General features: G+C 46.0%; 2 long non-coding RNA genes across 3 annotated transcripts; one reads left to right on the forward strand and one right to left on the reverse strand.

The window, feature by feature from the left end:
- The first annotated feature begins 5,758 nt into the window (after nucleotides 1-5,758).
- Nucleotides 5,759-21,077, forward strand: LOC119453438 (uncharacterized). Of its 2 annotated transcripts, XR_005192299.2 has the most exons (5): nucleotides 5,759-6,036; nucleotides 10,292-10,412; nucleotides 11,609-11,784; nucleotides 13,205-13,347; nucleotides 21,042-21,077. It is a non-coding gene; the product is annotated as an uncharacterized LOC119453438 (long non-coding RNA). The 2 variants fall into 2 exon arrangements; XR_007464969.1 differs by lacking the exon at nucleotides 11,609-11,784 and having other exon boundaries at nucleotides 5,772-6,036.
- A 12,651-nt stretch (nucleotides 21,078-33,728) lies between these two features.
- On the reverse strand, nucleotides 33,729-36,469 carry LOC125942289 (uncharacterized). Its single transcript, XR_007464968.1, has 3 exons — nucleotides 36,178-36,469; nucleotides 35,113-35,233; nucleotides 33,729-33,915 (listed from the first exon to the last, which is right to left on the reverse strand). It is a non-coding gene; the product is annotated as an uncharacterized LOC125942289 (long non-coding RNA).
- Between the last annotated feature and the right edge of the window lie 34,545 nt (nucleotides 36,470-71,014).

The following is a 71,014-nucleotide window of genomic DNA, read 5'->3' on the forward strand; positions in this document are numbered from 1 at the left end:
ACACTCCAAAGCAGATTTCTGCCGTCGGCTTCGCCGTCGCCGTTGCCGTCGCCGTCGCCGTCGCCGTGAGGTTCCGTATGACGTCAATGGAGATGAAATTGTCGCCGCGCACCGCCGAACGCTGTATGTGCGAGTGAAAGGGCGCGAGGGACGCGCGCTTTCACGGGGAGTGAACGCACGGCGGAGAACAAACGCGCGTTCTGTGCCGTGCTCCCTCAAGGGCTGCAGAAGTAGGCGTCTCTTTCCTCCTTTACAATCACTATATATGTAGAGCAAACGCGCCTTCTTCTGACGCACGAAAGGCCTTGGAGGGGGGGGGGAAGGAAGGGAGGCGACGTTTAGCTGCGGCACCAAGTGCCTATTTATATCAGAGGCTCCGGCAACAGTCACCAACGCCGCACGCATTTTGTGCGAACGCGGGCAAAACGCCGACAGCGTCGACAACAGTGCTGCGTGTTGCCGGTGCTGCTGCATGTCCAAGTTTGTACAGCGGATAAAACTACTATCCTTACTCCGTATAGCTCTCTACTAAGTTGCTATCGCAATTGATGCTTCGCCTTTCGGGTGAAACTGCGACAACTTTTTTTAGTTTTGCTGGCAGAATAGCAGTTTCCAAGTAATTTAATTAGCTCGACCTGTTGATGCTGCTCTCTAAAACTAGATTTTATGCATGTTACTTATGTTGCTTCAGTACTAGTAATTATTATTACTCAAATAATGTCTTTTTTTACTGTAATAACACTTGTTTCAGTGATCTGCTAATGTAACAGGTTATTCTACGACACTATAATGCACGTTTCCTTAGGAGTCATAATCATTGCAGGAAACCACTTATTTTTAATAAAGTTTGTTCAGTATCGCATGTTCTGAATGCTAAAGCATTCTTACCTGTGTGAATGTCAGCTAAACTGCTTTTGCCTATGTGTTATCTTATTGCACGTGTGAAAAAAAAACTGTTGGCTTTTGTTTACTTTTTCAGGTGCACGGCAAGCTCTCACTCATGCAACACATTCCAGTGGTCTTCTGTCAACAGACTGGGTGTATTGAAGTATCATTATAAGGTCCAATAAACAACGCTTGCGAGATGTATGACGTGCTCTTGCTTAAAATCGGAGGACTTCACTATTAATGTAAGCTTGAATAGGTGTGCTGAAGAACCTGTGTAACGTGTACTTGTTTATTAACAAGTACAAACCATTACCTCACCTGACATTACAACAAACCATTACAGCGACACAACACTGCAGTAAGGTCAGCACAAGTGTTCATGCATGAACACTTGTATTTACAAGAATTGTATTTGCATTATTATACTAAATATGAATATGAGGTGCGTATCTTTTTCAGGGTGCATACTCTCGCAGGTCGTACAAGCTCATCATCTTGTACGCACTCAGCTCGTAGAAACGAACTCGTTCATAATCTACGAGAATCTCGTTCAGTGACAAGAACACGATCTCGTACACATGTGTGCGAGAAATGTACGCGATGATTGCTGCGTAGACTGTACGAGGTTCTTGTAGACTCAACGAGTTCTCGCAGACTGAACGAGTTTCTCGCACAGTCTACGGAGCAATAATCGCGTACACTATTTCTCATACATTCTCGTTCACATTTTTTTCAATAGGGGTTGATAGCAAGATTGAAGTTGATGACAAAACTGGGCGGAGGTTCTGAAGATGATTGTCGGTTGGCAAATCCGAAGATGAAGGGTTGGAAAATTAGTCAGTATAGAATTGTCTCCAGGTATCCTGTTGCAGTTTATCCAGTGATTTATGTGGAGGGGGTATTTTTGCCTCTCTTCGCGGTAGTGCATAGTAATTTCGTGGAACGTCACCATACGATCCCTCGCTGAACCCAGGTTGAGGCCTCCCACAGCCCGGCTGAGGAAACCTCCGCATAATTTTGGATAGCCTCATTTCCTGGTTGTGAGGAATGTTCCACGACCCCGATAATTTGAATCAAGCAATCAGGTGGTGGATATTTCTTTAGAATTTGCAGGACGAGTTTGTGAATTTGGCCACTGGCAAAGTTTGAATGAATTCTGGGATTTTACGTGCCAAAACCGGGCCATTTAATTATAAGGCACGCCGTAGTGGGGGACTCCGGGTTAATTTTGACCACCTCGGGATCTTTAACGTGCCCCCAATGCACGGAACATGGGCATTCTTGCATTTCTCCCCCATCGAAATGCGCCCGCCGCGGCTGGGATTCGATCGCGCGACCTTGTTCTTAGCAACGCAACACCATAGCCGCTAAGCCACCGCGGCGGGAACTGGCGAAGTTTCTAACTACAGTTTTAGAATCGTTAACGGAATTATTTTTGCGGTGGTGCCATTTATAGCCGGAGATATAGCTGCCTCTTCTGCTTCCTCTGCATGCATGAAACTAACTGTTGATGCGGAGTGGGCCTGGCCATGATTGTTGACTATGCGTACAGAGAAGGCATCTCGACTTGGGCATTCTGCAACGTTGACGTGGACTACATACTGCAGGTCCGAAGAGTGTTTACGTAGAGCTTTAGCTCTTGCTGTCATTCTGTCCTTGCGATATTCAAAATTCGTGTTTTTCGTATTGGGTCTATCCTTAAATGTCTGTAGTATATTAGGCGAAGTTTACATATTGAGGTATGTTTAGATCCATATCTGATCCCCAGATTCTCCAGTATGTGCCTTCTTACTTCAGTTTTGGATAGCCTCTCCAGCTGGCTGGTCTGTGTGCCTCATCCAGCTCCCCTGGGGTATTGTGGACTCCAAGTTCTGGGAGCTTCTCATTAGCTGTGTATCTAGGGCGGTGAAACGCTGATTTGTGTGATTGTCTAATTAGGCAATTGATTATCTTCTTTTCAGCCGGATAGAGGTGCAGGTAAGGAAAGCAATATACTATGCGGATCAGGACGAAGGTTTGGACTGAGATCCGCTTCCTTCACACCTTCATGTTTGTTTGCTACTCACTTAATTAGCCTTTTTGTTTGGCTAACGAACCCTATGATTTTGCTCAGGATGACTTCGTTCTTTCTATTGTATTGTACGTGCATCCCCTGTATCCTAAGGGTCTGTACTCAGGCGCAGATCCAGGGGGGATGTCCGGATCCCCCCCCCTCAAATTTCTGCATGGACCCTCGCTGACAGGATGACGGCCCTCTCGCGAAAAATATGGCCACCAGCATTCTTCAAATGTACTTTTCGCGAGTACCAATGGTAGCAGCCATGTAGAAGTAAAACTAGCTCGCTCACAAACTTAGCTGTTTTCCACAGGGGTGTGGTGTCGCGAAGTGGCCGTTATTTTTTCTCATGAACACCTTGGATCTCCTGGCGCCGGCCGTGCCTTACACGTGCCGTCGACGGCGTCGAGCTTACTAGGCGACGTCCCTGTTTTCAAGCACGCCGATGTCCGCGCGAGCGCCTTCGTGCCTCATTAACTTAGTAGCCCTCTGGGTATCACCGGTTGCCTCTTAAGGCTCATTCACATTGGGCCGACAGGACAACGATCTTGGTCTGCCGACTGTTGGCGACGGCGTTTTCCTTCCTTTAAAGCTTTGGGCACAGCGTTTTCCGTCCTGTAAACTGCTGTCGCCAACAGTCGGCAGACTGAAATCGGTGTCGTGTCGGCCTATTGTGAATGAGCCTTTACCGTTACCTGGAAAATCCAGGGGTGCGGTGTAGCGCCTTCACGCTGAAGAAAAAAAAAAAGTCGCACTTTCTCCTTAAAGGCGAAGCATCGATTGCTATAGCAAATTAGTGGATACTTGTGCTAGAACGTTTGTCCGCAAAGATTTATTTTGTTCTCTAGAAATGATTTCCCAAAACAAATGTTGGTGCGTATGTGTAGCGCCACCATTTCGGGCTAACCTGAGCTATTTATGTTAATTTCTGTGGCAGCCGCTAGATGGCACTACATCTAGAAACATACGTTGTCACTAGTCATCTACGCATTCCACTGTGAGTGAATGTGGAGAGATGGACGTCCACCTTGAACACCGTGTAAACATAAAATAATGTGTGAAGCTTGGCAAGAAAGCCACACAAACGTATGAGCTCCTTCGTGACACTTACGGGCGCGAGTTTTCGAGTGCCACAAGAGGTTCATTTCGGGGAGAACGTCGGTGGAAGACGACACAAGGCAGGGGCGCCCTGCAACCTCACGGTGTGAAAACAACGTGGCTCGGATAAGGGAGATCGTACAGCAAGACCGCACCATTACAGTTCGCATGCTATCGAATGCTCTAGACGTGAGTAAGACAACATGCCACCAAATTTTGCGTGATAACTTGAGGAAACGAAAGCGGAATGCCAGACTTGTGCCGCACTCCCTCACACAGGACCAGAAGGACACTCCGGCATCAGTGAGCGCTGATTTGCTCCCCCGAGGCAGAGAAGGATGCTACATTCGTCGACAGCATCATTGCTGAAGACGAAACATGGTGTTTTCAATACGACCCTCAAACAAAGAGGCAGAGCACTGAATGGCGGTCCACAAGCTCTCCGGCGTCGAGAAAGGCGCGGCGATAGAAGACCAAAACAAAGACGGTACTGATAGTTTTTTTAGATGCCAGATGTGTCATACACCACGAGTTCATCTTACAATGGCAGACGGTGAATCAGGAGTTTTATATCCGTGTGCTCCAACACATGCGTGATGCACTGCGACGCCGTGGCCCTGACTTATGGGCGTCTGGAAAAGGGAGCCTTCTCCACGATAACGCAAGGCCGCACACTGCTCCCAGCGTGACAAAATTTCTCGCCAAGCACAGCATCACTGTACTTCCCCATCCGCCATACTCGCCGGACCTCTCCCCTTGAGATTTTTTCCTGTTTCCTCGTGTGAAGAGAGCCCTAAATGTTCGCCGGATGGGGAGCGTGGAGGCCAGTCAAGACGCCTCCACAAACGAGCTGACAGCCCTGCCAACAGAAGCGGTTTCCAACTGTTTCCAAGACCTCAAGAAGCGTTCAAAGTTGTGTATAGACTGCAAGAGAAACTATTTCGAAGGTGAGCTGCACAAATGATTTCAATGTTAAAAGCATTTTTAATGGACTCAGTCTGGGAACTTTACGGACAAAGGTTGTAAGTATACGTATACGTATCGGTTTTATCGGCCGTGTAAACTAGCAAACATAGCCACAGGAACTAAATTAACAAGCATGGTGTCACGCGCGCACAAGCAAACATGAACGCATCTCACTCGATGACCGCCGAAACTGGCTGTCAAAACGCTGGAGTGAGTCAGCGCAGCAGCAGTAGCGTGCGAATTGAGCTTCGTGGCGGCGCCCGCATCAACGCGATCTCAGCCGCGAAAACATAGGGAGGGCGGACTCTGCCCCGCCGCAGATGCCTTTCAAGATACACCCTGCGGACGGGCGCTCGCAGCGCAGAACACACCTTCAAGTACACTGCAGCCGGACCAAGCTGAGACCACGCCGTCTTTCTTTGAGTTTTATGTTGTCTCCTGTCAGAGTGCCCCACTGTACATTCTAATCTTGATCAATTTCAACAGTAAATAGATCAACTTAATATGTCCCCCTGTCCTTCGGAGTTCATCTGTCGGCCCTTCAATGCCGGGAATCGACTGCGCGGAATTTGGCGCTAGAATGTTAAAGAAAAAAATATCGACATTTTTAAGGCGAAAGCCTTAAACCTCTATGTTTCAAGGTCACTGTGAGGTACAGAAAAAGTGAGAGAGCTCACCTCCCGCTCGTGCCACTACACGCGCGTTCATCGTCTTCCACAGCTGGCTCCGACGACCTGAACGTCGCCCCCGAGGGCTCCGATGTCGCTGCGCATGCGTGAGCTGAGAGAAGGTGAGAAAGGAGAACAACTCTCCTTTGCCGGATGTGACGTCACATTATTGTTTGTTTTTTGCTTTTTGAAATAGCTACTCTCGAACTCGGACACTATAGTTCGCGCCTCGTTCGCGCGCGCATTGTGAGCATTCAAGTTTCGTTTTTTGCACTTGCTTAGTAGCTGAAATTGCGGACATTGCAGGGTTGGGCTTGATGACATTTGTTGCTCAGCTGCCGCGACACATTTGGAGCAAAGGTGAGTGTCGTGCGATTGGCCGTTCTCTAGCTGACACTTGTAAAAACAACCGGTTGCGCATTTGAGCTGTGGCCGATGTGATCTCGACATTCGAAGGAGCACGAAACGGTTGTCGCAGGTCTCGTAGTGATCGCAGGATAATTTATTCGTTCGTGCCTTCAACAAGTACTATCACAGTTCCTACGCGTTACCCCGATGTAAAACGAACGGCGGAAGCATTCACGCGCCGGAAAATGCATGCACTCAACTAGCTCTATCGGTGAATGCCGTCCTTTGGTATATATCTCGTGCGTAGGTCTTTGTTTCTCCATCTCTATGGGATGACTACGCTATGCGCCTCTTATTTACCCATGCAATTCAATTACCTTGCTGCTGCATTCAATTACCTTGCTCACTGCTTGCGCTGACCGCGGTAGGTGCGTCAGAGGCTTTCATTTGTTGCAGTGAGATAAAGAAAGCGTATTTCTTTCACTTACAGCTTCTTAGCAACTCTTTTGAGAGCCGTGGAGTTAAATCATGCAATGTGTACGTTGTGAGCAAGCTGTTAACCAAACCCGCTTTACTGCTGCTGTCGCTTTTACGGGCACCTTCAAAATTAAACATATATGAGTGAATGAATTCAGCTCACCTTTCTATACACATCCGTTGCTTTCGTTGTTCGTAGATCATGTGTGTACCTTTTCAACCGTAATCGACATTGTAAAAACAGCAGGAAGGCAGATGACACCCCAGTGAACCATTAATGTACCATAGATGTCCATAGAACATCATGTTTGAGACATTGCACACATCCTATAGATATCTATATTTATCCAAACAACATTACAAATACGTACCATGGATAATCTAAGTCCCATCCAGATCACGTTGCTCTAACGTTGAAAGGATGTCGCAGCTGGACATAAGTAACCTCTAATAGATGTTCTTTTTGGGGATGCAGGAGGTCCATAGAACATCTAGTGGATATTTCCTGCTGACGCTATACTGAGCTGCATACCTGCGAGTGCCACAGCAGATGTACTATTGAATACAAATGAAATGGGAACAGCAGAGTGTGTGGCCAAAACGTAACTAAAAGCACAGTCTGCGGCGTCGGCCAGCGATCATTTTACACGCATGTGGTTACATGTACCACATGTACATGCATGTGGTTTCGATGCGGAGTGCGGGGCTGCTTGTCCTAGTGCCTATTACGTCACCTGTATTTTGTTTGAAGCTTGTATTCTCACTCCACTATTGCAGTGCCATTCCTATCTGTGATTACTTTTAAGGTGGCTAGCACTGTTGTTGCGCATCCAATGCAATCCATTTTTCGTGCTATTCAAATTACGATTAGACACTGTCAGCTTTGATGGTGGTAACAAAAGCAAAGCAATGTACGTTAGCAAGCTGGGTAGCATGCCAGCTATATCACACTACAGATGTAGCGATGGTGCTAGTCACCATAACACTGTACTGCCAGGTGGGTATGGCACTGTCGAGGAAAGATGAGAAAACAACTTTCGGACAAAATGCGGGTGACGTTTATCGCAATAGGGCGAGCAGCGCTGCACTCTTCCTCGAGAACTACATCCCCACGCACGTGCACAACGACTGGCCCACGACATTTAGTTATGCTTCGGCCACACACTCCGCTGTTCGCATTTAATTTGTCCTCGATAGTACATCTGCTGAGGCACACTAATGGCACAGTTACCCACATTGTCGGCATGTAGCTGGTGACTTTGCTTGAAATGTTTTGTTAACGTGTAAACGTGTGAATGTGAAAATATAAATTGCAACACTTATTAAGGTGAAATCCTCAGATGGCTCAATGGTCGAAAAATCCGATGTCCAGCGTTGCAGCACCAAAATTTAATGGCACCAAAATTGGGGATTGAACCTTCGACCTTTGGTGTTAATTAGGTCGAAGCAAATTAAGGCAAAGTTCATTAAGATAGAGTTAATTGAGGCACTCTAACCCACGGCCTTTGTTGGGAGTCAAAACCACTTGGAGAGATGGGCGAATCGGCCACATCTCCAAATGATCTCCAAGTTGGATTCCAATTGACATGGTGAAGGTAGAGTCGAACCCACTACCTTGGGTGTTCATTAGAGGGAAGTTACTTAAGGCAAGTTAATTAGGGCAGAGTTAATTAAGGCACTCGAACACTCGACCTTTGGTGGAAGTCAAACCCACGACTTTTGGTGTTAATTAAGGCAAAGTTAATTAAGATACAATTAAGGCACTCAAACCCTCGACCTTTGGTGGGAGTAGAGCCCGCAACCATTGGTGTTAATTATGACGAAGTTAAGGCACTCGAGCCCACAACTTTGGTAGGAGAAAACAATAGAAGTAACAACGCATGCGAATGAGAATGACAAATAATTTAATTAATGCTTCGTGAGTGCGCAGGCTTCTGCCTTCATCCTCTTCAGTGTTCGCTAAAGTGACTGTCAACTTTTATATATAGTTCTAGCGCTCATCAAAATGCGAAAACTGTGCTAACAAAACCGTAAATCCGCATTTTGATCATTATGCATCATTGCAAATCCTGCAATGGATAAATGAAAAATAGTGAGTTCAGTAATCACTACGTAAAGCTCACCAGTGAAACTCACAATGTCATACCAATGTTACTTTTTTATTTATACAACTGATAAAGCTTTATTACAAAAATGATCGGCCCCCAGCCACGCACATGTATGAAATTATTCATTACATGTTCTCGCTGTATACAAACAGGTTAAACGCGGATCTAAAAGAAAAAAAAACGTAATCAAAAACAGATTCTTGAAAATTAAACTTCATTAAAACACAAGTAACGAGTAGGCACAAAATGACTAGCAGGCACAGTGCTGCCACAATTATAATTAAAAAGAATAAAACTGATTAGTAAGAGGTAGTATAACATACTAATTAATGACCAAAAGCGCATGGCCTGCTTGCCAGCACTTGCTTCTGGGGCCACCGGATTCAAGATAGAAAGCCAGTACTTTCTAGCTGCATTGAAAAATATATGGTGAAATAAATTCCACGCAAGCAGAATCCAGAAATGGAATGTTCATCTTAATAGGCAACTTGGTCAGGCAGCTTCTCAGATCACAAAAGTGCCAATAACATAATGCTGCCAGAGACTTAGAGATAGGCATTGCAAATGAGAAATATCCCTGACACTTGAAGAGGAACGCAGGAAACCAAGCGATACAAACATATGCGAAAATTAACCATCAAAACATTGCCTCCCGAGTATTCCCGTAAGCGCTCCGCAAGGCGAACAAACGTACCACAAATAGCAGTCAGAAGCACAGCTCGAAATTTCAGCACGCAACTGTACAGTTCTGCCTAGTATACACGTACTTGGGCCATGGTCAACCGCACAAAAGTCGAAAAGACACAAATAAAGCACATGCTGCTCACGCCCGGAACATTGCTGCGCACTTGCATCGAGGCGCGTGTTGCTGAATTGATATCAGTGGCGACGCGAAGTCAGAGCTATTGCGAGTTCAAGCTGGTTCAAGCTTCTTTTTTTCTTTATAAATTGTCGTAATACATCAGCAAGTTAAAGGTTACGTATTTTCAACAGTGTACTAATAGATATAACTGAAAAATAAAGCATCTTTGTATGAGAAAGAAAATGACGTAACCGAGACCGAAAGCATAGCGAAAAAATGGCGAAAGTATTGGCTTTTGCGCGCGGTGTCCGGCAGCAACGTTACTAGACCTCCAACAGTGTGAGCAAAGGTCGCGCTAAATTCCAAAATAATTAATTAAATGCTTTTGCTCTCCTAGCTTCCCATTGTTAGGCATTAGAGACAATTTGCTTGTATTTCTGCGGCATAGTGCGTGCATCTACTCATAACGCACTATGTACGATCAATGCACGAGAGCTTTGAATGTGCAAGAGATGTCCAAATCATAAGGACATTCGACGTCCTCTGGATGACCTTTGACTGCCACGTACCAGTCCAACGTACTATAGATGTAAACTGGACGTCGTTAAATGTCTTGGATATTTGGTCTTTTGTGGTACATCCAATGGATATTTGTGGTTCACTGGGACAAATACTGTGTCCGCCTTAATTGTTGTCTGTGCTGTTTTTATAATGTAAACAACTCCACACACTTGCTGTTTACACCAAAACAATCTTGATATTTTTTTTCTTGTAGGAGGATTTGCTTCTAACTGTGGCAGTGACGTTGTGTATTGTCCTCAGGAACGCTTGCGGTGTGCACATTTGTCTAATTTGTTTCACTGTGCTGCTGTCTTTACAGCTTCTGCTTATTTCCTTTGGCCGCACCTTATATTTGTTGTCTTTGTCAACATCTGACCTGTTTCTGCCTTGTTGAAAGCAAGTGGCCACAAGTACTGCTTAGTTTGCTCAGTCTAAACCTGGTATGTATATCTATTTGCTAAGGGCATGCATGTGCTCCTTTAAAGGTTGCTTAACTAATAGTGGTTTGAGTCATTGTGTATGACACCAGATAATTATTGTTCTAAAATGGTGGCAAAGCTTGTCCGTGCACAGATTTAAAGTATGGAGATGCTAAACATTAAAATGTTCCAAGTTGCCACAAAGTATTACACGCATTTAAATTTGCAGTCGCAAAAGACGTACTAAAAGTATAATCCACAAAATTTGCTTCGAGGTGTCTTGAGACAATGAATTGTAGAGAAAGAATTCTATTGTGAGTTGCCAATGCTTGTCGTGAGCTCTAGACCATTTTTCTATGCAGCCACTGTTGCTTCGTTGTCTGTGCTTGTTACTAACAAGAAATTGAGCTCCGTGGTTCCCCTGATTTTTGTAGCTCATAAAATGCAAATGTCTCGACATTGGCAGCCTTAGTGCCTCAAGGTAGAATACGAGTGTTCATTGGTCAGTTGCCTGCTTTTAAGATAATGTTGTATTTAATGTCAGGGGTTTAAAGGATACTTCACATCTGCCATCATGGCTGTTAGTTCTGCTGTCTAGCACTTCCAGGACAAAGTTTGGTACACATGTGAAACTATCCAAGAAAATGGACATTGGGACAACTGCTGACGTAGCTCACTTGGTAGAGCATCGCAAGCGCAAAGCAGAAAATGTTGGTTAAACTCCAACCGGCAGCAAGTTGTCTCTTAATGCAAAGCATTATCATGATATATTTTCGAATTTCTTAGTACACCTGCCCAGGTAGCTTCATTAATAATTAGTAATGCTCCTGATGGTGGGTATTGAACGCGAGTCCCTAGTGCAGCAGCCCAATTATTTGCCCATTAGGCTACAGATGCATGCATAGCTCGCCAGATTAACCGCACTGGTTCTCTCGTAGCAGCTAATGCTTTCAGGTGTTATGTGACACTCGCAGAGTTTGGGATTCACCCGTTTCAGCTCATATGCAACATATAAAGCAGGTGTTGTGTTTGCTTTGGTGACGCGTTGTGTGTGCAATTGTTTTTGGTTTCTCTATTTTGGTGTATTGTGCTTTGTATTCGATATGATGCTGGGCATTACCTCAATCACAGCTTCGATGCTGTGCCCAAAGAAAAAAACATTTGTAAGCAGGTGCTCGAGTGACGTGAAGCTCACTCTGCCTCATTCTCTCTTGCAGGTAGTGCATCCAGTTTAGCGCCGTGCACATGTGTGGGGCATTTCCTTGTTCTTATTGTGCTGATGTGTCGTGTTGTACATAGGAGGAAAGCCGGTCCTCCACAATATGGTTGTCAGTGTTGCTGAATACAACACAGTCTTGCTGCCTTGACACGCCACATCATTTGACATCTTGGGGTGAGGTGGCATCTTGCTGCTCCTTGTGGTCAGGCATAGCCAAGACTGCAGGTAGAGTCTGCACACAAAGTTCGAAGTTGAACTATAGAACCAGCACGCCCAATAAATGTGTCTGCAAATTTAGCTCTAAGCGTGATTTATGTCAGTTATAAAGATTCACAAAAGGGGCTTGGTCCATGGCCAAGCAGAGTGAACACGAACAACAACCGTCTTCATTCACATCCTTTGTTGGTGCCTGCCTTTGCCGCTACATAGTAATTATTTAGTAATTAGTTTGCTAAGCTATCCATAACTGAGAACTCGATCGAGCATAGAAAGAAACATGACTATAGGCTCCTGTGTTTCTTATGTTTAAATCCCAATTTGTAGGTATCAAACACAGCATAGCATAAATGATACATTGGGCACTGCAACCCTGTGATGTGCACATTGAGTGCCTTTTCGCGTCTTCTTCAGAGGGTACTCGAGATTTCTGGTTGGGTTGCCATAGATGTGTTAGCTCAGTGAATCTTCCTTGCAAGGCATTCAGTTTGTTAAAGTTAAGCCGCTATAGATGTGTCCTCATTGTTCAGGTTACTTCTGGCGACACGACAACGTTCTTGTGGCTATGATGTGATGCTTCATGACACACATGGTGCTCAATTCTGAATTATTGTTGGCATGCTTTTTCACAAATGGTTTTAGTAAGATGGTAAGAATGGTTTTAGTAGCACAGGCGACGCAAAATGAGCCACAGCATATGCTTTACCTCCAGCATGTTCGTGATCACTGATGGCATGTAAAACAGTGATTCAGACCAAGCATCGCAAAGAATGATTGTTGCCTTTCTTTCTTACAGGCTGCTGTGTTTCAGCTAAATCTGCTTTTCCTGTGTCCAGTGGCCTTGTCACTCAATTAGTGCTTGCCAATTTCCATTACACTGCAACCCAATAAAAATATGAAATTTTAGAATATGATGCCTCCCCTCTCTTCCCTTGTCCTTCTGACCTTTCACTCTGCTGCAAGCTTTTAGATTTCAATGCTTAAATGATTAATACAAACATTGATGCTACCATATTATTTGATGGCTATCATGATGGCAATAATTTAGGTCAACCTGAAACTAAATGAGAAAAATTAAAATAGGCATGTGTGAGTAGGACTGACTGTTCCTGGTTTCTGGCTCTATGCTAAATTTGAGGTCTTTGCCTCAAGGAAATGGGTCTTGGATTCTCAGACCCTTTTTGTGATCCTGTGCCTGTATCAGACCTGATATACAGTCACGGAAGCTTTACAAAAAGGAGCACCTTTCTTTTGGGGAACTGCTTTTTATCACAAGTGTGCTAGATAGCGCCAGTTATGCTATGAGCAGGCACAACTGCAGGTACAAACTATAGTATGTAGTTTAAAATAATTTCACATCTATTTGTGAACTTCCCAGGCCACTTCACAACTGCAAGCTGAATCTGATGTAGGCAGTGTCAGGGTCATGGCCCATATTTTAGTGAACGCCAAGAATGCGTCCTGTGACTGAAGTTTGAGCATTTGAGCCCACCTTTTGGAAGTGCTTTTTATGTGCACTCAGTAAGGTGACAGTTATCCATGCTTCTTGACATGATTTTAAGTGATCCTAGAGGCAACACTTATTGATCTGCATTATGCAAATGTTTTTATATTTTCACTAATATACTGTGGTCACTATTACTACGCACTGTTTAAAAGGTGTTGAATATAAAAAGCTACTTATTTGCCCTAATATAATGTAGAAATCACGTGGAAATATTGTAGGATCACGTGGAGCAGAGGTAGAATACCCGGCTTCAAATCTGAAGGTCGTAAGTTCGAATCCTACTCCAGTCCACCACATTTTCAGGCATGGAGTGGTGCCTGACACCGGCAAGAAAAAAATATATCGCCGAGACCTAGTGGGGCTATACTAGTTCAGGTGCAACCAAACTAGGAAGGCCCACTAAGCTTCATCAAAGTCACTCCCTCACCAGAACAGGAATTGGCCTCCCTGGTGCAGTATTCGGCCACTACCTCCCTCATGACTCCGACAATTAACCCATAGCCCTCAGTTCCCAGTGGCTGCGGAGCACCTGACCAAGGCGGCGGTCAGACCTGCTACGCGGCAGAGGGTGCTAAGAATCTCTGGGTCAAGACAGGCCGCCAATGGAAACTGAACCTGGCAACGTTCAACACGCGTACCCTATCGAGTGAGGCTAGCTTAGCAGGACGATTTGAAGAATTATCAGGCATTTCCTGGGATATTATTGGCCTTAGTGAGGTTAGAAGAACTGGTGAGGCTTACACAGTGCTGACTAACGGCCACGTCCTCTGCTACAGAGGTCTTCCAGATAAGAAAGAATCCGGGGTAGGATTTCTAGTGCATAACAACATAGCGGGCAACATTGATGAATTCTACAACATTAATGAGAGGGTAGCAGTCGTCGTAATAAAGCTGAATAGGAGGTACAAAATGAAGGTAGTACAAGCCTATGCCCCAACCTCTAGTCACGATGATGAAGAAATAGAACAGTTTTATGAAGATGTTGAACTAGCAATGAGAAAGGTGCAAACTCAGTATACTTTAGTCATGGGCGACTTCAATGCAAAAGTGGGGAAAAAGCAGGTTGGTGAGCAAGCAATTGGCAACTATGGCATCGATTCTAGGAATGCACAAGGAGAGATGTTAGTAGAATTCGCAGAAAGGAATACGCTCCGAATAATGAATACCTTCTTCAGGAAGCGCAGCAACAGGAAGTGGACATGGAAAAGCCCTAATGGAGAAACAAGGAATGAAATAGATTTCATACTCTCTGCCGATCCAAGCATAGTACAGGATGTAGAAGTGTTAGGTAAGGTTAAGTGCAGTGACCATAGGTTAGTGAGGTCTAGGATTTCTCTCAATTTGAAGAGAGAGAGAGAGTGAAATTAGTCAAGAGGAAACAGGCCAACCTAGAGGCAGTAAGGTAAAAGCAGACCAATTCAGGCTGGTGCTTGCAAACAAATATGCAGCTTTAGAAAAGGAAGATAAAAACAACATAGAGGTAATGAATGAAACCGTAACTAGGTTGATCTCAGAAGCAGCAATTGAAGTGGGAGGTAGGGCACCAAGGCAACCAGTAGGTAAGCTCTCCCAAGAAACAAAGGACCTAATAAAGAAACGACAGAAGATGAAAATGTCCAACTCAAGAGATCAGATAGAATTCGCTGAACTGTCAAAACTAATCAACAAGAAAAAAGTAAGGGACATTCGAAATTATAACGTGGGAAAGATTGAGGAAGCCGTAAAATATGGACGCAGCATTAAATCAGTAAGAAGAAAGCTTGGCATAGGACAAAGCAAGATGTATGCACTGAAAGATAAGCATGGTAATATCATCAGCAATTTCGATGACATAGTAAAAGCAGCGGAAGAATTCTATACTGACCTGTACAGTGCCCAAAACAGCCAAGCTACTTTCATTCAAAATAGTGATGAACCGGATACAGAGGCTCCTTCTATAACTAGCGCTGAAGTGAGAAGGGCCTTGAAAGACATGACCAGGGGAAAAGCTGCTCGAGAAGATGGAATAACAGTAGATTTAATCAAAGATGGAGGAGATATCATGCTTGAAAGGCTTGCGGCCCTTTATACGCAATGCCTCACAACTGCAAGTGTACCTGAGAGCTGGAAGAACGCCAACATTATACTTATCCATAAGAAGGGAGACGTTAAAGAACTGAAGAATTATAGACCCATTAGCTTGCTTTCAGTATTGTATAAAATATTCACCAAGATAATTTCCAATAGAATCAGGGCAACACTTGACTTCAGCCAACTAAGAGAACAGGCTGGCTTCAGGAAGGGATATTCTACGATGGATCATATCCATGTCATAAATCAGGTAATCGAGAAATCTGCGGAGTGCAATCAACCTCTCTACATGGCTTTCATAGATTATGAAAAGGCATTTGATTCAGTAGAGATACCAGCAGTCATGGAGGCATTGCGTAATCAAGGAGTACAGGAGGCATACGTGAATATCTTAGCAAACATCTACAAGGATTCCACAGCTACCTTGGTTCTCCACAAGAAAAGTAGAAAGTTACCTATCAAGAAAGGGGTCACGCAAGGAGACACAATCTCTCCAATGCTATTCACTTCATGCTTAGAAGAAGTATTCAAGCTCTTAGACTGGGAAGGCTTAGGAGTAAGGATCAACGGCGAATATCTCGGCAACCTTCGGTTTGCAGATGACATTGTCCTATTCAGCAACAATGGAGACGAATTACAACAAATGATTGAGGACCTTAATCGAGAAAGCGTAAGAATTGGGTTGAAGATGAATATGCAGAAGACAAAAACAATGTTCAATAGCCTGGCAAGGGAAGAAGAATTCAGGATCGCCAGTAAGCCTCTAGAGTCTGTAAAGGAGTACGTTTATCTAGGTCAATTACTCACAGGGGACCCTGATCACGAGAAAGAAATTTACAGAAGAATAAAATTGGGTTGGAGTGCATACGGCAGGCATTACCAAATCCTGACTGGGAGCTTACCACTGTCGTTGCAGAGAAAAGTGTACAATCATTGCATTCTACCGGTGCTAACATATGGGGCAGAAACTTGGAGGTTAACAAAGAAGCTCGAGAACAAGTTAAGGACCGCACAAAGAGCGATGGAACGAAAAATCTTAGGACTAACGTTAAGAGACAGGAAGAGAGCGGTGTGGATCAGAGAACAAACGGGGATAGCCGATATTCTAGTTGACATTAAGTGGAAGAAATGGAGCTGGGTAGGTCATGTAATGCGTAGGATGGATAACCAGTGGACCATTAGGGTTACAGAATCGATACCAAGAGAAGTGAAGCGCAGTCGAGGTCGACAGAAAACCAGATGGGATGATGAAGTTAGGAAATTTGCAGGCGCAAGTTGGAATACGCTAGCGCAAGACAGGGGTAATTGGAGATCGCAGGGAGAGGCCTTCGTCCTGCAGTGGACATAAAATATAGGCTGATGATGATGAATGTAGAAATAAGCATTCTGCAGTCTGAAAAGTGAAGAAAAGAAACATAAAAAAGAAAAAATCACCGCCCAAGCACTCCATACAGATGGTTAACCAGCAAAGCTGAAACGTGCGGCCGCAGTGTTTATGACTGGGTTAATTACGTCTTTGTGTTTCTTAATGAGGTTACACACATGTTTGGCTGCGACGGAGAGAACGACGTCACTGAAAGTGTGTCCACCGTTGTTGCCTGCGTTCGATGTCTCACGTTCGCTTGGCGGTGTGGTTAGCGGCATTTGCCCGCCATTGCCGCTGCTTGTGATTCTTTGAAATTAAATCTGTCCGTCACGTAAGACAACGAATGGCTCATACCTCCTTAAGCAATGGCTCATGCGGCCTCCCCATTACGACGTCACAAGAGAAGTGAAATTCTACGCTGGAATTATGAGCCGCAACGGAGCCAGCTGTGGAAGAAGACAACGAACGCGGGAGCAGTGGCATGAGCGAAACCCGAGGGGTGCCAACAAGCCAGCTTCGGAAGAGACAACGATGCTCGAGCCAATGCTGATGATGATAGTTATCTGTACACAGGCGACAGACAGACGCTTTTTCGTTTCGCCTAGCCATATGGTCGCAAGATTCACAACCACTTTAGTTGATTATAAAAACATTGAAGTGCACGCAAACAGCCTCTACATTGCATCTGTGAAAAACATTGCTCCATCTTGCTGTAGCATTATGCACCTTAGCTTTGTGTGGAAGCCGCGGTTGTTGCATTGTGCTGCACCGCAATGAACCTTGGTTATGTGAAAAAGCCGCTGTTATTGCATTGCTCTTTACTGTTATGCACGTCAACCTTGTGGCAAAGCCACCACACTTGCACCGTGCTCCACCGCAAAGCATTTTAGGTGTGTGGAAAAGTACTTACTAAATATTGCATGTGCTGGATTTGAGCATTTTTAACGCAAAGAATTCTTTCTTCATATCAAGCACTTTGCAGTAGGCAATTTTATGTCCCGGCTCCTGTTAGTCTTTCCGATTGAAAACAAAAATATGTCTGGCAGCGAGTCCAAACCTGTCTCCCAACATAACAGCCCAACGCTTTAGCCATTAGGCCGCTGTTATGCACATACTTTGCGCTCGCCAATATGTAGCTAGGTATATGAGGTAGTGGCCCATGCATTATGGTGCACGATATGTGTCGGAGCATGTGTGCATGTACAAGTTGCTCGTCAAATTGAGAGCATGTCAGTTTCTCCCATTCTTCCTTTGTGGCAGCACTTCGAGGTGTTTTAGACTGCTCCAGCTTTGTGATTCACCCACATTTCCCAGTCCCTTCATTGTAGCAGCTTCCACAACATGGACACTGTGCGACATTGTACTACCTTTGTATTGAAGGTGAAGGTGGTATGTGCTCGTTGAGTGAAAAATGTTGACAAGAGGTGTATGCACAGAAACGTATGACATTCATCTTAATACTACATATAATGATTCTATACTCCTTGTGCCACAGTGACCCATGCCCAAATCAGCAGACGGGCCCAGAATGGGCACATAACCATTTGTGCATACCGCATAAGCCATGCTGTCCACTCGGCAAAACAGTAGCCACCACAGTGTAGGCAGGAAGAGGCAAAGAAACCTTTATATTATACTACCATTGCACGGAGAGTACGAAAGCGAAGGGCCTTTGTACTCTCCTCGCAATGCTTGTCACACATCACTCGCCATACACAAACACGTTGGTCAATGCTGCAATGCTCGGCAGAACCCTAAACATAAATCCCCACAGTGTGTGGGATCTACATAATTATTTTTTTTTTCATTTTTCAGGCATTTGGTGGTAGAGGCCAGTGCGTTACACAGAAATCCCACTACAGTGCAGCAACGTTCAGAATGTAGTACGAGGTACATTATGTAGTTGGCTATAAGTTAAAAAACATAAATTATATTAGTCATCAAAATATAGGTAGCCAGTGTTGAAACTACAGATTTTTTTTAAATTCAAAATACCCCCAAAGGCCCTCATGAGGGTATTACATGGGGGGGGGGGAGGGGTCACAGGCACACAGGCACTGGTCATAGATTATACATCATATTAAAAAGAAGACAATATAACAAAAGTAATAATAGAGTGAAACATAGGTAATATACAAAATAAGTCACAATTATTTCAGAGAAAACATTAGTACATATTAGGACAACATAAGGCAACTGCAATGAAAAGCAAAACAGCAACAAACATCGAAAACACTGTAAAAGTCCCAAGATAATAATAATAAGATTAGTTGACAAGTCGTGAGCGAATTAAATCTTGAAACTTAGCCAAGTCAGGTTCCGTGGCAATGTCTGATGGTAAGGCGTTCCACACAGTTATTGTGCGCGGTAAGAATGAATATGCATAATGGAATGACTGGCAGTTAATGCGTTTGACTTTGTATGGATGGTCACGACGTGTAAACATAACTGGTGGTGACTGAAAGAAATCATCATGAAGTGATGGATGGTGATAAAGCTTATGGAAAAGTGATAGGCGAGAAATTTTACGGCGAAGTGCTAAGGTGTCCAAATCAGCTTTATTCTTTAACGAGGTGACGCTGGTGTAACGTGAATAATCTGAAAAAATGAATCGCGCAGCACGGTTTTGCAAGGCTTAGATGTTGCTGATGATATAAGTTTGTTCGGGATCCCAAATGGCAGACGCGTATTCTAGTTTAGGACGGATTAATGTTGTGTACGCTAGTTTTTTAACATGCATTGGGGCTTCTTTTAAGTTATGTTTAATAAGTCCGAGAGTGCGGTTAGAAGAGGCAAGGGTAAGATTAATGTGATTATTCCATGATAAGTTTGACTGAAGATTGATGCCAAGGTACTTGTAAGTTGTGGCTACAGCACTGCACGGGCCGATTTTTGCGGCCCGGGCCCGGCCCGGGCCCGTTCTTACATTGGGCGGCCCGCCCGAGCCCGATCAGAACTTTTATGGCGATACCCGGGCCCGGCCCGGGCCCGGAAATAATCTACGTTACCCGCCCGGCCCGGCCCGCCACCCCTTCACCTTAAGCCCGGCCCGAGCCCGACTCGAAACTGGCCCGAACCCGGCCCAAGACCGAAAAATACATGTTTTTCAGAGTTGAGAAGCCCGAGAATAACTCGCAGAAAGCCCGAGCCCGGCCCGGGCCCGCGTCAAAAAACCTGAGCCCGGCCCGGGCCCGGGTCAAAAAGCACACGCCGTGCCCGAGCCCGGCCCGAGCCCGTGAAAAAACTGCTCTACCCGGCCCGGCCCGGCCCACGGGCCGGGCCGGGCCCGGGCTTTCGGGTAAGCCCGAGCCCGTGCAGTGCTCTAGTTGTTGGCGAGTTCCACAGCGTTGTTATCAAGGGAGTAGGTTGTTGGAATTCGTGGCCTATCGGTGAAAGACAAGAGTTTAGTTTTGGAAATATTTAATGGCATTAACCAATTAGAACACCATGCACTTATTGCCTCCAAGTCAGTTTGTAGTAAGTGATTATCAGTGTTACTTGTTACACATCGATAAAGTACACAATCATCTGTAAATAGTCTGATTTTGGATAACATGCAACTGGGTAAATCATTAAATAGATTAGAAAGAGTAAAGGTCCAAGTGTTCTGCCTTGTGGAACTCCAGACGTAACATCAGCATAAGATGAGTTAGAATTGTTAACTGATGTAAATTGAATTCTAGATTAGAGAAAATCGGTGATCCATGCAATTATAGTAGGATGAATGTTAAGCTGTGAAAGTTTAAGTAACAACCTATGGTGTGGAACACGATCAAATGCCTTGGAAAAATCTAAAAATATTGCGTCAACTTGAAACCCAGCGTCTATCAATGCATGTATGTCACTAATAAATCCGGCTAGTTGGGTTTCGCATGAGTAGCCCTTGCGAAAACCGTGCTGATACTTGAAAATAATGTTATGGTCTTCAAGGAAGTTGATGACTTGAGTGTGTATTATATGTTCGAGTAATTTGCAAATAGTACTGGTTAAGGAGATGGGACGATAATTCAGCGGACAAGCACATGCATTCAAGGTTGAGCCACAGCATGAGAACACGGATGAGCAGACACACACGGTGGTCACTTGAGTTGGCATTCTGTCTATCTTTACCAACAAGCCCAGCTGCACAATGAGTAATTAATATTATGGCGACTGCAGCACAGCAGTGGTCTAGTGGCATAGTCTCGACCTCGTATATAGCAGGTACTAAGTTAAAAACTTCGGAACTGCCATGAATCTCACAATCAATCCTTATCCCTCGTTTTCCCACAGCTGCAGTCAGATGTGCTGTATATTGGTGGGTGTCCGCAATCTTGAGATCCAGACAGGCTGCCACTGGAAGTCCCTTGGGTCAGGTGATACCTCAAATGCCTCCAAATATTTCACTGTATAAACCTTTATAGAATGAGAAACTTGTCAAGAGCCAAGTTGTTACACACAAAAGAAAACTGTCACTAAATAGTGACCAGTTTCATTTCTTTTGTAAGCCACAGGTTGTGTGCATTTGACATTGCTGACCAACTCTTATCTACTCTCCGATACAATATCCATACTCATTGTATATATATTAAATAAAAATACATATAAGATTCATCTGGTCAGAAAGAATTGCCATTTTGGGAGGGGGTAGGTTGGAGGACAATTTGTCATTCCTTTCTCTTCTCTGTGATCGAGCTGATCAACCTCACTACAATGATAAACGTACTGCAGTTCCCTGCATTCACATATGTTTTCAGAGAAAACTATTGTGTGGAGCCATGCTTGTAGTAATGCAATGCAAGATATATGCTGTGTCGCGTGACTCTTAAGTAATATTGTTAAATTCGAGTTGTGACCAATCTTGCTGCTCTTTATCTGGTTCCTGGTGAGTTCGTGGAAGTTCAGGTCACGTGAAGATACTCGATGAAGTTTCTCTGCGAAGTTCTTTTTAAAACTCTAGCAGCTGGCATCATAAAGTAAGTATGTAAATTGAGAGAAAATGTACATGATACAGAATAGTTCATTTTCGCCTGCCCTCTTTGTTTTATTTCTGGATCTGCAATGAACAGATCCACAGCTTGCTCACAGGCAAGTAGGCAGTGGCTTTCTCAGCGATGCTAATATCTCTATTCTAGTGAAAGACAATGTAAGCTACTGTTTTTGCAAGCATTCCGCAAATGCGGCTCGCCATCAAGCACCAAACTTTTTTATGTCTAAAAAAATAACTTGGAGAAGTAAATGCCCAGTATTCTTTTTTAGCTTTCAGTAAGCTTGCCATATAGCTCAGTGTTAACATGCAGGTTAGGTTACAGAAAGCAATAATAAACGACAATAAACACTGCTTGGATGGCAAAAAACGTGAATCATATCACTTTTTTTGGCAATGACTTTTTGGGAAATAGGAGGCTAAGCAATTGGTGATATGGCTACACTGTAAAGATTGGATAAGATGGATGACTGAATCTGCAACAGAACATTTGTGGACATTGTGTGAGCCACATTTTCCATGCTTTTTCGCCGACTAAGCGAGACTACATGCAGTGAGGCAGCATAGCTTACTTTTCTATGCTTTTTTGCTGACTAAGCAAGACGACATGCAGTGAGGCAGTATAGGTTACTTTCCTGGTGCATCAGCATGGGCTTTCTACAGTTCACTTCCATGAATTCTACCCTGACGGCACCAACGAAATTGATCCAATTATCCGGTGGGTCGAATTGAACATTAAAAAAAATGCTAAAACACCGCTGATTCATATGGCAGTATGTAATTGACTTTAAGACGCCTCCGAGACAAACGTGCGTCAACTTTCCATTTTTCCAAACTATAAAATTGAAGTGCAAATGACTTAAAACTTCAAACCCAAGTATAAACCTAACGCATACCTTATTTTTGAGAATGTAAGCTGATTTCCTAAAGTCACCCTCGCTGCAACAAAGCCGTGTTAAGCGGTAAAGTGTATGAATGCTGCAAATGCAGTTTTAGTTTCCCACTCGAGTGCACAGTGCAGGCAGTTTCCGGCTTAATTTCCTTCGAAAACAAAATGTGCCCTTTAGAACCAGGTCAATACCATAATCGGACATTGTGAGCTACCGTTATGGCTTGAAAATCTTGAAACAGACGCTGCCACTAAAAGGGGTCGTTATTGGAGTCAGGCGCATGCCTGTAGCTTGGTCAAGTTCGGATTATCTGGCGAATTCCAATTTCAGGATCAAAATAACAAATGTTTAGGGCCGTAGAACTGCATGGGAACTGGCCAAGATCTTTGGTCAGAGTCGAATTAAGCGAAAGATTAACCGGAGTTGGATTAACGGAAGTCTACTGTATACACTTTTCTGTTCAACAAGGAGTTGCCATTTTAATATTGCTACGGGGAGGCAAACACAACAGAAAAACGTATTTACAGTATATTTACAAGGCGATCAAGCGTCAACCATATGGCCGAGAGCATGCGCCAGATTATCAGCGTCTTCTTCATCGATGCTCCTCTAGATGAATCATACCGTGACATGACCCCCGGCTGCTCAAGCACCGTCACGGTGCTTGCTATGATCCAGGCGAGTGGTAAGGTTTAAGGCGGGATACGTGAACGTCAGTAGGTGATGAAACGGTTGGCGAGGAAGACTCGAGCGGGCCAATCTCATACGTGACGTCTGTTACACGGCGTAAGACACGGTAGGGTCCGGAGTACCGCGAAAGCAATTTTTCTGATAGTCCAACACGCCGAGTCGGGAGTCAATAGAAGCACAAGGGCACCCGGAGTATAGATAACATCACGATGACGGGAGTCGTAGCGGTGCTTCTAGTGGCTTTGCGATGTAGTAAGGCGACGGCGAGCAATTTGGCGTGCCTCATCAGCTCGGGAAATGGCATCACGAGCGTACTCAGTTGGCAAATGGACGGCATCGGGGATGATAGTGTCAAAAGGTAACGTTGGGTCACGGCCAAACAGAAGATAGAAGGGTGAAAAACCAGCAGTATCATGACGGGAGGAATTGTAAGCGAATGTAACGAAGGGCAACGCAACATCCCAGTCTTGATGGTCAGATGAGACATACATAGAAAGCATGTCAGTAAGCGTCCGGTTGAAGCGCTCAGTCAAGCCGTTAGTTTGCGGGTGGTAAGCCGTCGTAAATTTGTGTTTTGTCGCGCAGGAGCGAAGCAGGTCATCGATAACTCTGGAGAGGAAGTAACGGCCACGGTCAGTGAGGAGTTGACAAGGGGCTCCGTGATGTAAGATGACATCGTGTAGCAGGAAATCAGAGACGTCCGTAGCACAACTGGTAGGGAGAGCGCGTGTAATTGCGTAGCGGGTGGAGTGGTCCGTAGCAACGGCAATCCATTTGTTTCCAGAAGTAGAGGTCGGGAAAGAACCGAGGAGGTCAAGGCCAGCTCAGGAAGAAGGGGTCAGATGGGACGTCAAGGGGCTGAAGGAGGCCAGCAGGAGGCTTAGGTGGTTTCTTTCGGCGTTGGCAGGGTTCACAAGCAGCTACGTAGCGACGAACGGAGCGGTAAAGACCGGGCCAAAAGAAGCGACGCCGAACGCGATCGTAGGTCCGGGAAACTCCAAGGTGACCAGCGGTCGGGGCGTCATGTAGCTGGCCGAGAACGCTCAAGCGCAGATGCGTAGGAACGACGAGCAACAGTTCGCGTCCGTCCGGGTGGACGTTGTAGCGATATAACGTGTCATCTTTAAGCACGAAGAGGCGAAGGGAAGGATCGGGCGCTGCGGAATCCAGCTTCTGAATAAGCTCACTTAAAATGGGATCACGGCGCTGTTCATCACGGATGTGGCTTAAAGCAGAGAGAGTACACATGCAGGCGTGTCATTGGAGGCTTCAGGCGGATCCACGGGATTGCGGGACAAACAGTCAGCATCCCGGTGCAATCGGCCAGATTTATAAGAAAAAGAGTAAGTGTATTCTTGGAGCCGGAGTGCCCAGCGACCAAGACGCCCATTGGGATCCTTAAGCGACGAAAGCCAGCAAAGTGCGTGGTGATCGGTAGTGACAGTGAAATGCTGGCCATGTAAATAGGGGCGGAATTTGCCCACCGCCCAAATGAGAGCAAGACACTCCCGTTCTGTAATAGAGTAGTTCTGTTCGGCTAAGGAAAGGAGACGGCTAGCATAGGCGACAACACGGGCATGCCCATTCTGATGCTGGACTAAAACAGCGCCGATTCCGTAGCCGCTGGCATCGGTGCGGAGTTCTGTTGGAGCGGAGCTGTCGAAATGAGCCAGGACTGGTGGTGTAGTGAGCGACGTGATGAGGGTAGAGAAGGCGGCAGCCTGTGCAGCACCCCAAAAAAACATGACGCCTTTCTTCAGTAAGTTTGTGAGAGGGCGTGCAATTTCCGCGAAATTCTTCACAAAACGACGGAAGTAGGAGCACAGTCCCAGAAAGCTACGAACTTCCTTTGTGCAAGTCGGAACGGGGAACTGCTGCACAGCTCGAACTTTGTCAGGGTCGGGGCGAACACCGGTTGAGTCGACGAGATGACCGAGCATGATAAGTTGCTGACGTCCGAAGTGGCACTTAGATGAATTAAGTTGCAGGCCGGCTTTGCGAAAAACAGAAAGGATAGAAGAAAGTCGGTCGAGATGCGTTTCAAAGTTCGGTGAAAATACAATGACGTCATCAAGATAACACAGGCAAATGGACCATTTAAAACCGTGGGTGTCGATCATGCGTTCGAAGGTGGCCGGGGCGTTGCATAAGCCGAAAGGCATGACTTTAAACTGATAAAGGCCGTCAGGGGTAACAAAAGCGGTCTTCTCACGGTCCATGTCATCAACGGCGATCTGCCAGTACCCTGACCGAAGGTCGATTGAAGAAAAATACTTGGCGCCGTGAAGGCAATCCAGGGCGTCGTCTATGCGTGGGAGCGGGTACACGTCTTTTTTGGTGATCTTGTTGAGATGTCGGTAGTCCACGCAAAATCGCCAACTGTCATCTTTCTTTTTAACAAGAACCACAGGAGAAGCCCAAGGGCTGCAGGACGGCTCGATTATATCTTTGGCAAGCATCTTGTCGACCTCCTTTTGAATGATGCGGCGCTCAGCTCGAGAGACGCGGTATGGCCGTCGGTGGATCGGATGGGCATCGCCAGTGTTTATGCGGTGTTTGACAGCGCAGGTTTGACCCAGAGGACGGTCGCAAAGGTCAAAGACGTCCCTATAAGAGAAGAGGAGTCGAAGGAGATCGTCAGCGTGATGGGGCGAAAGGTCTGGAGCAATCATTTTCTTCAGGTCGGGAGGAGACAGACCTGGCGAAGAAGACGCGATATCGGTGGTGTGCGAGCGACCAGCATCCGGAGGAGACAAGGTCGAGATAACGTAATCGTAGGAGGGCGTCAGCATAGCGAGTGAAATGCCTTGTGGGAGCACTTGTGAACACAGTCCGAAATTAATCACAGGAAGACAAGTAAGATTGTCCCTTATAGTTATAACAGTGTGAGGCAAACCAACACTGTGCGTCAACAGAACGGCGGTGATGGGAGCGAGCACATAATCGCCGTCGGGGACTGGTGGAGAGGGCGTCACAGCAACACAAGTCACGGCTTGCGGCGGCAAACGGACGTGCTCAGCAGAACAGAGCCGACTCTTGATTGGTCTGGGTTGATCAATTACACTTGATAGGTCAAGCTGTACAGTACCAGCGGAACAATCGATGAGGGCGGAGTGGGCGGACAAAAAGTCAAGACCGAGGATGACGTCATTGGAACAGCAGACGAGGACGGTGAACAAAACAGAAGTTTGACGGCCGGCTACACTGACATGTGCGGTACAAAGGCCAGCTACGGGAGACGTACCACCGTCGGCCACTTGGACAACACGTGATGGGGCAGGGGTCATAACTTTTTTCAACTGCCGGCGGAGGTGAGAACTCATAACAGAAATATGGGCGCCGGTGTCAATCAAAGCAGTAACAGGTAGGCCATCCACTTCAACGTCAATCAAGTTCTGATTGGTAGGGAGCGTCAACAGAGGAATTGGAGAGCAGGTCGGAATAGCAGCATCACCTCCAGGAGCTGCAGCCGTTAGTTTCCCGAAGGAAAACGCCGGGAGTAAGACGGGGACGGGGAACGGCGTGGTGGGGGTGACCGAGAAGGTCGGCGTCGTGGGGAGGGCGAGCGGCTGTAATGGGCGGTGGTAGTAGTGGTCTCGGCAGATGTTTCTTGGTCAGGTTGGCTTGGTACCTGGTGCTGGCTTCGGGGTGGATAGCGGAAGCTGGATGAGCTGGGTCGAGAAGACGAGGGCCAAGGACTTCGGCAATATCGTGAAATGTGTCCAACACGTCCACATCGAAAGCAAATTGACTTGTCGTCAGGCGTCCGCCACGCATTTGGATCGCGATAATTTGGAGTGGGGTAACGGCGTTGGAGAGGGTTAAAGGTGGCCGAAGGGTAACTGTCAGGGTGGTTCACAGAGCAGATGGTTTGAAGGCCCACGTTTGCCAGTTCTTGACGAACAACGGATTGTATAAGGGATATCGTAGGTGGGGCATCACAGGGCTCTCCTCGCATTAAATGTGCGGGCGAGGCGATGCGGCTTCAATTTCGCGTCGAACAATTCGGGTGATGGTCTCCGATGTTGAAGGCTGAGTCGGCATATGAACATCCTCACACGTTGATGTCGCTGCCGTGTTCGGAAGGCGGGCGAATTGGTGGGCGATACGTCGGCTTTTAGCATCTTCGAAGCGTCGGCATTCAGTAATAATCTCGTTGACTGTCGAAGAGTTTTTAAACACGATCAGGTTAAACGCATCGTCCGCGATCCCTTTCAGCAGGTGCGCAACCTTATCGGCATTCTGTCATCTTGGCGTCAACCTTCCGGCAAAGGGTCAGCACATCCTGAATGTACGTCAAGTACGACTCAGTAGGCGTCAGCACACGCGAGGCAAGTTCTTGCTTGGCAGCACGCTGGCAGCCTGCAGGTTGGCCAAACAACTTGCGAAGTTTAGTCTTACATACGCTCCAGCTTGTGAGCTCCTCTTCGTTGTTATCGAACCAGGCCTTCGCCGTTCCCTTTAGATAAAATATGACATTCGCCAACATCATGGTCGGGTCCCACCTGTAATGTGCGCTTACGCATTCGTAGAGTCGAATCCATTTGTCGACGTCGTCGCCAGCAGTGCCGGAAAAGGTCCCAGGGTCACGGGGTGGAGCCAGGACGACTGTTGGCATGGCGGCCGCCGCTGACGCAGTTTCACCGCTGGTGGACATGACTAGAGTGGCGACTTGGCGGCCGCTGCGAAGCTCCGTCTTGCGTTATACCCCCAGCACTTCCACCAAGATGTTACGGGGAGGCAAACACAACAGGAAAACGTATTTACAGTATATTTACAAGGCGATCAAGCGTCAACCATATAGTCGAGAGCATGCGCCAGATCATCAGCGTCTTCTTCATCGATGCTCCTCTAGATGAATCATACCGTGACAATATGTAGTTTTCTTCTATCAGTGTGGTAATCGTGCTAAATTTAGCATTTAAGTTAAAAGGACAAGTTACAAAGCAGGGGCACGCTTTGAGACTTGAAACATTGAACATATAAAGGTAGTACACATTAACAGCTGCTGAATTAACCTAAGTTGGTTGTATTATGTGCATAGCATGTGGTTGCTTTTTGGGAATGTGGTCATTCTGTAAAATAAAACTGCATTTGTTTGAAATAAATTGCTGAATCTACTGCTTGTGTGTTTTCCTGTGCTCTCTGTTCTGATTGCGTGTTTGAAAGCGCAGTGAGTGACTGCAGACAAATGCACAAGGCTTCACTTTATCATGTGGCTTGATAAAGGAGCCCCCTTCCATGCACACACACTTTCTTGTGCATAAGCCAATTAAAAGAAAAAAGGCCTACCTTTTCTCACGGATTTTAAAACCTGCCAGTGTTAAAAACAGAGTGAAGCTGGACAAATGCAATTTACTAGAAGTATTATTGCTAAAGCCTCGTGCGTGCAAAGTATGTGCATGCAGTGCTGGCTATGCCTTGGAAGAGCCCTGCAACAGCTTTCACCACACTGCTTGCTACAGCATTGCTGTATTTTTCAACCTGAGAGCAAAACTACAGTTCATCTCTAGAACTTCAGTAGCACAATCAACAGCTTTTTCTGCATGTTTGATGCACTCCTGGCCAGGGACTTTTCGTCCTGTAGGCAAAACAGACGGCCGCCTCGGGCGGCATTTTAGGAACAGCACAGCATACCTTGAAAGCCCCTTGTTCACCAGCGAGAGTGGAGAGGGGCACAATAATTGGATGGTGCAGCAAAATACCTTGAAAAGCTGCTGCTTCTGGCGCCCATTTACAATGCCATGCTTGTAGACCTGAACATGGAGCAACCCCATTTTACTTTATTATTTAGAATACTGTAAGCCCAAAAGGGCTGTTGCAGGGTGGGATGTGCATATACAATAGAATAAAATCTGTCATCAATACTATAATAAGAAAAAAATACTATAATAAGAAGAAAAAACTATAATCAAGAAAAAAATACTATAATAATACAACTTATAAAAAATAAAAGTCCAAATTCCGTTCAAAAAAAGTCAAGCCATCAACACCATTGAAAACTTCAGGAACAAGGTTATTCCACATAGCTATAGTGTGAACAAGAAATTAATATTTGTACACATCAACTCGTGAGTTATAGGGTAAAAAACATTCTTCTAGGTGGGAGCAGGTGAGTTAGGTAAATTTACTGTTCAACTGATAACGGAACTTTAGGCAGGCTATTTTTCTCCAGACATTCACTGTTTGCAGTCCTGCCCTTGTTAGCAGGGCTGTTGCAGATTACGTTCGTCGATAGGAAGAGTAAATAAATCTTGCTGCCAATTTCTGAACGCGTTCAAGTTTATTGATTTGGTATTGCTGATGAGAATCACAAATTACACTGGCATAGTCTAAGCCCGGGCATAAATGGTGCTTTTACTAAAATTTACTTCTGAATTATTCTACCAACGTGGTGTGGCTATCTATGATCGCCGTATAAAACTGGGGCAAACATTGCATGTCTAAAACGTACAAAAGCTGGCATAACTGTAATGAGTGACCTGCATTCATCTGAAATGTGTAACATTGCAAGAATGGGCCAAGCTAATTTAAAGATTGCAGAGTTTAAGTAGTCCTGGCACAATCTTTTTCTTATGCGTGTGTAGCTGTCAATCAGTTAATTACACTATGAAACTTTATATTGCTTCTGTGCACAAGAAATATATTATCCTTAATGCGAACATTTAAAAATGCCAAAGGCAGTTTGGCTCCACGATTTCACGACATCATGGCATGGTAGATCAGAAGCAAGTGATGCATGCTCCAGTTTGTGAGTAAGCCATGCCATTATTGTGCTATTGAATGCCGAACATGTCAAGGCCTCTCTGCACCACAACATTGGCCTTTCTTTCTTGGTGCACATTTGATGTGTGATGGGAGGAGCCACTTGGAAGGTGAGGGTGATGCTCCATGTTCCCTGAGAAGTACCAGTAGAAAAGTTTGTAGAGCAGACTCATTTTGTGCTTCAATGCAAAGAAATGTCTGAGAAGCATTGTGCTGCTGAGGTTGCGGGTTCGATCCTGGCCGTGGCGACCTCAGCAGCACAATTCTCATTCGGATGGGGGCGGAATACAAGAACGCATGTGTGGATTGGGTGCACTATAAAATACCTCAGGCAATCAAAATTAAGCCGGAGTCCGCAACCACAGTTGTGACTTGTAGAACACCAGAATTAAATTAATTTCAGTTAAGATGTTTGAGAAGGGCCAAAAGAATATTTTATTTAGTGAAACAGGTCTTGGCATTCGTTAAGAATCGCTCAAAGCACACCCAGCTTTTCAACGGCATGGTGTGATCTTAAAAGCTGGCATGTGCAACCAGATTAATATAAAAAATTAAGCACAAAACTCCTATGTCAGTGCTTCTTTACGTGGAAGCATAAGGGACACTTGTCTTTAAAGGCGTCATCTAAATCCTGTGTAAATATTAATTGATGAACATCAAATGGCTCTACATCTAAGGCAGTGGTTCTCAAATGGGGGATCCGCAAAACCCCCACTAACAAAAAAAGCAACCAAGTTTTTCTTTTTTTTTTTTTGTGGCCACTGCAAGTCTTGAGGCATTCTGGTTGGGGACTGCAGAAATGTTTTCCCTTCTACATAAGATGGCTGTAAAGCTTTTGTTGCAGTTTTATATCATATGCATGCAAGCATGCTTTTTCCATGCTTGCATACTTGAAAAGCAAATACAGAAACAGGTTGAATGTGGCTGCAGATATGTGACTCTGCTTAAGCGTGACTGCATCATGTATTGACAAGCTGTCCAGACTGAGTTGAAGTGGCACTTTTGTTTGACCATTCTTTGCAAAGTAGCAATAAAAGGCACCTGTTTCACGCCTAATATTGTGTTAGTTTATACCCCCCCTCTCCCGTCATTGCAAGTGGTCCCCATCACTTCCACCAATCCACAAGGGGTCACCGACACATCCATGGCTGAGAACCATGGATCTAAGGACAATTATAGGGTGTTAAGACAACAGGAAGCCGCAAGATTTTTGTTGTGCACTGTTCCTATAGAAACAATATAGGGAAACAACAAAACTGTTGAGCCTAGTGAAGAATTCATTCAAGATCCTTGTGAATTTGGCTAGAGGATATTCATGCCCAAGCCTCATCAGCGTGGCATCACTGATTTCAAATAATTTATTTTGTCATTCTGCCAGAGTAAAAGTTCTCGAAACCTGCTAGGCTGCACTTTAATTTAAAACCAGCACTTTATTAATTTTTACATACCACACACCTTTAGCAGCGCTTGAGCTAATGCTGGTCGTAATCTACTATAATTTAAGCCACATGGCCATTGTCATCGCATTATTTTTATATGGTCCTACAATATATTCCCACTGTGTACAATTGAAATCTCTGCCAAGGACAACCGAAACAGTACGATTGCAAACTGCAGAATTCCCCATCTGCGGAGGCGGCTGGCTGATTACCGTATGAGGTGCTTTGTGAGCTGGCATTGATGTCTAAATCTCAACTGCTCTGCAAGCATCCAAAACAGGCTTTGGGATACACTCTTACCACAAGAAGAGAGACTATATAATGAGTGTTGCCTATGAAATATGGCACACCCATGACGAGGGATTGGCCAGGATTCTCCATGAATGCAACATCAAATGGCTTCATATCCCAACTTAATTGATAGTATATAATACTGATGTGTAACAAAAGTAAATGACAAACTAAAAAAGTGACCAGGTCTACTTATGATTGAGCCACAAAAAGAAAAATGGAAACATGTTAATAGTATGAAAAAAAAAGTGCCTGTGATCCTCCCAGTAGCAACAATATGATTATGCACCAACTAACAATACTCTTCAGACACTTCCCAAGCTGTCACACCATTATCTACAAAATGCTATGGCCAACATGAAAAAGGCATAGCTGTCAACATGTTTTTCCGGCTGAATATGTTCAGAGAAAAAGAGAAAATTATTGTATTCCATATCCTCACATGAAACACTTAACAATATTGTTACAAGCCATTCTTGCACATTGAAGAAGGCACTAGCAAGGCGGTGATGGAAGACAATTGAAGAAGCACTCATGTTGTTATTTCCGTTGCAATACAAACCTACACTTGCTCACTTGAAAGTGTCAGTGCACAATTCGACACGGTAGAAAACTAAATGGCACCATGTACTGTTATGAAGAACACGGAACAGACATTCCAAGGAAATGCAAATACAGCAAGGAGGTATTCGCTGTTGCTGTCAACATATTTGGCCAGTCTGAAGGGTAACAATAAATTCAAAAAAACCTACAGGCCCACTATGCAATACTTTTTTCAAACTATGCAAATCTGCAATCTGTGCAAGTCCTTATTGATCAGGAAAAGAAAAAAATATTTTGAGCATTTAACGAAAAATAAATGTTGCAACAATTCAGAAATGTATCCTTTGTACTTTCTAGTGACATACGGATAGAGACAGTCGGCGAGCACAGTTATTACATGAGACACATCTGGATCTTGAACTCATGGCAGTGCTGCAGGGCAAATACCACTCTCATACCTCTGACAGGCGTCAGTTACAATACTGGGTTGGAAGGAAAACCTTTCAAGTGCTCCTTCAGAAGTCCAAGCATGTGACCGGTAAGTAGTTTAGCATGACTAGGGGAAAAATATAATCAATTTCACAAATATCACAACATCCAAATAGTGGCACCACCGCTTTGATTTTCAGCTGACAACTATTTTTGTTAAAAGCCTCGGCGCGTAAATGCAACCTGAGGTAGCTAGGTCACATGAAATTGGAAAATATAGCGGCTAATGTAACACTGAAATTTGCTATCTCGTGGACATGAGCGAAAACTTAATTTGAAAAGGTTTGCTCGAAAGCAATGCTTTCACGGACGTTCGTATAACCTGAACGTCGCCCCCGAGGGCTCCGTGGTCGCTGCGCATGCCTGAGCTGAGAGAAGGTGAGAAAGGAGAACAACTCTCCTTTGCCGGATGCGACGTCACATTGTTTCTTTTTTTTTGTTTGCTTTTTGAAATAGCTACTCTCGAACGTAGATCAGTCACGAATGTCGGGTGTCGGCTGCACCACGCTCTGCGTGCGCTATTGTGCATGTCGGAAAGGCCCAAGCGTGCGCGATATTCTTGTGAGCGCAGTTTCGTGGGCTTGGACTCCGTGACATTTGCTTTCGCCATATGTGAATTAACAGCTTGCCGACAGGTCAACCGCCGCTGTACTTCGGTGAATACATTGTTTTTCGTGATCCTGAAATAGCAAATGGTGCATCGCTGCGTTGGCGGCTTCAATTGAGTGCGGTTGCTGCGCATAGCAGGTGATTTAATTGCGCAAATACGTGCTACATTATCGGTGTAAATAGTGAAAAACTTAGGCTGTGAGCCTTACTACCGTCAGTCAGTCGGTTACCACATGTTTTGCTGTTATCCACTGCACATTTCTTCATAGTCCAATAACGATCTGCTTCAGATATCTCTGTTGAAACGGTCTCTTCAAAAATCTGTTGATCGTGCAGCTTATTATATTTCTTGTTGTTTTTTTTCAGTCGGCCTTTTTTTTCGCTTACGACTCGCGATGGGCAGCAGCGTTACGTCCGTGCACGCGTCCGTACACATGTGCACGGCGCTAAACTGGATGCACTACCTGCAAGAGAGAATGAGGGAGAGTGAGCTTCACGTCACTCGAGCACCTGCTTACAAATGTTTTTTTCTTTGGGCACAGCATCGAAGCTGTGATTGAGGTAATGCCCAGCACCATATCGAATACAAAGCACAATACACCAAAATAGAGAAACCAAAAACAATTGCACGCACAACGCGTCACCAAAGCAAACACAACACCTGCTTTATATGTTGCATATGAGCTGAAACGGGTGAATCCCAAACTCTGCGAGTGTCACATAACACCTGAAAGCATTAGCTGCTACGAGAGAACCAGTGCGGTTAATCTGGCGAGCTATGCATGCATCTGTAGCCTAATGGGCAAATAATTGGGCTGCTGCACTAGGGACTCGCGTTCAATACCCACCATCAGGAGCATTACTAATTATTAATGAAGCTACCTGGGCAGGTGTACTAAGAAATTCGAAAATAGATCATGATAATGCTTTGCATTAAGAGACAACTTGCTGCCGGTTGGAGTTTAACCAACATTTTCTGCTTTGCGCTTGCGATGCTCTACCAAGTGAGCTACGTCAGCAGTTGTCCCAATGTCCATTTTCTTGGATAGTTTCACATGTGTACCAAACTTTGTCCTGGAAGTGCTAGACAGCAGAACTAACAGCCATGATGGCAGATGTGAAGTATCCTTTAAACCCCTGACATTAAATACAACATTATCTTAAAAGCAGGCAACTGGCCAATGAACACTCGTGTTCTACCTTGAGGCACTAAGGCTGCCAATGTCGAGACATTTGCATTTTATGAGCTACAAAAATCAGGGGAACCACGGAGCTCAATTTCTTGTTAGTAACAAGCACAGACAACGAAGCAACAGTGGCTGCATAGAAAAATGGGCTAGAGCTCACGACAAGCATTGGCAACTCACAATAGAATTCTTTCTCTACAATTCATTGTCTCAAGACACCTCGAAGCAAATTTTGTGGATTATACTTTTAGTACGTCTTTTGCGACTGCAAATTTAAATGCGTGTAATACTTTGTGGCAACTTGGAACATTTTAATGTTTAGCATCTCCATACTTTAAATCTGTGCACGGACAAGCTTTGCCACCATTTTAGAACAATAATTATCTGGTGTCATACACAATGACTCAAACCACTATTAGTTAAAGCAACCTTTAAAGGAGCAGAAGCATGCCCTTAGCAAATAGATATACATACCAGGTTTAGACTGAGCAAACTAAGCAGTACTTGTGGCCACTTGCTTTCAACAAGGCAGAAACAGGTCAGATGTTGACAAAGACAACAAATATAAGGTGCGGCCAAAGGAAATAAGCAGAAGCTGTAAAGACAGCAGCAGCACAGTGAAACAAATTAGACAAATGTGCACACCGCAAGCGTTCCTGAGGACAATACACAACGTCACTGCCGCAGTTAGAAGCAAATCCTCCTACAAGAAAAAAAAAATATCAAGATTGTTTTGGTGTAAACAGCAAGTGTGTGGAGTTGTTTACATTATAAAAACAGCACAGACAACAATTAAGGCGGACACAGTATTTGTGTCATCTGCCTTCCTGCTGTTTTTACAATGTCGATTACGGTTGCAAAGGTACGCACATGATCTACGAACAACGAAAGCAACGGATGTGTATAGAAAGGTGAGCTGAATTCATACACTCATATATGTTTAATTTTGAAGGTGCCCGTAAAAGCGACAGCAGCAGTAAAGCGGGTTTGGTTAACAGCTTGCTCACAACGTACACATTGCACGATTTAACTCCACGGCTCTCAAAAGAGTTGCTAAGAAGCTGTAAGTGAAAGAAATACGCTTTCTTTATCTCACTGCAACAAATGAAAGCCTCTGACGCACCTACCGCGGTCAGCGCAAGCAGTGAGCAAGGTAATTGAATGCAGCAGCAAGGTAATTGAATTGCATGGGTAAATAAGAGGCGCATAGCGTAGTCATCCCATAGAGATGGAGAAACAAAGACCTACGCACGAGATATATACCAAAGGACGGCATTCACCGATAGAGCTAGTTGAGTGCATGCATTTTCCGGCGCGTGAACGCTTCCGCCGTTCGTTTTACATCGGGGTAACGCGTAGGAACTGTGATAGTACTTGTTGAAGGCACGAACGAATAAATTATCCTGCGATCACTACGAGACCTGCGACAACCGTTTCGTGCTCCTTCGAATTTCGAGATCACATCGGCCACAGCTCAAATGCGCAACCGGTTGTTTTTACAAGTGTCAGCTAGAGAACGGGCAATCGCACGACACTCACCTTTGCTCCAAATGTGTCGCGGCAGCTGAGCAACAAATGTCATCAAGCCCAACCCTGCAATGTCCGCAATTTCAGCTACTAAGCAAGTGCAAAAAACGAAACTTGAATGCTCACAATGCGCGCGCGAACGAGGCGCGAACCATAGTGTCTGAGTTCGAGAGTAGCTATTTCAAAAAGCAAAAAACAAACAATAATGTGACGTCACATCCGGCAAAGGAGAGTTGTTCTCCTTTCTCACCTTCTCTCAGCTCACGCATGCGCAGCGACATCGGAGCCCTCGGGGGCGACGTTCAGGTGCTCCGACGCTGCTCATCAGGCCACAGGTTCCCATACTGCCCCTCGCGCTCAAAGAGGGCGTGGACGGAAAGGGCCTCGTAAAGCCCCTTTAAACTCTGCCGCCGGCGCGCTACCTCCTCACCTCCTTCTCGCCCCTCGCGAGTCCCCTCCGCGGCAGACGGCCTTGCGCCCGTTTTCCTGCACGATGATTGGTCTCCCAGCCGTTGCCCTTGGAAACGAGCGGAGCTTGCGTTTCGCTTGTGCTTTGCTTTTTCATTCGCGCCATTTTGCGCCTGAGCTCGGTTGGCTCGGCGTATAGAGAACGTCGAACAGTGGGTACACGTCTTTTTTGTGACGGCATTGAGACGGCGGTAGTCCACGCAAAACCGCCACGAGTTGTCCTTTTTGACGAGAATCACCGGAGCTGCCCACGGGCTACATGATTCTTGTGTGGCTCCATTCCGCAAGATTTCTTGAACCTGCTCGGCGATGATTTTCCTCTCTGAAGGCGAAACGTGGTAAGGCTTCTGACGAATTGGCGACGCTTGCCCGTTATGGATCCGACGTTGCGTGCGAGACGGCGGCAGCGTATCTGTTGATTTTTGGTCTTGCGTAAAATCAAACACTCAAGTGTAACTTGCCAGCACCTCTTGAAGGAGAAGCCGCTCAGCAGGAGGGAGCGACTTGTTGATCATGCGCTCAAATTCAAGAGAATAATCAGGGTAGGAATCAGGATGGGATTTCTCTCCGGCAGGCGACAGTTCCACGGTTTGGACAGTCGTGGTAGTTTCTTCGTCAAAGCTTGCTAGTTTAAGTCCTTCCGGCAGATATATCGTTTGTGTTGAGAAATTTACTATCCACAAGTGGGTGTAACCGTCGACGGCGAGCACGAGGCAACGAGACACTATCGCAGTTATCTAGAGCGCGTTGTTGAAATTGGGCTCGACTAAACATAACAGGATCCCTTACGAGGACGAGAAGAGTGTACGGGTACGAACGTTGCTGTCTGTGGGGGCACACAGACATCTTGCGAGACCGAGAAAGCGTCCGAGGTACCAATAATGAATTCGGTCATGGGAGTATGCATGGCGCTGCGAAGAGAAATGGTGCCACTACCACAATCCAAAGTCACCCCGCATTCACGCAAGAAATCAATACCTAAGATAACGTCATGGGTAGCGCGTGCGAGTACAGTGTGTTCAGTATTGAACTTTTGCCTACATATGGTGATCGATACATAACAAACTCCAATTTGGCGCAACAGTTCTCCACCAACACCGCGAAAGGTAGCGTTCCGGTCACAAGCAGACAATATTTTTCCCTAGACGATCTTTGAAAGCTAGACTCATTATAGAGACTGTAGCCCCGGCATCGACTAATGCTATCGTACTCACATTGCCTTACATAAACACACACTTTGTTCTTTAACATCACTGCACATGGGGGTCTCGATGAAGGTGATCATACTGCGGCCTCGCCCCCATCAGTCGCACCAGCTAGTTTCCCAGCGGTGGCGGTGACCCAGAGTGACGATGCGGTGACGGGGATCGCCGTTGGCGGGTCGGTGGAGGGCTGTGAGGACATGTTCGGGTTTAGTGTTGCGCACTCAAGGGCAACCTTGGTGCGAGCAATAGACAGAGCCATTTGCACACTTATAACACATTAGCACTTGTATATATGACACATATGAAAGAGTATATGAAAAATATGCGTTGGAATGTTTACAGTATATAAGTGTTAAATGTTCCACCCGTCAATGACGCGCGGTAAATATCTTAGTCACGGCGATAGTGACACACGAATCTACCCGGTCAGTTGCGTTGGCTCAGACGACGGGGTTGTTGCCGAGGGTGAGGCGGAGGATGAGTTGCATAGCCCCTTGTCGACGCTGCCTGCCACGTCGAGCTGGGTTGTGGCGACCCGCACGGTCGATGAGTGGGTGGGAGCTACGTTCTCCTAGAGACGTCGGTGAGACCGGGTGGGTAACTGCGTTAGCAAAGGTCGACGGAGCCCAGGTCGAGGGCTAAGGCCGTAATATAGCCCAGGTCGTGGTCCAAGGCCGTGTCCTCTCGCCTGACCGGCCAGTCCACTCCGTGACGTCAACACCGTTCGACCGTTCACCGTCGTCCGTGAACGTTCCCCGGCCAGTCCGGCCAGTCGTCCGTGAAAGTCCCCAGAACAGTGTGGTCCGTGAGCCGTGAACGTGCCCAGGACAGTCTGGCCAGTCGTCCGTGAACGTCCCCGGAACAGTCTGGTCCGTTGTCCGTGAACGTCCCCGGAACAGTCTGGCTCCTTCGAACAGCAGGGCTGCATACTGGCTCGGTCTCGAGACGCGCTGCAGCCACTTCCCGAACCGGCACCGCTTCCTTGCCGCCAGCCTTTTTAGCCCCGCAGCTCATGCTCTGCTTCGCCCGTGACTCGTGCTTTCTTCTTCCTTTTCTGTTCTCTTCTCAGATTCGCTTCTCTCTTTGGCTTCTCGTGCGTCGGTCCCACTACACCACAAGTGCACAGTCGCGCGTATATTACAAAAGCCCCCCTGTTGAAGGAGTTTTTTTTGTTTTGTTTAAGAACAAAGAAAAAAAACTGCTGGAAAATATATGCGCTGGAAATAAATCAAAAGAATGTTCACAGTTCAAATATATCCCGAATGTTCACAGGGTATACAATCTCTGATCAGAGTACATGCATTTACATTGAGGTCTCTGCGCTGTCACAACGGCTCATGTAGTCGGCACCAACAATGGCAGATCCTTTGATGTGTTCCACGCGGAAGGATTATTCCTGCAAGGCCAAGCTCCAACGAAGTACCCTACTATTTAAATGTTTGGCCTGCGAAAGATAGTGCAGTGGCTGATGGTCTATCTGAACGACAAAAAAGGTTCCATACAAAAATATGTGGAATTTTTCTATTGCCCATACGAGAGCCAGACACTCACGCTCAATCGCAGAGCACCGTGTCTCTCGTGGGAGAAGTTGCCGACTAGCATAGGAGACTGAGTGAAGCATACCATCGTATAGTTGCAACAGAAGTGCGCCTAATCTTGTGTTGGACGCGTCTGTCCGGAGCACGAACTCTTTGTCGAGATCTAGTGCCTTTGCCACGGGTCGTGACGAGAGAGTGAGCTTAAGCCTGGAAAATGCGTCCTCGCGTGCAGGTGTCCAAATCACTTGGTTTGCCGCTGATTTTCACGTCATTTCCACCAGAGGCTGCGCTGTATCGGCGTAGCTCGGGATGAGGTCTCGATAATACCCTGCCAAGCCAAGAAACGATCGCACTTGCTTCTTTGTTTGCGGCTTCGGCGCATTGAGTATTTTGGTGATTCAGATCTCTACCGGTTGGACTTGTCCGCCTCCAAAGCGATGGCCTAAAAACGTGATTGACGACGCTCCAATCTCGCACTTTTGTGGTTTTTTCGTAAGACCAGCCGTTCGTATTCGATGAAAGAGTTGCTGTAGAGCTTCGAGATGTTCTGGCCATGTCCAGGTTGCCACAAGTACATCTTCAATATAATGCACGACGTTTTTCATGCCCTGAAGCAAGGTCCTCATCAGGCGAGTGAAAATGGCGGATGACGTTTTCATCCCGAATGGCATAAAAAATGGTAGTGACCGGACTGAGTGGAGAAAGCTGTTTGGGCCCTTGAAGATTCCGCTAATGGCACCTGCCAATAGCCTTTCTTCAGGTCAAACTTTGAAAAATGCTTCTTTGTACCAACTTCCGCAAACATTACGTCAGTTCTCGGCATGGGCTATGCATCCGCGGTGCGTACGTTGTTGATACGGTGAAAATCAATGCACGCTCGGTAACTTCTGTCAGGTTTGCGTACCAGAACCAAGGGCGAGTTGTAAGCAGACTGAGAGCCTTGCATAACTCCTAACTTCAGCATGTCATTAACGTCTTTCTCCACAACTTCTCTCAAGGCGAACGGCAGTGGGTATTGTGGAGTATTGATGGGTTCGGTGGTAGTTAACTCTAAGCGACATTCTAGCAGGTTAGTTTTCCCCGGAATCTCAGAAAAAATATTTTTGTAGGTCTCTAAATAGTATACAGCTCGGAGCATTGACTTGTCTAGTTCATCGGAGACTTTAATTGCCTCAATTCCTTTGCCCGGTGCAATTTAAAAACTCGGTAGAGGTGTTTCGCTCTCGGCTTCTTCTACGACGACAAGCGCTGAAGCTTGACAAGGTGGGATAGAGCGTTACTCGTGGCGTTTCAACATATTTATGTGGAAGAGCTTCATACAGTGGCCTAATCCACCCAGTAATCATAATCATTTTTTTCGATTACCGGGTATGGTCCCTTCCATTGCTCAAGCAATTTGTTGTTGTCTGTTGGGAGCAGTATCAATACTCGATCTCCGACCTTCAGTTGTCGGCGCTTGGCGCCCCTGTCAAAATATTTCTTTTCATTCTTTTGTGCTCGCAGCAAGTTTTGATGCGCAAGTTCCAAGGTTTGTTCGAGACGTTGCCTGAGATCAAAAACGTATTAGTATGTGATCTTGATTTCGTCACTAAGGTGTTGTTTAGTCCAGAGCTCTTTTAGAACTGTAAGGGGTCCTCGCACATGCCTTCCATATATCAACTCAAACGGGGGAAAACCCAGGCTTGTTTGAGGTACTTCCCTGCAGGCAAATAGAAGTGGTGCAAGGAAACGATCCCAGGACTTGGGCTGTTCCTAGCACAACTTGCGCAGCATTTGCTTCAGTGTGCCATTAAAGCGCTCTACCATTCCGTTACACAAAGGATGGTACGGAGTAGAGCTCAAGTGCTTCATTGCCAACAATGAATTCAATTCTTTTATCATGTTCGACGTGAAACACGATGCCTGGTCACAGAATTTCTTGAGGGAAGCCAATCCGTGAAAACATTTCTACCAATCCTTCGGCCACTGTGGCTGCGTCAATGGAAGGTAGGGGCACAGAATCCGGGTATCGGGTGGAAAAATCCACTAGCGTCAATATATACTGGTTTCCTTTAGATGAAGCGGGAGACAATGGGCCAATTATGTCTACGGCGACTCGTTCGAAGGGCATGTCTATCAGTGGCATGCGTCCCAACGGTGCTTTGCCAAGTCTTCCTTTAGGAAACGTCCGTTGGCACACATCTCATGAACGTACGTATCGACGGACTTCTTGCACTCCGGGCCAATAAAAAGATGCGAGAACTCGGTCCGTTGTCTTTTTGATGCCTTGGTGTCCGGACATTGGGTTTTCGTGGGCCAAGGATAGCACCTGGGCTCTCAGACACATAGGTACCACAGCTTGCTGCACCGATTTACCCGGACAGAGCTGATAAGTCCTATATAAGACGCCCTTCTCGTAAAAAAATGTTTACGTTGAGGTTTTCCCTCCAGACATTATCTTCCCGACTTTTCCTCTACACCCCTGTAGATTTGTCCTTTTCCTGTTCAGTACAGAAAGTTTGTTTTGACACCTGCAAAGAGTTGAGACCTACTTTCGGGTCTCCCCTTATAGTTGTAGCTTCGACGAAGGAAGAAGCCGCCCAAGGTAGGTTCTTTTCGACGACCGATTCGTTCCGGTCTGGCGATGTCGCAGTCGTTTTGCCTGAAAAAGTCTTCCATTGTTCGTCCGGATTCATTGGTTGGCGAGAACCGGCAACGTTTCCAATGATAATGTCATATAAGGGATTTTCCACGCACTTAGCTACCACGCTGCGTGAAATATATGGCGACTGAATTTCCACTACGGCTTCTGACACCTCGATACTCCGACCATCCGCCAGTAACATTATCGCCGTTGTGCTCGTTAAAGCCGTGTCGGGTATGAGAGCACGGCGCACCACAATGGTATTGCTGCCAGTGTCCCGCAATACGGACACAATTTGGCCATAAAGTTCACCGTTCTGCACTGACATATCGTTGGCATGTAGAGACAATGTTTTTCCATCCATCTGTTCGTTAGTATGGAGGACGCACGACAGCTTTTGCTGTTCCTCATTTTCTCGCGACATATAGCGGGCAGAAGAAGTGCTTGCGGCGCCTTTCTTTTTCCTGCAGTCCCGCGTGTCATGTCCCGGCCTTTGGCAGTAGTCGCAGTAAGGTCTTTTCGAATTGACCTGACCGTCAGAAGGCTTGTGTCCACTTTTATTGCAGAGGAAGCACTTGACTGAGCAGTGGCGCACCGACGGGGGGGGGGGGATTCGGGGGTTGTAACCCCCCCCCCTGAGGCCGACTTAACCCCCCCCCCTTTTGTTTAACCCCTTTTCTTTCCTTACGCATTTGAGTGCTGCAACTAAGATGTAAGACGCGAAATCATCTGCACACTCGCAAAAAGCGCATTTTTCTTTACAATTTCCCGTGAAGAAATCGAAATTAGTGCTGTTTAGATGGTATTGGCAAACTGCCAACCCCCCCCCCCCCCCTGGCAGAGATCCTGGGTGCGCTACTGTGACTGAATTTCTTTCTGTGCGTGTCTCATCCTCTCTTGCAGTGCGGTCTATTGTCTTCTCCCTGAATGTGAGCTAATTATTTTGCTGCTGCGCTTCCAAGAAGTGATCCGCGGCTTCTGCGATTGTCTCCACTGTTCTGCAATTTATTTCGCTTAGGAACAGCGTGAATCGACTATGGCAGTTATCCATGAACTGCTCTGCAACAACTAAGTCGCGGACAGCTTCAAAAGTCTTTCCTCGATTGGAGAGTTCAACCCATCGGTCGAATAAGCTAAATAGTCTGGCAGCGTACTGTTTACCAGTCTCTCTCTCTTGGGGCGTGCTGTGGCGAAACTTTTTGCGGGAGCCATCCGCTGTAAACGGGAAACGTTGCATCAATGCCAGTTTGGTCTAGTCATAGTCTAGACAATCCTCCGGAGACAACCGACCAAACACTCTCAACGGTTCACCGTCAAGACATATGCTGAGGGCTGTAGCCTATTTCTCTATTGGCCAACCCTGTCCAGTGGCTACTCGTTCAAACCGCTTCAGATATGCGTCCAAGTCATCGCGGGCTCCGTTGAACATAGGGATCATGTTTTGCGGGTTCACGAAAACCGAGGATTCTGCCTGGTTGCGTGCGAGCGACTGAGACCTATTGACGTGGGCACCTCCTCCACCCATCTCCGCTAGCCTTATGCGCAACTGCAGAATCTTTTCCTCGCACTCTAGACGATCCTTTACCGCCTCACGTTCCGCCTCACGTTCCGCTACACGTCCCTCACGCACCCGTCTCCGTTCCTCATCAATCCATTCTTTCAGTTCTGGACCAACCAGACCCATGCGTTCCGCTAACGCGCTAAGCTCCTGGGCATTCATACCGTATATACTATAACTACACTGTGTAACAACCGGCTTTGTCCTGTCGTCGCGGACGCCAATTTGTGAGGACAGGCTCGCGTTTAGTGTTGCGCACTCAAGGGCAACCTTGGTGCGAGTAATAGACAGAGCCGTTTGCACACTTATAACACATTAGCGCTTGTATACATGACACATATGAAAGAGTAAATGAGAAATATGCGTTGAAAGGTTTACAGTAAAGAAGTGTTAAATGTTCCACCCGTCAATGACGCGGTAAATATATTAGTCACGGCGATAGGGACACACGAATCTACCCGGTCAGTTGCGTCGGCTCAGACGACAGGGTTGTTGCCGAGGGTGAGGCGGAGGATGAGTCACATAGCCCCTTGTCGACGCTGCCTGCCACGTCGAGATGGGTTGTGGCGACCCGCACGGTCGTTTAGGGGTGGGAGCTACGTTCTCCTGGAGACGTCGGTGCGACCGTGTGCGGAACTGCGTTAGCAACGCTCGACGGAGCCCAGGTCGTGGGCTAAGGCCGTAATATCACCCAGGTCGTGGGCCAAGGCCGTGTCCTCTCGCCTGACCGGCCAGTCCACTCCGTGACGTCAACACCGTTCGACCGTTCACCGTCGTCCGTGAACGTTCCCCGGCCAGTCCGGCCAGTCGTCCGTGAACGTCCCCAGAACAGTCTGGTCCGTGGGCCGTGAACGTGCCCAGGACAGTCTGGCCAGACGTCCGTGAACGTCCCCGGAACAGTCTGGCTCCTTCGAACAGCAGGGCTGCATACTGGCTCGGTCTCGAGACGCGCTGCAGCCACTTCCCGAACAGGCACCGCCTCCTTGCCGCCAGCCTTTTTAGCCCTGCAGCTCACGCTCTCCTTCGCCCGTGCCTCGTGCTTTCTTATTCCTTTTCTGTTCTCTTCTCAGTTTCGATTCTCTCTTTGGCTTCTCTTGCGTCGGTCCCACAACACCACAAGTGCACAGTCGCGCGTATATTACAAGGGGTAAGGCTGCGGTCGGGCATTAGGGAGTACGCTCGTGTCGCGCGTTCTTGTTGCCGTCGTTGAGAGGAACTTGGGAACGGCCACGGTTCTACTGCGCACGTAGGAGGGGTGTAGGGATTAAAATCGCGGAGCTCGTTGCTGGGGTGAAGGCAGTACCTAGCGATGTGTCCCGGCAGACCACAGTGGTAGCAGGTGTGGGAGTCACGATTTGTCGTACCCGGTGAGAACGGGCTCGCTGGTTGGTTGTAGCCGGGAGGATCCCGAGTAGTAAATATTTTGGGTGGAAATGGCCTACGTCCCTGATTTCCGACAGGGCACATTTCATGCTTTCAAACCGCTCGGTATAGGTCACACGATGTTCAAGATAACTCTGGCGAGACCAAGATGCCTGTGGTGCATGAGGGCGCTGGTCAAACGCGCATTGATTACGCTCATGAGCTGGGTCGGCAACCCGAAGCAGAGCAAGCTCTTCTTTGGCTACTTGCGGTATTACCGAGGAGATTTCGTCATCAGATGGGACTGTGAAACTTGCAACGGCGGTGACATTGTCTAAGCACCCAAAGTTTGGCAAAATTCTCCGCATTTTAAGGGCTTCAAACTTCCGACAGTGCTGCCTTAGGTCGAAAGGAGTTCTGAGGTCTTCTCTCGTTAGCGGACTGCTGAGCTTTCTTCTTTTTAGACATCGAGTCATCGAAGCACTTCTTAAATTTGTCGAGGAAATCGTCCCAGGTTGTCAACACGCTCTCATGGTTATCAAACCAGAGAAATGCGGTCCCAGCGAGAAAAAATATATGTTCTCGAGCTGCTTCATAGTACTCGAGCGGTTGTGGCAACTCACTCTTTGGTAGTGCTTCAACCAGTATTCCACGTCTTCATCCGACTTCCCCGAAAAGGTGCTTGGATGTCACTCCGGTGTCCCGTAGCCCGCCTGGCCTGCGCGATGGTCTTGGGGCTCACCGCCGATGTGCCTTCTCCCGAATCTTCCATGTCCGCTGCCTGTGGTGGCAAGCCAGCCATGCGTCTGCTCCATCGCAAAGTCGGTAGAGCTGGGTGGTCGTCCAGGGCAATGTACACGGCGGCTCCACCAAATTGTTACAAAGGTGTGGGTTTATTTACACGGGACGATAGATGAATGCACATCAAGGGAGCAGCCGAAGGCGAAGACCAGTCTGGTACGATGAACCACCCAGTTCAAGCACGCGTTCCACACTACCTCCTTGTCTTTTTCTAACCTCCGCGCGTGCTACGACGCTATATATATATATATATATATATATATATATATATGTGTGTGTGTGTGTGTGTGCGTGTGTGTGTTTGTGTGTGTGTGTGTGTGTGTGTGGCTAATGTTTGAATGTACAACTTGGAGTGCCAGCCTGAGTGCACGTTGGTTGAGGAAGCGAGTTTTTCCGCTGCCCTAAGTAGTAGAATTGCCGTCTCTTAACGTTAGGCCTAACAATGGAACGAAACATGTTAGGCCTAACGTTAAGAGACAGAAATATAGCGGTGTCTATCAGTGAAAAAACGGGCATAGCTGATATTCTAGTTGACATTAAGCGGAAGAAATGGAGCTGGGCAGGTCACGTAATGCGTAGGATGGATAACCGATGGACCATTAGACTTACAGAGTGGATACCAAGAGAAGTGAAACTCAGTCGAGGACGGCAGAAAACTAGGTGGGGTGATGAAGTTAGGCAATTTGCAGGTGGAAGTTGGAATCAGCTAGCGCAAGACAGGGGTAATTGGAGATCACAGGGAGAGAGAGGCCTTCGTCCTGCAGTGGACATAAATAGTCTGATGATGATGATGATGATGATGAAGTAGTAGACTGAAAAAAAAAACAGTAAAAAGGCAGCTCAAGTGATCTTATCAGCAGTGGCAGCTAGTGTGCCTGCTTACAACGGCCCGGCCTCGCGTCGCCATCCTTAACGGTCAACACGAAAACAGAATTCTTTGTCAGAAAGTAAATCCTGAATCCAGTGCAGTACATATTCCGGAACAGCACGGCTTACTAATCTAATAGTCAGAACTTATTCGTTGACACTGTAACCAGGTTTTTAAATATCTTTAGAGTTAGAAGTACGGAAATCTCCCTTGGCTGTCCTGCTATAGTCGACTTCAGCTTTACAAAGTGCTTACCTGATCGCTTACGCTTTCTTCGTTGCTTCTTTCGCCATAGGCACAGCTATAGTAAAGGCGGGTAGTGTTCTTTAGAAGACTACTGTTGCATATATAGCCTGTTTCAAGAACTTGTCTGAATGAAGTCATTTTTTTGAAGCAGGTACCCATTTTGCGTCTTTTAACCCCCAGTACTTCCAGCGGAAGACTCGAAAATCGACCACGAAAATGTTTTTTTACAAGGGAACTTTTTTTCAAAGCTTGACGCAACGTTTCTAAAATAACAGAACGAGCCCAAATTTGTTAGTTAGTTAGTTAGTTAGTGGTAGATTTTTATGGCGCAAGGGCAACTGAGGCCAAAGAGCGCCAAACACAAGGTTGATGGTCGACTCAGGTTAGTAAGCAGTAAAAGATAAGGATAAAAAACAGTGGTGTATAGGGCCTAAAATAATTGAGTAATGATTACATTTGATGATTATGGGCAAAGCGCATGACATTTACAAGGTCAGGCAGCCTCAGCAACAGTCCTTGTCAGGGCAAGGAGTGCGGAGCGCCTGACATGTAAGATAAGAAATCTCAGCCATTTCCTCGGGAATGAGGCAAGGCTGAGTTCAATGGTAATATGAAATGGCGCGTAGGAAGCCTACACTCGCTAAAAACTTAAAAACTCTTTTTAGTGAAAACATTTGGTAGTCGCCGAGAAAGAAGGACGGGTGCGGAGGTATCTGATTTCTGTATAGTTCTGGGAAGTAACGTCTCCTGTCTGGTTCTAGCCTCTTGCACATGATTAGAACATGAATGACGGACAGTCGATCACCACATTTTGGACAGTGCGGAGCTGGAGAATTGTTTAACAGATGTGAATGTGTTGCATATGTGTGGCCTATTCTAAGCCTGCATAGTGCAACCTCTTTATATCTGTCGCATTTCTCGGTAGCATATCTTCCTATTATGGGCTTTATTGTATGTAGTTTGTTTTCGATTGCTGCATCCCATTCTTCTTGCCATTGCCTACGAATTCTGTTTCTAATGTGTGGCCTAAGGTCCTCGTAGGGTACATTGTCTATGTCAATAGAAATACGGAGGGCAGCTGACTGCGCAAGTCTGTCAGCTACCTCATTGCCAGCTATGTTGCAATGCCCCGGTACCCAGCATAGTGTGATTTTAAGTTTGGATTTATGAGCCGACATGAGACATTTTAGAAGGAAATTAGTCACTGGATTTTTATGCTTTTTACCGGATGACAACGCCGTCACCGCACTGAGGGAGTCAGTGTATATGATGGAGGCTGGTTGTTTCTTCTGTAGGATGTGCCTTACGGCAAGGAGGATGCCACAGCATTCTGCAGTAAATATGCTTGTATTTTCGTTCATTGTTTTTGATTCGGAGAATTGAGGGCCATGTGCGGCACATGCGACAGCTGAGGACTTGGATGCATCAGTGTAATACTCGGCACACCTGTATTTTGCCTGCAAGTACATAAAGTGCTGATTTATTGCGAGCGGGTGCCCATGTTTGCCCACCTCAAGAAATGAGATGTCACAGTTAACAGCGTGTATTTCCCACGGCGCAATGGTGTCTTTATGGGACACCACCTGGAGGTTGGAGACCGGTATGTGCAGGCTTTCAATGTGTGACGCGACCTAATGGGATATGGTGGCGTTGCTGATGATCGCCTCAAGAACAGCTGGGTGTTATTTGTGTCCCGCAGGAGTTCACCAGATGGATGTTCTGCGTGAGAGAGCACCTTAGTGGCATACACTAAGCTTGTGCACTGCCTTCGCCGTTCCAGTGACCATCTGTTAGCCTCAACATACAGGCTGACTATTGGGCTAGTTCTGAAAGCACCAGTGGCCAGACGGAGCCCAAGGTGGTACACTGGGTCAAGCATCTTTAGCACAGACTTTGACGCTGATTCGTACACTGCCGAGCCATAGTCAATACGTGACAGTACAACGCTATTCAGAAGGTTCAGTAAACAGTCACGGTCTGTACCCCATGACTGATGGGAAAGGATCTTTAGTAAGTTCATTGCTTTCAAGCATTTCAATCGGAACTGCTTGATATGTGCAACAAAGGTGAGCTTTTTATCGACCACAACACCTAGGAATTTGTGATCTTGTTTAACGGCTATCGTCTGCCCGTTCAGTGTGATGTTGGGGTCCGGCCTAATGCCACGCTGTTGAGAAAAAGGTAAACAGACGGTTTTCCCACAGTTGAATTTAAACCCATTTTTATCTGCCCAGCTTGAGAGTTTATTTACCCCCAACTGAATTTGCCGTTCACAGATGGCCAAGTTGCAGGATTTGAAGCTGATCTGGACATCGTCTACGTAAACAGAGTAAGAGATTGTTTTGGGCAACACACTGCTTAGGGAGTTCATTTTAACTATGAAAAGCGTGCAGCTGAGTACGCCACCTTGAGGAACGCCATTCTCCTGTATGAACCGCTTCGATAGAGCATTTCCAAGACGAACCACGAAGGTGCGTTCGGAGAGGTAGCTTTCTATAGTATTAAGCATGTTTCCCGAGACTCCAAGAGAATGCAGATCACGGAGAATGCCATAACGCCAGGTCGTGTCATAAGCTTTTTCCAGGTCAAAGAATACAGAAAGACAGTGTTGTTTGTGGATAAAGGCATCCCTGACATAAGATTCAAATGCTACAAGCTGGTCAGTTGTCGACCGGCCAGACCTGAATCCAGCTTGACGTTGGTCAAGAAGGCCGTTGTATGCAAGGAAATACACAAGGCGGCGATTTATCATTTTCTCAAACACCTTGCACAAGCAACTAGTCAAGGCAATGGGCCTGTAGCTAGCTGCAAGTGTGGCTTCCTTTCCTTGTTTAAGAATGGGTATGATAACAGCCTCTTTCCAAGCTTTGGGTAGGCGCCCAAAGGACCATATCTTGTTAAACAGAAAGAGGATGGTTATAAGGGTGTGTTAATGTATGTGCTTAAGCATGCCATATGTAATCCTGTCTGGGCCTGCTGCTGAGTTGCCACATGTTCCCAGAGCCGCCTTCAGTTCCTCCATAGTGAAAGGGCTATTGTACCCTCATGTGGATGGCCTTTTATCACGGATAGGTTTCCGTTCCTCGGCTAGCTTGTGTCGCATGAAGGAGTCTGTATAATGTGCTGAGCTGAAGATATATTCAAAATGTGCTCCTATTGCATCTGCTTGGTGTTCCAGCGTATCACCAGCAGTGCTGACCAGAGGCACTGGGTGAGCACTGCGCCCTTGAAGTGCTCTAAGTCTGTTGTACACTTTATGTGTATCTGTGTAGGAGTTTACAGAGGAAAGGAATGAGCGCCAGCTTTCCCGTTTGGATGCACGTCGGATACGCCTGCCATTTGCTTTAGCACGCTTCAAGTCTGTTAAATTGTTAACTGTAGGATACCTGCGGAATTTTGACCATGCTTTGTTTTGGTTGTCACGGCCATTCTTGCACTCCGCATTCCACCATGGCCTACGTTTGTTTTGTGTCTTATTTGATGTCTGTGGGATTGATTTCTGTGCGGCTTCTATAATATGCAGGGTGATCATGGATTGTAATTCGTCTATACCTAGGTCTACGATTGAAGAAATTGGCAGTTTAGTGAGTTCTCGGAACTTCTTCCAATCAGCAGCCTGTTCTTTAAATTTCCTGTGATAATTTAAACCCATATTTATGTTTCCTGTGTGTTTTAAGCAAACAGGAAAGTGGTCGCTTCCATACAGATTATCGATAACAGCCCACTCAGTGGTTGCCAAGAGCACTGGAGAGCCAATAGCAAGGTCTATTGCTGTGTATGAGCTGTGTGCTGTATTAAAGTATGTTGGGTCTTTCTTATTAAATATACAGGAACCGGAAGACAATAGAAATTTTTCGATTAGCGCACCTCGGGAATCAGCTCTTGAACATCCCCATAGTGGGTGGTGTGCATTAAAATCTCCAACCAACATGAATGGACCCGGGAGCTGGTCAATAAGTTTTTCAAATTCTTCGACGGAGAGGTGATGGTCCGGAGTAATGTATAGGGAACATACAGTTATTAATCTTCCAAAAGTTAGAGCCCGTATGCCACTGCCTCTAAATCGGTAACTAGGGTGATACTCTGACAGGGGATAGTGTTCTGCACGACAATAGCCGACGCCACCCGATGAGTGGGCAGTGCCTTGCCTGTCTTTCCGGTATACTGCATATTGTTTTAGAAAGTTTCTGTGTGTTGGGTTTAAGTGTGTTTCCTGTAGGCAAAGTATGTTAGGTTGGTATTGTGCAAGTATTTCATATATGTCATCCAGATTTCTGAGTAGCCCTCGGCAGTTCCAGTGTATAATGCTCTCAGCAGCCATTTTTGCGTGTGATAAGGGGACGGGTTATTCAAATGTCACCGCCTTTATTAGGCGGCTTGACTGGCGGATGTTTTTTCTGTTTGAGGCGGTCTAGAAAACTCCACCTCTCTTTGGGGGATTCTCTCAGCGTCTGAGACACTGAGGATCCCGGGGTCACTTCCATTGCTTCCGGCGGAGACTCGGAAGCGGATGAAGGTTTGTCAGGAGGGGTTGACTCCCTCTCTGTTGTCTGGGTTGTTCCAGAGGTGTGTGCGAAGTTGACCTCTGGGACTTGAAAGGTTGGTGCAGCCGATGGCTGCTTGCTGGGGGGCCGAGAAAGGCGCGCATCAGCAAAGCTGTATTGCGTGCCCACCGTAACTAGACGCCGCCCGGCCCCCCGGCGCGCTGCGTCAACGTAGGATCTTCCGGAGAGAAGCGAGAGCTTCTTCCGGGCTTCAGGGAATGTGATGTTTTCCGTTACTTTGATTTGAATGATCTTTTTCTCGTTCTGGAACATTTCGCAAGTTCGCGAGTACGCAGCGTGCGGCCCATGACAGTTGGGACATTCTGTTTGGGTGGCACTGCAGCTTTCAGTAGGATGCTCGTGAGCACCACACTTTGCGCAGGTGAGTTTTCCGCGACATGTGTTTGATCCGTGTCCGTACTTTTGGCACTTAAAACATCTTCTCGGGTTTGGGACATAGGGGCGTACTTTGCAGTGAATGAACTCTGCTTTCACAGCATCTGGTAGACGGGAACGATTAAAGGTCAAGACGATATGGGGTGTCACTACATCTTCGCCGTTTCGCCTTATGGTGATGCGGCGTAGGGCAGTGACACCTTGATATCTGAAGCCATCAAGGAGGTCTGAGTCTGTTTCACGGATCAGATCACGTTCTGATATTACGCCTTGAACTGTGTTCAGACTGCGGTGGGGGGTAATGGACACCTGTAAATGAGTAAACTGCTTTTGCTTGAGTAGGATGTCAGAATGATCTTTCTGTGACACTTCAACAAGAAGATCGCCGGATGACAGTTTCTTTGCTTCATAGTTTCTTCCTATCATTTTCTGAAGGGTCCTAGCGATAACAAAAACAGACATTGCAGCGACTGAGTCGTTGTCTACAAGAGAGTGAATAATCAGGAAACGGGGAAAGTGATCGCAATCAGTTCGAGTTCTGTCAAAGCTTTCTTCGGTGCGGCCCCTTTTCAGGGACCGATCGGGTTTTTTGGAAGAAATACTCATGCGATATGGGCATGCTGACGGTTCCTAGAATGTCACCTCTGTTTCACCGTCTTATTCACAGGAAGGTCCCAGGGCTCGCCGCCTGGTAAACAGACGAAGAGCCCGTCGGCCGGAGCTTGACCATGGCCCCGACCGCCACCGTTCATGGTTGCTACCCTTCACCTCAAAACCTTTCGCCACGGTGCGGATGACAGCTTCGGTATGGGGGCTAAGGGTCCGTGGTGGCGCCAAGCACCATCACCTTGATACTCAAGGTGCCCTTGCGGGGAGCCCAAATTTGTTAACTTAAGAAAAACTTCGGGAGAGTTTGCAGGTATGGGTTAGTGCAACTGAACTTCGATGGGACAGCCAATCATTTGCCGGCAGAAATATTACGGCAGATGCAACACACTTGTTTGAATCGACGTCAATAAAAGTTTTATTTTTTTCAATTATCTAAAAGCGTGCCGAAAAGAATGAAATGATGCATGCAATTATATTGTATCCATGCAATGGTACAGATTTTGCTGAAATGGCAAACACAAGCGAGAACCAAGCGCCAAGTAAGAGTGTTTAGTAAAAACTGCAAAACTTCCCTTTATACAAGCAGTGTCAAGTGTAATCCAAATAAACGCGCTGCTAAAGCTTCTTGATCTGTTCTCTTTTATCTATTCTTATATTTTTCTCCGCGTGTGTGGTTACATTTCAGTTGATGATTATTGATTGCTCCTGCTATTATTTTTCATTTCAATAGGTAATTTCACCTTCAGCACACTAATCCGTAGCAATTAAGAAATTTTATTTTTTGTTAGAACTGCGAATAATAACCCATTTCCTGGCCGGTCCCTCACATTGAGTAAGATCCACATGTTTGGTAGGTAGCTACAACGTGCACCAAAGGTAAGCCACACAGTAAAAAATTGTCAGCAGAATATACGTACACAGGGTGTCCCCACTATCGTGCACCAATATTTAAAAATATTCAAATGCTCCATAGCAGCAAAGAACCAAGGTAATTTTGGTTGCCGTCTCTTGGAGATACTCAAGATTATTTCTTGCTTTCCGCCTAATTACATAATTATTCCTAATCAATTATTCAACCTCGCAAATATTTCGATTACATGATGACTTTTCGAAATAAGTAGATGATAAGTACCAATTCACCCAGATAACTTGCAATAGAATCAGAGCAACACTCGACTTCAATCAACCAAGAGAACAGGCTGGCTTCAAGAAGGAATATCCTACAATCGAGAAAATCCATGTTATCAATCAGGTAATCGAGAAATCTGCGGAGTGCAATAAACCTCACTATAGGGCTTCCATCGATTATGAAAAGGCATTTGATTCAGTAGAGATACCAGCAGCCATAGAGGCATTGGGTAATCAAGGAGTACAGGAGGCATACGTGAATATCTTGGGAAATATCTACAAAGACTCCACAGCTACACTGGTTCTCCCTAAGAAAAGTAGAAACTTACCTATCAAGAAATGAGTCACGCATAGAGATACAATCTCTCCAATACTATTCCTGACATGCTTAGAAGTATCGAAGCTCTTAGACTGGGATAGCGTAGGAGTGAGGATCAACGGCGAATATCTCAGCAACCTTCGGTTTGCAGATGACATTGTCCTATTCAGAAACAATAGGGAGGAATTACAACAAACGCTTGAGGACTTTAACCGAGAAAGTGTAAGAGTGGGGTTGAATATCAATATGCAGAAGACAAAGATAATGTTCAATAGCCTGGCAAGGGAACAAGAATTCAGAAACAGCAGTCAGTCTCTAGAGTCTGTCAAGGAGTACGTCAATCTAGGTCAGTTACTCACAGGGGACCCTGATCGTGAGAAGGAAATTTTCAGAATAAAATTGGTTTGGAGTGCATACGGCAGGCATTGCCAAATCCTGACTGGGAGCTTACAACTGTCGTTGAAAAGAACAGTGTACAATCATTGCATTCTTCCGGTGCAAACTAATTGGGCAGAAACTTGGAGGTTAACAAAGAAGCTCAAGAACAAGGGCCGCCCAAAGAACGACGGAACGAAACATGTTACGCTTAACGTTAAGAGACAGGAAGAGAGCAGTGTGGATCAGAGGGCAAAGGGGATAGCCGATATTCTAATGGACGTTAAGATAAAGAAGTGGAGCTGGGCAGGCCATGTAACGCGTAGGATGGATATGCGGTGGACCATTAAGGTTACAGATTGGATACCGAGAAAGTCGAAGCACAGTCGATGACGGCAGAAAACTAGGTGAGGTGATTAAGTTAGAAAATTTGCAGGTGCAAGTTGGAATCCGCTCGCGCTAGACAGGGGTAATTAGAGATCGCACGGAGAAGCCTTCGTCCTGCAGTGGACATAAATATTATCTGAAGATGATGAAGTGTCAGTTAGGAAATTGTAGAGGAACTCGACAAACTCCAGATACAGTTTTCAGTTGTTCAATGCGCGCTACATAAAGTTTTTTTTTTTTTACTAGCGTGAAAGAAGCCTGTGAATACAAGCAAAATTGCTGCGCAACTCGGCGCTCGTGGAACTTTGCGCCATGGCAGAAATGAGGCGTGGTAGAAAACGGCACATACTTTACGTCACCTTCATTCTTAGAAAGAAGTGGCACCGGTGAGGATTCGATGCCCTGCCCCACCGCCACTGCTACCGCTCCGTAACCGAACGCGCTAACCACTACGCCAACGTTATGACTGGCGACAGTGATGAATATCTGTAAGACTGTCCACGTGTTTCGCTTCTGCCTGGCAGGTGACTCACTAAATAGCGCATGATAGGGGTCACGGCCATGTCGGCGCTATGTTATCTTCGTTCGCAGCCGCTCGGTCCGCATTTCGTGTTGTCGGGGACTTGGGTGGTGAACGTTGTTTCGCTGCAGCAGCTCGCTTCGCACGTTTAGCTGCGTTACGATGGTCTCGTACTTCGTCGGCGACGTAACTCAGCGACAAGTAATGCTCTCACATTTACACATCGTAAGAATTGCTTAAGCGTCCCCATAGATTTGTTCCTAATTCTTTTATTTTATAATATATAGGAGAAAAAACATTACTAGGCCATTTCACCACAGCAACAAGGTATCGGCAAGTCTAGCCTAACTGTGGCAGCGCTTGTTTTTATCGATGACGGCTCAAAAAAAATCTTATTGACGAATATTAGCGCGATAAACAAGGGACGCGAAAAAAACTCGACACGAGCGCAGACTATTACTGTACTTTAATTTTCGGAAACAAGTATATATCACAAACACGTGAAGAAAGCTTAAACATTAGCGATGCGAAAATCAGTTTCTACAGAATCTAACTGATGCAGCATCACAGAAAGCCTCGCAACACACATGTCAGCGGACTTGTGAATAAAGAACGCCTCTGCAATCTACCACGCAGTTATAAATTGGCATGGTTATAACCACGTTATAAGCATAAGTTATAACATATGGTCGTAACTTGGCATGAAAGACACAGTTCAGATACGTACCACTTTATTATAGTAGTAATTTTGAATCCCTAAATAATTCGTCACTAAGTAATTCTACAATAAATAATTATCCATTGAAACAGTTATCCAAATAAATAGTTCCCGTTTTCACAGTGATGGTGCTCAAGCAAACGAACACGTCCATCGAGGTGGCCACGGTCGTCCATTGGCCGGAGTACCAGAACCTGCGATGCGCATTGCACCGGCAAGTGCGAATCGCATAATTTAATACGTGAAAAGCTGCAACATTATTGACAATATGTGTCTGCAATGCTAAAGCGCACTAAAAGAAATGAACACGCAGTATCAGCAGAAAATATAGTCTTCTTGCGCGTTTTACTTCTAGTGACGGCGATCGGTGGTAACGAATAAGCCGTTTTTAGGACAGTGCTGTGGATATATGCGACAAAATTGAAGGTCTTTATCCAGCAGTAAAAACAGTTCCCTTTTCGCGACTTGCGCTGGCCACCTGTCATGCCCCGTCCTTTGTGACAAACTGCAATGGCTAGCAAATACAAATGCTGTGGTTTCGCTATAGTGACAGGCTTATGTTTAGAATGCTACGGTGATGACCTGCTCATTCCGACAAAAATATGGTTTATTAAATCCCAAAGAAAACTTGGTTTGATGCAGTTCTATATAAACGATTATAACTGCACTTGAAAGCACGCGCACTGAAGGAGCCCTGTTGCAGGGTTTGAGATGCGATGAGCAGCCGCGTCAGCACACGGAAACCCGACGTACGCCTCCGTGCGGATATTTGCAGCGTCGATTTTATCAAGCATCAGATGACGGCTCACTTAAGGTTAGACAAAATAGCGGCAGTTAGCATTTCCGAAGTGAGAATTGTTTAGTGCTCCACGGTTTATGGCACATTACTGCACTGCGGGTGCCTAAATACTACATCCATGTTCATGGTTACTCATTCGAGCGTGGACACAGCAGCGACAAACTCCAGACTAAATATAAATACCACGTTAACAATAAAATTTCTCCTGTTCTGGAATGCACAAGACAACGCAAGGCGTTAAGCGCTGCATTCGAATCCCACGCGTCGGCGAAACCTTGGATGGCGTCACGACAGTCTTTGCCAATTGGAGGTCAGTAACCAATCCATGGCGTCCCCCGCAGCAGCTGCTGCTCGCTTTTTCTAAATTAAAGTTACTTGCGGCGATTTGTGCCTAGTTAATCGGCGATTTTCGTATCCAGGGGGGTGAATAACTAGAATAGCTTCCTGCTAGCTCACTTCTTTTTAAAGCGTCAGCTCAATAGCAGCTGGAAAAGAATTTAACGCGCTTTCAGAAATATAGAATAAAAATATGAAAAAAAATATTCAATGTCTTCCAAACAAACATACAAGCCTTATTTCTAGCGTAATGTCACCAAAAACAAACTGCCACTGTGTTGGGCACTGAAGTAGTGCAATTCCGCTTTCAATTTATGACGCTTGAAACAAATGGACATAATGCAAATGTCTAATTGGCTCATCGTATGAACTTGCGGAAGGCAGTGATTGGAGCTCGCGGATTTCAATGACCTTAGATTTCAATGGTCCTTGTAAGTGTGCGTGCGAGATCATGGTACTATTATGTGCTGCAAAAGTGCACTACAGCAGTGTCCATCACTTGTCAGTTGGAAGTGCCCAGTTTACAACATGCTGGTGCTCGTGGATCTAAACAGTGTCATCGACAGTTACTAGAGAGAAAAAAATTATGCTGCCTTTGTTCTAGAGTCATGTTCTCGAATGACAGAGCCTTGGGAGTGTCAAAAACTAAGTCTACCGGGGATATCTCTTGACGTGGGATTTTATGTTGCACATCAGGTACTCCGTGCAGTGCAGTAAACAACACACAAGGAGCATGGTCAAAAAGCCTGAAAAGGCTTGACCGGGTCCGTGCACCAGAGCATGACCATACAGTGGTATCAATTCCATGCACGCGCAAGAGAAAATCAACATACAGAAAATACAAGATAACTATTGAAAACTACAAAACAATGCAAACAACCCAGGCAGCACATCACATGGGGCCAACTAGGGCCGATGATGGTTTTCAGCCGGCACTGGCTGAGCCGCGAAGGCCCGCCGTTGCCTCTGTAATGCCAGTGCTGGCAAAGCCACTGTAACAGACATCCAGCGCTGGCCCTGCTTTGCCGGTGAATGCCCGTTAATGGCTAGGCCGGGCGTCGCAACTGGCTATCCCGGGCCTGCTTTGCCGTGGGAGTGCCGTCATTGGCTATGCATCTCTAAACATTGGTTAAGAACGTCCGTTCAAAGCTATAGGCATAGCCACATTGTTTAGCAGTTCTGATAGACCCGTAAATATCGGTCTGTCAAACAGAACGGCATTTCAATATTACTTTTCACGCAGCATTCGCTGGCCAATCCCGATTATATATGTTATACAGCCCGCAATATTTATTTGAATTTTTCACCGCACACGCCAACTGCAACGAGATCACTCTGGTATTTTTTTTGTTTCTTACTAAGTTCTGCACATTTTTTTCGTTTTATTACAAAGGCTGTTAACTTTCGCGTAATTCTATTTATTGTGTTGAATCATTCGATCGGACATTGTTAACAAGTGGCACAAAGGCACTCCATTATAATGGGTCAATGCGCGCTTGCCGTGTGCATCCTCGATAGGCGTAATAACAAATTCAAGGGGGTATATAATTAAAAAGCATGTGCGCTTACATGTGCGTCGTTTAAGTAGTGTTGCGGGTAGTGAATTTCAAAATACGGCATAACTTTATGGTGCAATCATCTGTACCAGTACAATACAAGGCATTTTGGATGACTGATCCCTATATTACTTTTCTGCATAGAGTGCATATCGAACTGTGCAGTTGTGTCTCCTGTGGCCAGCTTCATTATAGTTATTAAGAACAGGAATGTTCGTGGCCCGCCGCGCCATTCCGAGCCTTTCCCGGAAAACTCTGTCGTGCGTGTGTTTTTTTTTATGCCAGATGATTTTTTCAGACCAACGGGCACAGTAGGCGTCAATTCCTCCCCGCAGAAAGAACCGGGGAAAAAAAGAAATGGCGCCATGTTGAAGAAGAGGTTTCTGCTGGGCTATCGGTGCATATTTCTAAAACAAAAAAACAGCCAATAGAAGAGACAAGAATGTGAGACAATCCCAACGCTAACTTACAATGAAATGCTTATTTTGCACGACGCCAAATATATCTACACTGAAGAGAAAGGGGAAGGCGGAGAACAGAGACAACGCCACAAGAGATATACGGGGGCGGGAGGGGGGGAGTGAAGAGAAAGGTTTGGTCAGACGACCAAGACGTCTATACAAAGCGCTCTCCGTTGGAAGGAAACAGAAAATAAAGAAAAATAAAAAAAGAACAGGAATGTTCGTGGCCCGCCGCGCCATTCCGAACCTTGACGGATGGCTGAAAGAGTTGAAGTTACCGACCTAGGACTGCGAACGAGGAACGAGGCTAAGATTAAGGAGAATACAGGAAAATAGAATGGGGAAAAAAGAAAATGAACGCTACTGGATAAAAATGTAAGGTACTGAATGAAATTAATTTCTGATTAAAAAGTGGCACAAGCATAAAGAAAAAAAACTGCTAAAATATATATACGTTTTTCAAGTAGGTGAACTCTTTTTGTGAGAGCAACACAGATTTGAATAATTTTTTTGCTGACGTTTGCATTTATATCAGCTAATCAATAAACCTATCGTTTTGACTTTGCAAGGAGGCATACATAAGTTTCGTTATTCCTTATTAAATTCAGGCTCCCACTTGCACCCTCAACGACACACCTCTGGTAACTTCTTCCTCTTGTAGATAAATATCTCGGTATACACATCACACACAACATTTTTGGAATATGCATGATGAGTTTTCAGTTTACCAATGCCAACCGCATGTTTGGTTTCTTGCTCCAAAATTTTCTTCATGGGAAGCTTTTATTTTATAAATCTATGGTGGGGTCAATCTTCGAGTACACCAGTTCTGTCTCGCAAGCTCTCGAAAGTGTCCAAAACCTTGCCGTCCTTGTTTTGTTACATACAATTACTCACGTGTAGCCAGTGCGTCTTCTACAAAACCATCGCTTGGTTTACCTTGTCGCCGTATGCGATCTCGCTTGTGTTTGTTTATTACGATTTATTTTATTACTCCCGCTGCTTAAAGGACATATTTTTCTACCTCCCACCTACGTTTCTTCTCGCAGCGGCCACGTTTGAAGCTTTTTTGTTTATGAAAAGAAAAAAAAACTGCCTGCTTTTTTTATTTAAAGCCTTCGGTCTTTGACACTATACTAACATAATTAAGTAAATTAATATGGCGAACTTGAACGATATCCTTGTACTCGCTTTTTGGGCTTCACTCATATGTTATGCGCCGCGTAATGTATTGTCGCGAGGTTTCTTAGATACGGCTGCCGCTCCTATGTGTCTATTCATTTTTTTTCCGAAGGGGGAAGTTGTATTATTTAACTAGAAGCAAGAAATCCATGGGGCATGTTAGCAAGTGATGCTGTGCGCCGGACTACCCTTGCGCACACGATGTCTTGCTCTAGCGTTCTCCTGGGATAATGAGCGCAAAAAAGGAAATAACGATGAAAACATTCATTGATCACTTTGAGTTGTTCTACAGGTCCATTTTGTCATGTTTTACATTTCAGCTATAATATATAATAAAATCAGCACAAGTGCTACTGCTCCTTCAGCCGCAGCAGCTTTTGGGGAAAAATAAATAAAAGAATAAAAAAAACGTGCGCGTGTCGTTCTTCACTACTATCAGGCGAAGTGACGTCAAAATACTAAGAATGTGTTTCGCTCTCACCACGTTTTCCCTGCGTTCCCTCGCTTTGCAGTGTCGAAGGTATGCGCGGTCTATAATGCGCACAGCCGAGCCTGCGTTGCTAATCAGAACCGGATGGGTGCACAAAGAAGCGTGAATAATGCCCTGCCAAATTTGTTGCTCCCTGCGCGGACCTCGCCCGCTTCCAAAAAAAAAAAACGTGGTGACTCTCGGAGGACGAGGGACCCGTACACATTCTGCTTCTGCCTGTGAGCTCTCGTAGCCCACATTTCTTGCACCATGTTTTGCTTGCGAAGCATGCATCAACTTGTCCAGCAACGTGTTCAGTACCAGCGGCTTGACCTTCGCCACTACAAGCTTGGTTCCACACTGCTATTGGGTGAAACATGAACTCGCCAAGCGTTGAAAAACTGCATTTACTGCGAAATAAACTCAATTATCGCAAGGTAAGTACAATTGTCTTATTTTTATTCTCAAGTATAGTGTTTCAACTAAGTGCATTGCCTAATACGTGTATTTTCTTTTTTTACAGATATAATGTACGACCACTTTTTGCTATGTACGTAGACGGTGCTGCACCGCTTCAGCGTCAGCTGAAACTCACTGTTTGTTTGAAAACACGTAGCAGGGCACATTTCGGCTGGTACACTCAAGAAGACCAAAGTTGGATTGTCGTAATTCTTTACTCAGGAAGTACATTCTGCGAGCTGACTGGTGTTCAGAACTTCCAGCAAAAGTATAACCTGTTGTATTGCAGCTTGCTTAGGTGTTTATCATGAAACAATGTACCCTTTCTTTTCTACCTCCGTTCTAAAAGCTTACGCATTGCCAAAGGCTAAGTACAGCTACCCACAAACACTTACGAGAAGTCTTGTGATGAAGGCATAATTCATCATAATTGGCTAGTTAGAACAAATATCGCATATTTTGATGCAGCGACATTTCGTACCTAATTTTTGCGTATTTCTGCTTCTTTTTTTTCAGCTTCAACAACTTGTTTGGATGGAGAAATCATATCTGTGGGAGGTTGCCTTCAATATAATGAACGCCATCATGGGCCATGCAGTTCAACTGTAGTACAGCCTGCATGGAAACAAAAGCAAGAGACTCTTTAACATGCGGCTTATGCAGAGTGGGAACAGGTGATACGCATTTAATTTCTCAGTTTTGTGCCTCTTGCTTATATTATGCACTGCTGACAGTGTTGGGATAATAAAGGTATATGTGTTGTATGCAGATGGTGCCTGAGAGACGCAGACATCGACATCAATCAAGCGCAAGACTTCATAAGAATGTGGCTGCCAGGCGCCATCGACTATGCTAATAGCAGAAGGCGGCACTACGCCGAAGCGGCTCAACCCCCCGTAGCGTCATAAACAAAGCTTTGGTAGGTGGCCCACAGGATTGGGGATACGAGCGACAATCTGTATCAACCTATTTTAAGACAAATAAAGAAATTGTGTATAATATTTGGTGATTTTATAGTAGATCATGGCATGTTGCATCGAGCTACCATGTAATATTTGCGTAATTTAAAATCGTAGGAAATAACGGCATCGCCCACATACATCACAATGCGCCAATATGGCCATGCCAGTGGGTAATTCGGGACTATAAATTGACTAAAAGCGGCAGAGCCGGCTATTGACCAATACCGGCGCTGCCAGTAGGCAAGGTGGGACACTAGAATGGCAATGAACGGCAGAGCCGGCTATCTGCCTGTATTGGCGCTGCCACACGATGGCCGAAATAGGCCCTTTAGTGGCATGGCCGCGCTGGGCCATTCTTGACGCTGGTAGCGCTGCCGGTTTCGGGCCTATATTTGTGCCGGTGTTTGCCGTGATATTGTCGTGCTGGGGCCAGCCTGGTTGTGCTGCCTGGGGCTTTGTGTCAATCCAAGGATGGCATCTGCAGCATAAAGCTGTGTTCCAAGCTGCAGTGTTGGGTAGGGATAGTCCCAGGCGTGGATCCAGGGGGGATGTCCGGATGTCCTGACGCCCCCTCAGATTTCTGCATCGCGCCCTCGCTGACAGGGGGATGGTGCTGTCGCAAAAAAAATATGGCCACCAGCATTCTTCAAAAGTATTTTTCGCGAGTACCAGCGGTATCAGCCACGTAGAAGTAAAGCTAGCTCGCTCACAAGCTTAGTTGTATTCCGTAGGAGTGTGGTGTCGCGAAGTTGCCGTAGTTATATTTTCTCATGAACACCTTGGACCAGGCGCGGATCCAGGGGGGATTTCCGGATGTCCTGACCCCCCCCCTCAGATTTCTGCATCGGCCCCTCGCTGACAGGGGGATGGCCCTGTTGAAAAAATATGGCCACCAGCATTCTTCAAAATTATTTTTCGCGAGTACCAGTGGTAAAGCTAGCTCGCTCACAAGCCTAGTTGTATTCCGTAGGGGTGTGGTGTTGCGAAGTTGCCGTAGGTATTTTTTCTCATGCACAGCTTGGACCTCCTGGCGCCGGCCGTGCCTTACTCGTCCCGTCGGTGGCGTCGAATGAACGAGGGGACGTCCTTTTTGCCAAGCACGCCGATGTCCGCGCGAGCGCCTTCGCGCCTGATCAACTTAGTTCCCCATTGGGGTGTCATCGGTTTCCTCATTGGCTATCATCGGTTCCGCGACCAACCTGCTTAATGAAAGAGATCTCTCACTGAAGTGTTCATATATAAATAATAACAACTAACAGCTAAACTAAGAACTACGCATAGGCAACTTTTTTTAACTGTAGCACTCATTGTGATCACAGTTACACTTTGACAATATCCAGTACGAGCACAGTACCGTTCGTACGCTACAAGTTTTTCATTGTAATTTCGCAGTTGTATTGTCGTACATTAAGCATAGGAGGTTCAAAGCCGCCGGATCCGTTTATCTGAGTGGCCGTTCTCGCGGAGCGGGGCGAAGCCTCGAGCAGCGGCTGCCAAGTGGGGGAGCGTGACGTCAGCGGCCAACGCCAGCGCGCGAGCATAGAGAAAGGAATTGCGCGGGCATAGGATGGCGTCGCGTGGTTAGAGAAACGGGAGCAGATGCGCGCCTTGTGTAAAAGGATGACGTCGCGTGGGAAACAAAACATCAAGACGCTGGCTCGCGCTCACGGCTACTACGCCACATCGTTCTTCTTGTAGGTGGCGTCGTGAGTCTTCATACGCGGTGGTTCGCATATCGTAAACAAACAGCGTAGTGGTTGCCGCGTTGGAGCGGAGCGTTACTCCAAAGCAACCGAAGGTGCCTCAGCCGAACACAAAGAATCTTCTTAAGGAAATCAAGGTGTCCCAACAGAACTCCAAAGATGGACCCGTGCTTAAACGTTTATAACGAACCTGCGACAGATCATCCCAAATTTTATTTTAAGAAACAATACAGGCTAGATGTACCGGGTGTTCAAAATTAAGCTTTATGGTTTTCTTAAAATGAGGCACTGGGAGGCACGTGAAAACCACCTCCGCAAATAAGTTATGTGGCCAGGGGGACACAAAGTGAGATAATAATTATCGCTAGTCAGCAGCCGAATTGACTAAAATTGAATAATTAACTTTTTATTGACTGCAGTAAGTCTGTATGTTTGTATTCAAAAGTTAGAGGCAGTCGTGTTTCTACACAGTTTCACTTGGAACAATCCTTCTAGCGTGTCTATGCTCCGAGATAACCAACTACAAATTTTAATTGTCGTTTGCATGATTATGCATGCAAGAAAGTGAGGATCGGCGCAAAGCTCCTCCCTGATGTGCCGCGGCTGTTGGGTGCGGCGCTTAGTCTGACAACGCGGCGGAGGCATTGGCAAAGATAACTGTCCCCCTTCCCCTCACGGCTGGCGAAATAAAAAAATCAAAGAACCCATAACCGCTGTCGTAACACGCGACCGCGCAGCCTGTAAAGATGGCGGCAGCTGCCATGCCGAGATAATGGCGCGCGCGGAGAAGCCGGAGGGCAGTGCGCGTGCGTAATGGTGACTAGACGACCGGGCATGGTCCTTGCCTGGGCTACGCAAATAAAGTCACTGCTGATTTCCAAGTATTATAAGTTTTATTGAAATCAAAAGCAACAACTGTACCATCAAGATCAGAAACCTTTTTAGCGATGCTAACGAATATTTCATGCTGCCGCTTTAAGTTTGGTGTTGTCATGCACAAATCTCATGACAACACTTCACCCATCAAAATGTCAATGCCCTAAAAATGTTCAAAATGCCCCCCTTCCACAGCAATGCAAAGCATAAACTGCTCTTGCGTCGACTCGATAACTCTGCGAAGTACGACAATTTAAATTTGGAGTCGGATATCTCGGAGCACGAACACGCTAGAATAATTCTTCCGACTGATACTGTGTAGACACACGACTGCCTCTAAGTTTTCAATACAAACATACCCACTTACTGCAGTCGACAAAAATAATTGTTCAATTTTAGGTAATTGGGCTGCTCACAGCGATAATTATCATCTCACTTTGTGCCCCCTGGCCACATAACTTATTTGCACAGGTGGTCTTCGCGTGCCTCGCAGTGCCTAATTTTAAGAAAAGCATCACCCTGTATTAACAGGCACAGCTTCCAAGCACATGGCTGTATTGGATAATGTCATTTTCCTATAAGCTCGGAGAAACCGATACCTGGCTTCGCTATAGGGCTTCATCTTTCGGGGGTTTTACGTGCCAAAGCCAGTTCTGATTATGAGGCACGCCGTAGTGGAAGGCTCCGGATTAATTTTGACCACCTGTGGTTCTTTAACGTGCACTACAACATAAGCACACGGGCGTTATTGCATTTCGCCTGCATCGAAATGCGGCCGCCGCGGCCGGGATTCGATCCCGCGATCTCGTGCTCAGCATCGCAACGCCTGAGCTGACTGAGCCACCACGGCGGGCTACAGGTGTTGATCTAGCCGTATAAAACGCGGGTTTATCGTGAGCAGAAACGGTGAATTTCGGTATATGAGAGAGGCTACTATCATCATCATCATTGACAAAAGCTGACCCCCCCCCTCAGAAAAAACCTGGATCCGCCCCTGCCTTGGACCTCCTGGCGCCTGCCGTGCCTTACTCGTCCCGTCGGTGGTGTCGAATGAACAAGGGGACGTCCCTTTTGCCAAGCACGCCAAGGTCCGCTCGAGCGCCTTCGCGCCTGATTAACTTAGTTTCCCCTTGGTGTGTCAACGGTTGCCTTATTGGCTGTCATCGGTTCCGCGACCAACCCGCTTAATGAAAGAGATCTCTCGCTGAAGTGTTCATATATAAATAATAACAACTAACAGCTAAACTAAGAACTACGCATAGGCAACTTTTCTTTAACTGTAGCACTCATTGTGATCACAGTTACACGTTCACAATATCCAGTACGAGCACAGTGCCGTTGGTACGCTACAAGTTTTTCATTGTAACTTCGCAGTTTTATTGTCCTACATTAAGCATAGGAGGCTCAAGCCCGGCGGATCCGTTTATCTGAGTGAGCCTAGAGCCGCGGCTGCGAAGTGGGGGAGCGTGGGGAGCGTGACGTCAGCGGCCAACGCCAGTGCGCGGGCCTAGGATGGCGTCGCGTGGTTAGAGAAACGGGAGCAGATGCGCGCCTTGTGTAAAAGGATGACGTCGCGTGGGAAACAAAACACGAAGACGCTGGCTCGCGCTCTCGGCTACTACGCCACATCGTTATTCTTGTAGGTGGCGTCGTGAGTCTTCATACGCGGTGATTCGCATATCGTAAACAACCAGCGTAGTGGTTGCTGTGTTGGAGCGGAGCATTACGCCCGTATTCAAGAACGTTCCTCTAGTCAACACACCACCACGACTCAAGAGAGAAGATGGCACCGCCATCCCTCCACAGAAGTGGTCACTGAGCTTCATGATCACTCACGGGAATTCTTGAGAATTGTCGCGTCTTTATCAGTCGAGAAGCGGCGCTGTGCTCAACAAGGTAGAGTAGAGTAAGAGCTTCGAGTCGAGGGCTGTTTGAGAATACGGGAGTTAGTCCTCCAAAGCAAACAAAGGTGTCTCAGCCGAACACAAAGAATCTCCTTAAGGAAATCAAGGTGTCCCAACAGAACTCCAAAGACGGACCCGTGCTTACGCATTTATAACGAACCTGCAAAAGATTATCCCAAATTTTATTTTAAGAAACAATACAGGCTAGATATACCGGGTGCATGTTCAAAATTAGGCTTTATGGCTTTCTTAAAATTATGCACTGGGAGGCACATGCAGACCACCTGCGAAAATCAGTTATGTGGCCAGGCGGACACACAGTGAGATGATAATTATCGCTGTCAGCAGCCCAATTAACCAAAATTGAATAATTAACTTTTTATTGTCTGCAGTAAGTGTGTATGTTTGTATTCAAAAGTTAGAGGCAGTCGTGTTTCTACACAGTTTCACTTGGAAGAATTCTTCTAGCGTGTCTTTGCTCCGAGATATCCAACTCCAAATTTTAATTGTCGTTCGCATGATTACGCATGCAAGAGAGTGCGGATTGGCGTAAAGCTCCTCCCTGATGTGACGCAGCTGTTGCGTGCGGCGTTTAGTCTGACAACGGGGCGGAGGCATTGGCAAAGATAATAACTGTCCACCTTCCCCTCACGGCTGGCGAAATGAAAAAAAAAATCTAAGAACACGTAACCGCTGTCGTAACACGCGACCGCGCAGCCTGTAAGGATGGCGGCAGCTGCCATGCCGAGATAATGGCGCGAGCGGAGAAGCCGGAGGGCAGTACGCGTGCGTAATGGTGACTAGACGATCGGGCATGGTCCTTGTCTGGGCTACGCAAATAAAGTGACTGCTAATTTCCAAGTATTGTAAGTTTTATTGAAATCAAGAGGAACAACTGCACCATCAACAGCAGAAACCTTTTTAGCTATGCTAACGAATATTTCATACTGCCGCTTCAAGTTTGGTGTTGTCATGCACAAATCTCATGACAACATTCCACCCATCAAGATGTCAATGCCCTAAAAATGTCCAAAATGCCTCCCTTCCACAGCAACGCAAAGCATAAACCGCTCTCGCGTCGACTCGGTTATTCTACGCAGTACGACAATTGAAATTTGGAGTCGGATATCTCGGAGCACGGACACGCTAGAATAATTCTTCCGACTGATACTGTTTAGAAACACGACTGTCTCTAAGTTTTCAATACAAACATACGCACTTACTGCAGTCAACCAAAAATAATTGTTCAATTTTAAATTATTATCATCTATCATTATCCAATTATTATCATCATCAAATCATTATCATTATCAAAAATAATTATCATCTCACTTTGTGCCCCCTGAAGCACAAATTATGAGGCACGCCGTAGTGGAAGGCTCCGGATTAATTTTGACCACCTGGGGTTCTTTAACGTGCACTACAACGCAAGAACACGGGCGTTTTTGCATTTCGCCTCCATCGAAATGCGGCCGCCGCGGCCGGGATTTGATCCCGCGATCGCGTGCTCAACGCCTGAGCTGACTGAGCCACCACGTAGGGCTACAGGTGTTGCTCTAGCCGTATAAAACGCGGGTTTATCGTGAGCAAAAACGGTAAATTTCGGTAAATAAGAAAGGCTACTATCATCATCATCATTGACAGAAGCTGACCCCCCCCTTCAGAAAAAAGCTGGATCCGCCCCTGTAGTCCTTGGTTGGACGCCCATCAACAAAGTGAATAGAACATACCTGAAAGAAAAGGGTGATTCATGTAATATTTACAATGGTTTGCTTTTATTTGAACATCAGAATAAAGGAGTCCAAATAAATAAAAAGCACGCACATGGGTAACGCATGCAGTTCTGCCACAAATGTGACGAAAAAAGGCAATAGCAATGTGCTGCCAATGTCTTTTCCATAATCACAAATAATGTCATAATTTCATAGTGTCAAATAATGTCACAATTTTTCGATGTCAAAAGAGGCTATGAAAATTAAAGTAAATAATACATATATTCAGCATGCGCTTTGGGGGAAGCCTGAAAGACACAAGGCAGAAGGAAACAGCTGATTTGTAGTTACCACTACTTTAAAACGCAGCAAATCAAATAATGTCAAACTGGTGAGTTTGAAATTATTTACTTTTATTTTCATGGTTTCTCTTGACATCAAGAAATTGTGACATTATTGTATATTACTTTACGATAAACACGCAACCAACGCCTCTAGCCTTGTTTGAAACAATAATTTTCTCCTACAGCGTCAACACAGCTAGCTTTCGCGCACCTGTTGCTGGCCACAAACAACGCCAGGTCTACGTTCTGATCACACCGTGCCTCCGATACAGCAGCGAAACCAACATATGTAAAATCAGACGCGCAGGCAGGAATTCGTCAAGCTTAGCGATTTAAAAATGCGATTCAGATAGCACTTTTCCAATCTTTTCTGCAGGAGTTCTCACCGCGACAACTAGTACGCCTTAATTCGCGCCGATCCCGGCGCATATATATCACGCACGTGGCGTGTAATTTCTCTTAACGATAAACATCACTGATAGCAGGTGATTGTTCCAATACGATATCGCTAATGCTTGCGTTTTGCCACGTAAACACCGCACGGTGACCTTAACGTACAGCAAGCGCAAGATGGGAAAAGTTTATACACTATTCCGCAAGCCGAGCGCGTTCGCTTGTTCGGTACTATGATCTGCCACTTACTCTTGCTGATGTGCCTGGATTGAAGTTCTTTCTCTGCAGGTTCGCTATCCAGCATTGTCGGGTTTGCTTGTTTTTCTCTTCTTGAGGAAATTGCTGCATAGAAAACGGCCTCGGGCACGGGCAGTCTTGATGCAGCTGTGGCGCGTGTATTTCACACACCGACGTGTTCCACTGCTTAATGTCGCCATCACAGTTTTTGCATCCGACCATAGCACACGTTTTTCCTCTTAATCTCCACATAGAGCAGAATATTGTTCAACGTTTGACAAACCGCGCTTGTTAAACGCCGCTGGCTACGCTTTCTCGACTGAGCAATGGTAGTTTCGTTTGCGCGCCCAAGGCCAGAGATGTCCAACCCGCGCGGCGCTCCGGTGGCGCCATCTGATTTCAGTTGCACAAACCGGCTGCTGCAAAGAGTGCCGTCTGTGCATCGGACGCTGCTGCCACGCCGGCTCGATTTGCCAACGCGCGAGAACGTCCGTACTGTCTGTCGCGAGTGCTTTCGGACACTGCTTGTGTTCTGTGTGTGTGTGTGTGTGTGTGTGTGTGTGTGTGGTGTGTGTGTGTGTGTGTGTGTGTGTGTGTGTGTGTGTGTGTGTGTGTGTGTGTGTGTGTGTGCGTGTGCGTGCGCGTGCGCGTGCGTGTGCGCGTGCGCGTGGTGTGTGTGTGTGTGTGTGTGTGTGTGTGTGTGTGTGTGTGTGTGTGTGCGTGTGCGTGCGCGTGCGCGTGCGTGTGCGCGTGCGCGTGCGTGTGTGCGTGCGTGCGTGCGTGCGTGCGTGCGCGCGTCTGATATGCGTCGTTATTGTGTCAGCGATTTGCAAAAGTGTTTTTTAATTTGTTTCCGGCGTGCGCGAACGCCAGGATATGCTGCATGTTCGTCATTTAACGACCCTGCTTGAATGTAGGGACATTGACATTTTGGTCGTTTCGAGGTCAGCTTTTAACGAATCGCAAAGCGTTGCCTTGCTCTGAACCATCACTGCACGAACTACTTAGTTATTTCTCCGTTAATATCAAATTCAGTTTTGTGTAGTATTGTATATACACAGATAATGCTCCGTTGCCACGCTAAACTCGTATTTGCCCGCGGCAAATACGAGGTTTTTTTTTACTACGTCAAGCTCTCTCGGCATACAGTGCACAAGTTGTGAAAGACTTAGTGCAAATAATTTTTCAAGCAGCAATTGGGAAAAATGTGCTGATCGTATGACAGCATTAGTGATTGATGGTTATGTAATTTCGTTATATTTTTCTGTCAAAGTGCGATAGATTTTGGCTACTATTTTGCCTATTTATTCACCAATTTATTTACACTGAGTTTGTGGTTCTTTTTATTTTTTACATGTGGGCATGCATGGCCAGTTTATGCCTGCCTGCTACAGTTTGGCATAAACAGGCACTAACAACCTCTTAAAATATGGGCAATAAAAAGTGACTAGCAGATTTGATAGTCTTGTGGGGGCTGTGACATAATTACTAACGCGAACAAGACTAACGGAAAAAAGGTGGGATAGGAGAGAGTGCTCTGTCCTGTCCCACCTTTTTTTCCGTTGTTCGCACTAGTCACAGCAACTGCAACAACACCAACTAACCCAACTTTCTTCGTGAATTACTCGTCTTGTGGGGGGGCACACTTAGATGTTTGGAAAATGTGCAGCTTGAAATTTCTGCATTGCTACCTCTGACTGACAGCTCTGACGCAAGCAATATGATTAGGCTGTGACAAAGCGCGTGCATCTTCTGTTACTGATCAAACTGCATGCAATAAAATCATTTGCC

Source organism: Dermacentor silvarum, chromosome 1 (genome assembly GCF_013339745.2).
Source record: "Dermacentor silvarum isolate Dsil-2018 chromosome 1, BIME_Dsil_1.4, whole genome shotgun sequence".
Taxonomy (NCBI): domain Eukaryota; kingdom Metazoa; phylum Arthropoda; class Arachnida; order Ixodida; family Ixodidae; genus Dermacentor; species Dermacentor silvarum.